The sequence below is a fragment of the Lissotriton vulgaris genome, chromosome 4_1, assembly GCF_964263255.1.
Source record: "Lissotriton vulgaris chromosome 4_1, aLisVul1.2, whole genome shotgun sequence".
Lineage (NCBI taxonomy): Eukaryota > Metazoa > Chordata > Amphibia > Caudata > Salamandridae > Lissotriton > Lissotriton vulgaris.
In genome coordinates this window covers 364,322,379-364,394,467 of record NC_141691.1, presented here as the reverse complement: position 1 = coordinate 364,394,467, position 72,089 = coordinate 364,322,379, and positions in this window count along the sequence as shown.

Here is a 72,089-nt window from a genome sequence, read left to right as displayed (position 1 = left end):
TCTCTCTTAATTGCTAAAGAAATGGGGGTGACATAATTGGTATTGAGTCTAGGATGAAAGCATACAGCATTCCACCAGGCTCTGAAAGTAACTGTATCTGCTTGTTTCAAATGTGAAGTTATTAGATGTAAGGCTACAGCCAATAACAAATCTAACAGTTTGGCATTAGATGGTAATTGAAGCCATTGAGATGACAAGGAACCTAAGAAAATGTTGGATAAAGAAAAGGGAATATCAGCTTTAAAAATCTTATTAATTTGGGACCAAACTAATTGCCAGAATTGGAAGATATTGGGAGTTTCAAATAGTATATGCTTTAAATCAGCCTTAGAACAAGAACAGGACCAGCAGGTAGATGAAGTGGTATGTGAAAAGAATGCTAATATTGCTGAGGAAAATAATAGTAGTTGATAAACAAAATAAAGGGTTTATGAAGTATTAGCAGCTCCTGATTTTTTGTGAATTTTAAATCACAGTTTATCCCATAAGGAGGTTGGCCAGCATTATTGTAAATCCCTTCCCCATGCCAATTCAGTCTTCACTTGAGTCTATCTGAGGGTGATAGTAAACACTTATAAATGGAAGATGCGGGAAGTTATCCAATATGGGAAAAAGAGAAGAACATGTTATAGGAAGAGTGGAGGTAGTTGATAATGTAGGAAGGTACTGATTAAGAGAAGGAAGTAGAGAGTTATATTGCATACAAAAATAATTAGGTAATGAACATTTCGTTTGTAGATCGGTAAAGGATAGAGGAAGATTATTATTCAAAAGTTGGGAAATCCAAAGCAAGCCCTTGGATCTACAAAATCTCCAATAAATGGTGCGATTCTTGATGCGTACAATTTATTGTGCCAAATAGGTTGTTGAGAAAGAGAAGAAATAAAAGGATAAGAAGAAGGTAGAAGAGGAGTTAAAATCTTACGAGAGTGAGAAATTATGGGAGAGCCTATTCAGGAGATATTATTGTTAAAAGCAAGAAACGCCTGAAAGGCAAAAGGGAAAAGTGTAGATTTCTCTATAGAAGTCCACACGGGGGGGGCATTCTGAAGGAAGCCAACGGGAAGCTTGTTTTGGAGAAAAGGCTGAATTATAAGATTTACATATTGGGAATCTAAGGCCTCCACTAGATTTGTCCTATTTTAAGACGGACCAGGCTATTCGAGGAGATTTGTTCTTCCAGAGAAATTTAGTTAAAAGTGAATCAATTTTCTTAAAATAATGTCTGTGAATGTGCACAGGAATCATAGAAAGTGTATATAAAATCAATGTGGTAAACATCATCGTAATTGAATCTAGTCGACCCCACCAAGATAGAAAAAGAGGATGCCAACATGTAATAGTATCATTTAGCGATTTTATAATATGATCAAAGTTTATGTTTCGGGGATAGAGGAGGAAAACTATAGGCCTAGATATTTGAGTGCAGAAGGTTGCCAGGAAAAACAGTGTTGGTAAAATATTGTTTACGGCATAAGAAATTGAGAGGTAAAACCTCACATTTATCTGGATTGAGGCAGTACCCTGCTAATTTAGAAAAAATATCAACTAGGTGAAGGAAAGGAGGTAGAGAAGTAGCCGGATTAGAACAATATAAAAGAATATTGCCCGCATAAACAGACATTTTATTCTGATGTGAACCAAGCTGAAACCCAGAGATCTAAGCATCCTGTCTAATTTTTGTTAAAAAGGGTTCCAACGCTATTACAAATAATAAATGAGATAAAGGACACACTTGTCATATTCCTCTAAAAAGAGAAAAATATTCTGAGATTTTACTATTAACAAAGATAGAAGTTTTGGGACCAGAATATAGCAAAGAAATTAAGAAGATCAATTTGAGAGGAAAACCTATCCATTTTAAAGCATGAAACATAAAATCCCACCTGATCCTGTCAAACGCTTTTTCAGAATCTAAAGCTTTGACAGCAATAGGATAGTCTAAAGAGGAAACCTTACTGAAGACGTTGAAAAAGACTCTAGAATTACCAAAGGATAAGCGACCTTTTACAAAGCCGGATTGCACCGGTCCAATAAGTTCAGGTAAGACAGGATCAATGCGCAATGCTAAAATATTTGCAAAAATCTTATAGTCAGTATTGACTATGGAAATAGAACAATCTTTTTTACAAAGGGAAGGGCCTTTATTATCCTTTGGATTAAGCATATAATGGCTTCTTGAAAAGTGCCATGAGATGAACCATTTGTAATAAAAGAGGTGAATAAAAGTAAAATACAATATGTTCATAGAACTCGACAGTAAACCCACCGGGTCCAGGAGCCTTCCTTTGGCGTAAGACCGATACCGCATGAGTAATTTCAGGTAAGGTAATATCAAATTCCAGAGAATCAAAATCAATAAGTTGGGAGGGAGGTGAATTAATAGATTGAAAATAAGAAGATAAATATATTTGAGCTGGTTAAACCTCTGGGGTATATAGATTTTTATAAAAGGAAACTAATTAATTTAAATTATCATCATCTTTAAATAGAGGAGATCCAGCATTACTCGGCAAAGATTCTATTCTAGTTCTTTCTTTTTAAGTAGTTGGCCAATAAATTCCCCATTTTATTTTGGTCCTCCTTAATAGTGAGCGCTGCTTTTTAAAAGATAAGAAGAAGCTGCTTCTGTAGATAGCCTGATAAAAGTAAGTTTGGCATCAATGAGACTTTTTAAAGAAGATTTAGTATTGGAATGGAAGTAAGTGTACTCTAATTGCTAAATTTTATGAAGTAATTGGGTAGATTGTAGCTCAAAAGATTTTTTCTTTTGTGAGACAAAATTCATTGTAAAACCTCTAGCAGCTGCCTTAAAACAATCCTGAATCATAACAGGAGAAGAATCTGGATTTGAATTAATAGCAAAAATATCAGAGGCAATAGAGTTCAATTGGCTAGAGATATTAGGGTCCACAAGTAATTCATTATTAAAATGCCAACTATTGGTATGTGGAGTAAAAGGTATCAGATCAAAGTCCACAAAAACCGGGTCAAGGTCCGATATTAAAACAGATCCTATCTCAGAGTGAAGGGCATGCTGAGCTAAGGATTTACTGAAAAAGAAGTAATCAATACGGGACTGTGATTGAAGTGGTGGTGAGAAGTAACTGTATTCTTTTAGATCTGGAAGACAAAGTCTCCAAATATCGACTAGAGAACTACAGTGTATGGTGAAGGTAAATTGTGAGTGCATTTTAGTATTTACAAATTTAACTGGCACATTTCTATCCAATAAGGGGTCATGAATTTGATTGTAATCACCACCAAAAACAATATAATCATCATCAAACAAAATTCATGTGTCAGTGATCTGTGTCCAGAAAACCTTTTCAACTGAAAGAGGCCATATACATTAAAACGAACTAAGGGTATTTTATCAATAAGAAGTTTAACAATAACCCAACAACCATCAGGATCAGATTTTTGGTGAACAACAGAACCATGTCGTTTTTTATGACATAGAATCAAAACACAATTTTTTTTTCTGCCTAGAGCCGGAGAAGAAAAATCATTCCCCACCCAGCATTTCTTTAATTTGGAAGCTTCAGCCTCAGATATACGGGATTCTTGGAGTAATGCAATGTCACTTTTTAATTTAGCTAAGTGGGTTAGCACCCACTGTCTGTTAATTGGATTACCTAATCCCTTTATATTCCATGTAGTAACTCGGAATGTGACCAGAATGCATTAACATGAACTATCGTTAAGCGTACAGTGATAAAACCTATCTTTGAATTAAAATAAAGTGAAAGGGAAAGAATATAAAGAAAAGAGTATTGATTGATTCATGGAGAGAGGAAAGCGGGAGCGACACTGAGAATATTAGAAAGAAAAAAGAGAACTAGAGAATGGTACATAGAATCTGAGAGAAAGGTAGAACATAGAATTGTCATGATGGCGATCAGGGCGGAGTCCAAGTTGGCGGAGTGAGGTCGCCATAGAGCAGCAGCCCGTCCAAGCTCCACCGACTCACCCCACCTGATGGGTTTGTTACTGGAAAGAATGTGAGGACTGGTCGTGATTCAAGCGCCATAACGCCGGACACAAAAGACTAAACACTGAACTGTGTACCTGGCTTTCCTGAGCGCTGTGCTTCCCTCATCTGGATTGTATCGGCTTTGCTTCCTGTTTCCCGTTTCCCGCGGATGTCATCTGGGCAGCCCGGAGCTTCAGAGGGATTGCGGGAGAACTTGCGGCATAACGAATGCTGTGGCCAGTACTGCTTCAGCACCCCCTCCAGCTCGTGCAGCTCATGCGATACGCGATACCGCGTTTGGTCCATGGTTCAACGCGCGGCTTCTCTGGGCTGAGAGCTCGGCTGGGTCAACAGATTCCTTTCCCGACGCGAAGCACGCAAAACACCGAGCAATCAGAGCTGGGGCTAGGAGGGATTATGGCTCCTAAAAATGCCCCAAGATCCACGCGAGCAACTAAGACAGCAGTAACAGAGTCTGGGGCAACTTCCACGGCACCAAGCATATCTACTGTACCTGCTGTACCTGTATCTGCGTTAGCAGCTTCACTGGCTGGGGCTCCACCTGGGGGTCTATCTGCTATCTCTAATAATGTCACTGCCACTGCTTCTGCTATAACCCCTGCAGTGAATCCAGTGACCCCAGTAAAACCATCAGCTGGGGGTCCAGCATCAAACAGGCAAGTTCTTCGTCCCCCTACTTTTGCCATACCAGAAATAACTGACTCTGCTTCATTTAACACATGTAACACTTTGAGTACTGACAATAAAAAGGGCGATGTGGTCAGTACTGGGATTAACCTAAAACTGCATGATGGGAATAACGTGAAATACATTGAAGCTGTTGATAATGCGGATGTCTCAATTAACGCAAGTATGGCTGCCGTACTCTCATCTTTAGAGTGTCCGGATGAGAGGAGTCTTACAGTGGATCAAGATGTAGAAGCTCCATCTAGAGAAACGGGTTGTTTGGAGACCTTAACGACCGGGGGTGGTGTAAATGCTTCTATTCCCCTAGATGGGGGGGCTGGACCGTCTGAAGATTTAGAAAGGGACTGGTCTAATGCTGCCGCATGTCACTTGATGCTTGATATTAAAACGCACGCTGTGTAAAATTGAAATAATAATTTAACACTCACCCTCTGTGCCCATACAAGTTACCCCAGAACTGTAAGGGGATTCAGGTGCTCTTCCCGGTCTGTGCTCAGTGGTCAAGCCTGCCCGCCCTGGTCCGACTCGGTATCCAATGCCGTTGAGCGGACGGCGGGGCAGGTGAGAGACAGACACGCCCAGCAACCCCGAGGCAGTCGAGCGGTTAGCGCTCTAGAACTAGTTGGAAGGACTATTTAGCCAGTCGTCAGCCCAAGCGCGCAGCGGTTGCGCGCAGAGGGGCGCCTTCAACAGCGCCAAAGACCAGCCTAAGACCTGCCCGTCTGCGCCCGTCCGCGACAGGACGGGACCAGGGGCCATGGAGGTCTCACAATATGCCCCGCATGAACCGCTCACAAACAGGATTACCTATTCAGCACAGGTAATTAGGGATCTCCAGACAGTTGATTGTCATAGAGATACTAACTACATAGTGGAAGGGCCTTTCGCATGCCTGTATTGCAAGTCCCAGTTCTCAACCCAACTGAAGGGAAAAAGTTTTGAGAGACGCGTGATAACCCATACACCCTCTTTAAAAACTTCCAAAGTCACCGGCCAAAAAAACATCCTCTGCAACGTACGATCTCTACCTAAACACACCTCTGAAATATGGGACCTCATTTCTACGAACGAGCCTGACTTCTGTTTCATTACTGAAACTTGGCTCAAACCTCATTCCACCCCCTCTATTACTCTGGCCATTCCAACAGGATATAAAATAATCAGGCTAGATAGACCTAAGAAAATAGGTGGAGGAATTGCAATTGTACATAAAAATAACATCAACTGCTCCGTTTTGGCAGAACTTAGCACCCCTGAGATTGAACTATTGATCTTTAAAACAATTCATTCCTCTAAACAAACCAGATTGGGTGCTCTGGTACATCGCCCTCTGGGACCAAGTTCAAACTTTGTCAACATACTACTTGAAAACCTAGCACCATATGTTCACAAAGACAAAGAGTTCCTGTTAATAGGTGACTTCAACCTACACAGTGAACTCACAGATTGCAAAGAAGCACAATCATTTTTAAATGATCTCTCACTACTCGGTCTCGAACAACACAATGTGGGCCCAACTCACGTGGCAGGACATACCCTAGACCTTATAATTACAAATTTTTCCAGTGTTACATGCCTACCCCCCACACAAGTCAGCTGGACTGACCATTTTATCCTTGAGTTTAACACTCCCTATCCTGTAACCACCATCCTCGAACCTGCCAACATTCCTAAAGTATGGCGGCAATGGCACAAAGTTAATGAGACCACCTTCGCAGGGAAATTTGTTCAACCCTTCTCTACGGCTCCTGAAGATATTGACAATGCAGTTGATATGTTTACAAAAGCTACCAAAACGGCCATAGACGAGATAGCCCCCTTAAAACAATTTAGACCAGTCAAAAAACAAGAGATCTGGTTCTCTGAAGAGCTCAGGAATCTAAAGCAAACAGCCAGAAAATTAGAAAAGAAATGGAGGTCCACCCATCTTGTAACTGACAGGAGACATTACTGGGATGCATTAAGCATTTACCATAAAGCAATCAGAACTGCGCGAAAAGCCCATATTACCTCCCTTATCACGGCTGCAGACAATTCCCCTAGGGTGTTATACCAGGTCTTGCAGTCCTTTACCAATCCTGCAGCATGTGAGAGTCCTGACACTTCTTCACAAATACTCTGTGACGAAATATCTCTATTCTTTTCTAACAAAATAGATATCATTTATGCAAAAATAGTCAACTCTAACAACACGTTGACTACCAATGCAGTATCCATCTTTCATGATTCAGAGTTTAATAGCGGCCCCCACACCTTAGACATCTTCCCCCCTATTACTCCTAAAGATGTGTCTCTACTCACTATGCAGATTAAAAGTGGAAGTCCTGATGACATCATCCCAGCAAGACTCATGCCCACCTTGTTGGAAATTCTATCCCCCACTTTTGAAAAACTTATCAACTTATCCCTGAGTACAGGCTCCGTTCCCAAACAGTGGAAACAGGCCTTAGTTAGGCCTATTAGGAAGAACACCGCAATTCCCTGGACCGATCTATCAAACCTTAGACCAATCTCCCTGTTACCATTCTTAGGAAAGCTCACTAAGAAATATGTCAATCGTCACTTATCCAGCTACATTGAGATAGCTGGCGGCCTAGACTACTCTCAATCTGGGTTTAGGCCAAAACACAGTACAGAGTCCACCCTCCTGTCTGTTACTGACGACCTGCATATGTTTCAGGACAAAGGCTACTCAGTAATTCTGGTGTTATTAGACCTGTTGGCAGTGTTCGACACCGTGTCACACAACCTCCTTATTGACCGGTTGTCGAACGTAGGGATTAAGAACAAGGCCCTTGCCTGGCTAAGGAGTTTTCTTACCGATCGCACCCAGACTGTCACCATGGGTGAATATCGATCAACAGAGGTAGAGATTACAAAAGGGGTGCCACAGGGCTCCTGTTTGAGCCCAACACTTTTTAACATCTACGTGGCACCCCTGGCAAGAGTGATGCGCAAATTTGGTTTCATTCCCGTGTCATATGCGGATGACACGCAGCTCCTCTTTCCCTTTCAAAAACTCACCACTGAAATAAGAAACTCCTTCTCCGCTGGCATGAAAGCCGTCGCACAGTGGATGTCCACCAACTACCTACAGTGCAATGTCAACAAGACGGAAGTAATGCTGTTTGGAGATGCCAAATTACTGTGGACCCCAGATTGGTGGCCGTCTGATCTTGGTAATGTCCCAGAGCCCAAACAGGTCGTTAAAAATCTGGGGATTCGTCTTTCACTCAAACAGCATAGTAACATGGTAGCTGGCTCATGCTTTCACACCATCAGCATGATGCGCAGAATCTTTCCCCTGTTACTAGATTCTTTCAGAAAAACCCTAGTGCAAGCCCTCATACTGAGTCGCATCGACTATTGCAACGGATTGCTCCTCTCCGCTAATGAAGGAGTCCTGGATAGACTCCAGGTGGTCCAGAATACGGCAGCTTGCCTTGTCCTAAATGCCCCTCCCAGAACAGCATCAAAACCTCTCCTTGACAAACTGCATTGGTTGAGTATTCGACAAAGGGCCAAATTTAAGATATGCTGCATTATCCACAAATGCTTAAACGGACATGGCCCGACCTACCTGGAACAGAAATTCACCCCCTATACTCCCTCCAGATCACTGAGATCTAGCGAAAATCTTTTGTTGGCAGTACCTCGTGTTAAAAAAACCAGACACGGAGGGAAAGCACTATCTGTTGCAGGGCCCACACTGTGGAACAAACTTCCTCTGGCCCTTAAGCTATGCACAGATCATCTAAAATTCAGGAAACAACTGAAAACTCTGCTGTTTACCAATAAAATCTAGTCCCATGCCTCTTCCTCTGCTTATCTGTTGAAATCTTATTTGGTACCAAAGCGCAGAGATACTCCAGTTGGAGTCGATTCCAGCGCTATATAAACTCACAAATAAATAAATAAATAAATAAAAATAAATGAGGAATACGAGGAGACAGATGAGGCGGAGGAAGGAGAAACGGATAACTCTGCCTCTGGTACTTCTTTGGATGTGGCAAAACATCGGGTTAGCCGAAAAGATAAAGCAAAATTGAGAATTAAAATAAAGACTAGGAGCAAGAAAGGGAAAGTGGGTATGGCGGATAGCTTACCAGTTAACATCATTGCTCCTGCCCCCAAAAAGACTCTTCTCATTGATAAAAGCCCCTTGAGGAAATGGATGCTGGCTAAAGGGTTAGTCAAGAGAATGACTTTACGGCTATCTGGCACTAGCCCACCAATACCTGAAACTGAGAAAAGCTGCTCTGGCCCCAGCTTGACCCCATGAGCCTCTGGGGGTGAACTAGTGCTTCCACCTGAAGGCTCCAACTCGGTTCTCCCAAAGTCACCAGCAGCACCTCTAGACCCGACCTCTAAAACTACTACGGCCTCTGCTACCTCCTTGGATTTATCTGGCCATCCAGCCGGTCCATCGGTGTTGAGGTCCCCGGACTTAACAACATTAATTGGCCCAGTTCCACCCCAACTTGACATCTTTGGAGAACAAAATTCTATCTCTTCTCCTTTAGATGTTATCTTGCAAACCCTAACTAATCACAGAGATGAAGCGCAAGAGCACTTTCTCCAACTCTGAGAGGACAATACTAAGTTACAAAATTCACTATCAGAGATGGCTTCCAAACTAGGAGGGATTTCTAAGGACATTAAAGATCTCCAACAAAGGGTCATCAACGTTGAAGAGGGATCCGTACGAATGGAATCCTCTTTGTCTCAACATGATGAACAGATAATTGCCCTACAACTCAAGGTGGATGATTTAGAGAATCGCTAAAGGCGATCCAATCTAAGACTCTTTGGCATTCCTGAGGGTTCAGAAGGATCAGATGCTAGGGCGTTCATAGTCAAGTTATTACAGAAAGCTTTTCCTGACCTAGCTGACTGGGATTGCGATTCCCAGGTTCAAAGAGCCCATCGTCTCCCCTTAGTCCAGAGAAACAGGGAGGGTAAATTTCCTAGACCTTTCCTACTTTGCTTTGGTAATTTTCTTTTAAGACAGGCTATCTCCTTGAAAGCATGCCCTAATTCTCCTGTCGTTTTTGAGAATCTGTCTTTATTCGTACGCTCTGATTTGAGCAAAGCTACTAAGGACAGGAGATGGAAGTTAAAGAAATGTATCGACCCTATTAAATCCATCGGTGCGCAAGGGTTCTTACAGGAACCAGCCCGTCTTAAAATTATCAAAGGAGGTCATACCTATCTCTTGTCCGACGAGAAGGAAGCTGAAAAGGTGCTATCTAAGTTCGGCTAGGGGCTATGTCCGCAATTTTGGATGGAAAAAGTGGGGTGGTTAGGTGGCTCTTGGGCTGCTTCTCTCTGTGCTGCCTTATCAGTGGCAGCAGTTGCGCGGGGGGGTTTCCTTCACTTGGGAGAGAGGGAGAGGGGCGTGGGGGGTGGGGGCAGCCTCTCCGAAGCTGGGTAGGTGTGGGTGGGATATAAATGATAAAAGTAACAGCACGAGTGGGGTCCTTTGTTTATTGGATCAAGATGAAGGGAAGGAGTTGTTTTGGGTTCTTTTTTTCTTGTTTTGTGCAGAATGGTAAAATTGGGTTAATTTATGTGCCCAGATGAATAAAATAAAATGTCTAGCCTGGAATGTTTCGGGCCTTAATAGTAAGAACAAAAGACGTCTAATTTCTGAAGAACTTAGACTTTATGACCCTCAGCTTGTCTTTTTATCAGAGACTCACATTGCCTATAAAGATAGGAAGCTATTAAATCACTTGGGTTATGATACTATAGTTTGTTCCACCCAACAAATATTAACCCTAGGAGTTGCTATCCTCAAGGATAAACGATTTAGAATTGAAATACATAAAACTGCTACGGATAAAAATGGTAGATGGGCCATTGCACAAATATCTTAATAGTATAGTAAATATTTGCTTTGTGTCATTTACGGGTCAAATTTTGACGATGATTCTGTTTTTGATCAATTGAATGTAGAGCTTCTGGGGTGGGAAGGGGAACTCATTATTATGGGGGATTTTAATTGTACCATGAGCCATCAATTAGACATTACGAGGCAGGGCACCTCTCAGCGTATGCAAAAAGTCTGTGCTGCAATCTTGATATTAGTCGGATTCACAATGTTAAAGATGTATGGCGTACTATCTATCAAAACATACCTGGCTATACGTATTATTCGGCGCCCCACAAACTCTGTTCTCGCATCGATATGGCCTGGGCCACGGATATCATTATACAATCTAGCTCCATGGAGATCGGCCCACGGGTCTCCTCGGCCCATAATCCAATACTACTGATATTTAATAATCCCCAGGTTCAAACAGCCCCCAGAAGTTTCTCTTATCCCCGTTATTTATTTTCTGATTCAGATTATATCTCACAGCTTAAATCACCTCTTATGGAATTTATGGAAATCAATCTTCATTCTACATCCTACATAATTGTTTGGGACGCTCTAAAGGCTAGTATTAGGGGGTTTACCCAACAATATATTTTCAAACAGAACTCAGAGCGACGAAACACTAATGCTAAACTGATTTCTAATATTTTAGCTCAAGAATTACTCTTGGCGGACGCTCTATGAACTGGCTCTTCTAATGTGGTCGAATTGGGATTGACACTCACTACTTATAGATCAAATTTAAAAACAATTTTCTTTGAAAAAAGTAGTGCCAAATTATACAAATTAAAAATCTCTCAATATGAAGGGGGGGATAAAATTGGGAAAATGTTGGCCTACAAAGTGGCAGATGACAGAGCTCAGACCTTAATAAAGAGTATTAGAGGCCCTAACAATATCAAATGTAATCAGCTGGCGCAGATTTTGGCTCAATTTGTTGAATATTTATAAAAACCTATGCAATCCCGTGCATCAACCTAGTTCACTGGATTTTTTAGATTATTTACACAATAACATTAAGGATAAACATAACACCCAAGGATTGGACCAACTATCGGAAGACATTACTCTGCTCGAGATTAGGCAAGCCATATTATCTCTGCCATCAAGTAAAGCAGCGGGGGAAGATACTCTTCCAATTGAACTGTATAAAATATGCATTGAGGAATTAATTCCCCTCTTTTCCCAGGTGGTCCAATCTATTGGAGTTACTGGGCAGGCTCCTAAATCATGGAACATAGCAAAAAAAAGAATTTTTCCTAAAGAAAGATAAACCAGCAGATGAGTGTGGGTCCTATAGACCCATCTCACTTATTAACACCGACGCCAAGATTTTCGCTAAGATTTTGGCAAGTAGACTGGCTCCGTATATCCCAAAGATTGTTAATCCACAACAGCATGGATTAGTATTAGGTAGGGACACAACGACCCATGTTAACACAGCTATTACTGTTTTTGATATGGCTGAGATAGAGTCCACCCCACTCGGCATGATTTTATTAGATGCTGAAAAGGCTTTTGACCGAGTGGAGTGGGACTATCTCTGGTCGGTAATGTCCTTTTTGGGATTTAAGGGTCAATTGGTCAGGTGGATAAGAGCCTTATATGATAGACCTACCGCCAGTATAAGCTACGCTGGCCTGTCTTCATCTATATTTTCTATCTCACGGGGCACCAGGCAGGGGTGCCCGTTATCACCCCTACTGTTTGCCCTCTCAATGGAACCCTTTTTAGCTGCTCTCCAATCTCAGGCACAAATAATCCCATATACATCTGGACTGCATACATTGAAAATTACAGCTTATGCGGACGACATAGCTATATATTCCACTAATGTCATAGAAGCACTGGCGGGTATTACCATTGAGGCGGATAGATTTAGCACTGTTTCAGGCTATAAGCTTAATATAAATAAAACACAAATAGTGGCCAACTATAAACTACAGGCCTTTGTCTCTGGAATCTGTCAAGCTGCCAATTACTTAGGGGTCAAAATCTCTGCTAAAATTAGTGATATCATTACAGTAAATTACGATGCTTTAGTGAAATCAACTGCTGTCTTACTTAAAAAATGGCATAAATTACCCTTAAATATCATAAGCAGAATTAACCTGATAAAAATGAAAGTATTACCAAAGTTTCTCTATCTTTTTCGATCTATACCGTTGGCTTTAAACAGCTCTTTTTTTAAGAAGCTTCATGGAATGTTTAGCAGTTTCATCTGGGGCTATAGGAAAGCATGTAGATCTCTAAAGCTACTTAAAGGTTCTTTAGATACAGGAGTTCTCAACTTTCCAGATTTCAAATTATACTTTTGGGCTACTTTTATTAGTCGTCAGCGCTCTTTGCTTAATCCAGAAATGCAACTTTTCTATCATACTATTTTGTTAAAATCAGATGCCAGAATGTTTTTGCTAACACTGAACGACCCCAATTATTTTAAAAGGGTCAGATTTAAGACTGCAAGGGATATTGCGAAAATATGGTTTAATATTTTGTCTTTCTGTAAAACTTCTTTTTTTCACCCTAAATTACCGCTCTGGGGAAACCCGGGATTTTTAATGATGGTCAAGCAAAATCATGGCCTGTTTTCGGAATTGTTACATTAGCGGATCTCTACGGTGCTCAGGGCTTTCTAGACTTTGTCGCACTAAAAAATATATATAACTTGACCGAGGAAATGAGGTTTAAATATATGCAAATTTATGACTTTTTGATTCGTAAGAGGAAAATCTTAGAGGTTGTAGATTCGGATATTTGGAATTATTTATATTCATCCAAAACAAAATCTCTGATCAGTGATGGGTATAGTTGCTTTGTTTCATATAAGATTGATGACTGCTCCAAATTGGCAGAGAAATGGAGCCTGAAATTGAGACTTCCGATTAATTCTAACCAGATCGCTCATTCTCTCTCAAATTTGAATAATTTGGTGCAGTAATCAAGTCTACGACTGCAATAATTCAAAACGACTTGTATGTTATACTATACCCCTGAAATGATCCTCAAATGGTCGGCAAATACTCTAACTAGCGATCGCACGAAATGCCCTAAATGTGCTCAGGTAGGTGCTAATATAGAGCACATGTTGTTTTCCTGCCCCGTTCTAAATGATTTTTGGCTTGCCTTTGATCGAGCGCTGAAACTAAAACTGGCCAGACCACCTTCTCTTTCATCTTCTCTAATATTATTAGATATACATGATGTCCTCCTCCCCCAACAGCCCTTAATAACTATCTTATTATCCTGTGCAAAATTGACCATTGCTCGTGCTTGGATTTCTCCTCAGCCTCCACACATAATGGAATGGTGGGCCCTGGTCAATGAAATTTATAACATGGAGGTGGCTCTGGCTAGGCTTAGAGGGGTTCGATCTTTATGTAAATTTGAAAAAATTTGGGGTAATTTTATTTAGAATGTTATAGTACTAAACCTTTTCAGATTTATAACTAAATATGTTATTTTGAGGTCCTTTGTAATATTTCTCTCTTTTGCCATATTATATGTATTATGTTCAAGATGACTCTTCCCTTTTAAGTTATGATATGATCTGTCTTGTCTTTGTTTATATATTTTTCTTTTCCACTTCTCTTGCTGTTAATAAAAAAAATAAAAAAAATAAAAGAATCTGAGAGAAAGGTAGAACATAACAGAAATCGAGGAGACAGTACAAATCATAAAATAGAACAAAAAGACAATATATGTTTTACAAATGACGACTTTAAAACATACCTACAACACAAGACGAAGTGAGTGGTGGCAACACCAGAAGATGAAGACAACATCACCTGAATTACACTGAACCTCAGAAGGACCAGGGATAAGACATCAACATATAGGAGACACAACAGGGGAAGCAAGTGAAGGAAAAGTACTATACCTGTATAAAAAAGAAAGAAAGCAATATAGACAAGAAAATACTTGAAGAGATATTAAAAAGAGAAAATAGGCAAGACACCCTAATGCAGTGAGCATTACAAAACTACAAGCAAAACAACAATCAATGAATTACATAAACAAGAAACAGTCAGACAAGACAAAGCAAAGTAACAAATCAAATAGGGTTTGAAGTGTCCTTAGCAACAGCTCCATGTTGACGAAGGTATTCCTGCAGTATGAATGGATCATCAAATGTGGTAGTCTTTTCTTTATGGGTGACCTTCAAAATGCAGGGAGGGAGGATTAGTCCAAATCTGACATTTAGAGAACGCAGTTGTGGTCGAAGATCAAGAACTTTTTTGCGACAGTCAGCTGTAACTTGTTTTTTGGACTTGACTACAGACAGGACTTGCAAAAGGTCTGTATATTGCAGGAAAAACATGATGACTCCACAAGGTTTTGCAGAAATCTTGCGACCTAGTCTGTGAGCCCTTTGAATGTCAAGAGAAAACCCCGTTTTTGGTATTTGCGTAAAACTTTATTTAAAATTGTTTCCCCTGTTTTTAACCACGCCGGCCACGCATACCTGCATTTCTGTCCTCCCACACGCACTCTAATTGGTTTAACCACCACTCTTTGCGGGTCCAGCGCCCACGTCTCGTTGGCGGCCATTTCTGATTGGGGAAGAGGGTGCACGCGCTAGTCCTCTCTCTAGGAGGCGACCAGGGCATAAATACAGGCAAACCAGGTCAGTGCACTCTTGACAGCCAGCGCATTACATGCAGCGCTTTATTCGCAGCTCGACCATGATTGCTGCTCTTTGAGCTTTTAAAAACCCCGTTTTTGGTATTTGCGTAAAACTTTATTTAAAATTGTTTCCCCTGTTTTTAACCACGCCGGCCACGCATACCTGCATTTCTGTCCTCCCACACGCACTCTAATTGGTTTAACCACCGCTCTTTGCGGGTACAGCGCCCACGTCTCGTTGGCGGCCATTTCTGATTGGGGAAGAGGGTGCACGCGCTAGTCCTCTCTCTAGGAGGCGACCAGGGCATAAATACAGCCATGACCACGCGCAGCGGGGACGCGCAGCGGGGATGCCGCAATATCGCCGGAGTTTCGCCAGAGTCAAGCCCGTCTGTGCCCGTCCGGGCCCAGACGGGCCTAGGGCATGTCACTCTGCTCAATCCATCTGGGCCTCTGGCCTCCTTCTACAGGTATTCACGGGAGTCTCTGCTCTCGTTACGCGCGCCTAAACATCCCAGTTGCTGCTATTATTGGGCTGAGGGTACTGCATTCAAACATTGTCTTGGGTGTCGCCCTTATATTATCTGCATGAACCAGGATTCATTCGCTATGGCTCTGCTTAATTGCAGGTCACTGCCTTGTCACGCTATGGAAATTCACTCCCTCCTTTTGGACTACAGTTTGGATGCTTTGTTCCTGACGGAAACGTGGTTGACCACGTGTTCTGGTCCTGACATTGTCAACGCTCTCCCTCCGGGATACCTCATTTTCCATCTTGATAGGCCGGATGGGAGAGGGGGTGGAGTGGCCATTGTTTATAGAGACACATTCGTATGCAAAGTGGTATATTGCGGCATTAATAACTCTGAAGGCTGTCAATTCTCCCTTTGCATATCTTCTACTGTCTCCATCTCTGGCCTCCTTGTGTATCGGCCTCCCGCTACGCTGGGGAATTTTGTAGACTCCCTCATTGAGGCTGTGATTCCACTGGCTGCCGCCTCTTCCAACTTTGTTATTCTTGGGGACTTTAACCTACATTTTGATGACCCCAATGATGTAGTAGCAAGAGATTTACGAAGTTTGCTTAGTGCACTGGACTTACATCTTGCTAATGTGGGAGTCACTCACAATAGAGCTTGAGCTTGATGCGGTCTTTGCCAACTCTGCGAACCTGCAAGCTCTCCAGATGTTGGCTTTCCCCTGGACGGATCACTACCTTATTCTGTTTAGATGGCAGCTGGGGAACCGGAGAGACCCCGTACCCAGGCAACATACTGTAGAACGACTTTGGTCGAAGCTGCCGGTGGACAGCTGGGCGGCAGAGTTAGTTAGAATTTGTCCTCACCTTGTAGCTGACCCCACTATCGCTGATCAACATATGGGCGAATGGATGACTAACTCTCTGGACTCACTGATTCCTAATAAAAGGAGGCTTGTCAGGGAGAGAAGAATTGGTTCTGCTCCCTGGTATACCCCCGAACTGTAAAAGGCTTGAACGTGCATGGAGGAGAGAGCAGACGGAACAAAGTCGGGCAAATTATAAAAGAGAGATGAGGAAGTATAAAAGTGCATTGAAGGATGCTAAAAGGAATTTCTTTAGCGATAGGATTGAGAGGGCAAGTAATTCTCCAGGAGAATCCTTCAAAATTTTTAAGGAACTTCTGAAGGCCCCGGTCCCGCCAGTCGTGTATGATAATCCTAAAGAAAAATGTGAAGAACTGGCTGACTTCTTCCATTCAAAAATAGAGAAGATATTATCCTCCCTGCCCGCGATCCCTCAAATCCCTGAGCTGGCTGCTAGTCCAATAAGATGCCCGGCTGAGCTAGCCTCCTTCGGCCCTTTCTCAGAAGAGGAGGTTATAAAAGTACTGACAGAGATGAAGAGTGGATCTCCGAGTGACCCAGTGCCCATGAAATACCTCAAGCTTGTGGCTAACACTCTGTCAACTCCACTGGCTGACCTTATTAATCTTTCACTCTCTCATGGTACAGTGCCCCAGAGATGGAAAAAGGCAGTAGTAAAAGCCTTATTGAAAAAAACAGGATTGGATCCATCCAACTTGACCAACTTCAGGCCAATTTCACTTCTGCCTGGGTTCTCAAAAGTTGCAGTGAAGCTGGTCAACCGTCAGCTCTCTTATCATCTAGAGTCCAACCACCTGTTGGGAGACTCCCAGACTGGTTTCCGCCCCGGCCAGGGAACGGACATAGCCCTACTGGCAGTAGTGGAGGAAGCAAGGAGCACTCTTGATACAGGAGGGTCAGTGGCAGTGATCCTCCTGGACTTGAGTGCTGCCTTTGACACCGTGAGTCATCAGGTGCTCCTCCAACGTCTGTCAGAGGTAGGTGTTTCAGGGACGGCCCTAAAATGGTTGGAATCTTTTCTTTCCAACCGTTTTTACCAAGTCTGGGAAGGGGAAGAGCAGTCGACCCTATTCCCTCTTCAATGTGGAGTCCCGCAGGGCTCATCGCTGAGCCCTACCTTATTTAATATATACATGACTCCACTTGAAAAAGTGGTCACCCCCTCAGGGGTGAAGATCATCAGCTGGTGGTGGGCCTCACTCAGTTGGCGGAACAACCTGAAGTTTTACACGACTGCCTTGCTAATGTCTATCGCTGGATGTCTCACTCTGCCTTAAAGCTTAATGGAGGAAAAACCGAGCTGATGCTCCTGGGTAATTCCAGCCCCTACATTATTGCTAGTTGTTGGCCCCGGTCTCTGGGTGACCCACCATCTCCCAAGAAGGAGATCAAGACCTTGGGAGTGTGGTTGGAGGAAGATCTGTCCTTTAGGACCCAAGCCAGGAAGACCGCGGGGGTTTGTTTTGGTCTGCTGCGGTCAGCCCGTAAGGTGTTACCACTGCTTCCTGATCCAGCAAGGAAACTTTTGATGCGTGGTTTAATCCTATCGAGGCTCGACTATGGGAACGCGCTGTTCCTCGGTGCTCCTGAAGCGACCTTTAAAACCCTCCAACAGGTGCAAAATGCAGTTGCGAGAGTCCTTATGGATGTTCCCAGAAGGCAGTCTGCCGCCCCGGCCCTCAAAACGCTTCACTGGCTCCCCGTGAAGGAGCGGGTGAAATTTAAAGCGCTATGCACGGCCCACAAAATTCTGCATGGCAAGGGCCCCCCCATCCTTTTTAACATGGCCCGTCCTTATAAGCCCACACGTCTTTTGCGCTCGGACCAAAAACATCTTTTGCAGTCAGCGAGAGTAAGGAGAGTTCGTTCTGGGGGCAGGCGTTTCTCTGTGCAGGTGGCGACTCTGTGGAATTCTCTGCCCCTCAAGATTCGCTCAGAGCCCAAGATCCTACTGTTTAGAAAACTTCTCAAGACCTATTTGTTCCCACAGTAGTGATTAGATTGAGCCTCTCCTTTTGGTCTGTTTCGCGCCGGGATGCCCCCGGGTAAGCTGAGCGCGTTATAAATTTCATATAATAATAATAATAATAAGATAATTCCAAGAGCTTAGGCAAGAATGTTGGAAAGAAAACGGTTGGGTTGAAACCCTCACTCTTTTCTGGAAGACCATAAATTCAAAGATTGTTTCCTCAATTTTGATTTTCTAAATCCTCTGGTTGTTTGTTAAGTAGAGATATTTCAGACTCCATAATTGAAATACGATAACAAGAGACCTGAAGAGAGTCCAACAAAGACCATTTATCATCCAGATATTGCAAAGTTATAGTGGTTTCCTCCATGAAGGGCTTCAAAGCATGAATTTCTTCAAGGATTGTATCCATAGATGCTGAAGATGAGTTCACTGGAGAAGGAGGATCCTTTTTCTGCCGTTTGGTAGAAATCGCAGGTAGTTTGCTTGAAAGATGTGATTTTGGAATGGTGCCTGTTGGATGATCAAGTTTCTGAGGAAAAATGCCCTCCATGTCATTGGGAGCCGAGTCAGAGTCTGATTGCATAGTAGGTTTAGAAGACTTATTCAGCTTGAGGTTTCATAGTCTCCCCATACAAGAACCTAAGGAAATGTAATAAACAATATTAGCTTTTGAATGTTTGAAAAACAAAACAGCAGAGTCAGGTGTCTTGTGAGGATAAGAGAGAATCAGATCTGAATGGAAATTGTAGGGTCCACCTTCCTAATACCTAAGCTCCTTAGATAAGCCTATTGCGTATAAGCAAAAAGAATGCTAAAAGCAGAAAAAGGAGTCAAAATATTTCACTGATATATAATCAACATAAACTGAAAATCACAGTCTTTTGTACCCCTGACAGAAAGACAGTGTGTAGGACACCCAAAAATCGAGATTCAAGTTAAAATCTCAAAAAGAAAGTCATATCATATTTAGAAGCCATGATGGCAGGGGAGGGGACTCACATAAGGCTGCATCACAGTTAAAATGGTTGACTTTATGAGGAAAAACGGCACACGTCTTCAAAAGTGCCAAAAAAGGGGTAAAACTGCAGGTAAAGAGTCCAAAAGCTTCCTGCAATTAATACAGTTCACAAACCTACATCTTCAATATTGAAGAGAGGTGTCCTCCATTCAATACGGAGCTTCGTAAGAGGTGCCGGCGCGGAGCTCCGGAATTACACCGCCATCTTGGTTGGCATTAAAACTACACACCCCATAACATTTGACTTCTAATACATAATTAATAAATATAAACATTTTACTTTAGGTCTTTTGTTCCTAGTTTAAAATATTATATTTCAATTAATCAACTATTCAATTTAAATGTAAGCAATTAGGGCTGTAGCATTTCTAATATGTAGTTCAAAATTTAAAGTACGTATACCAAATTTATTTCCATCTGGTGGGTATCTTATCTTATGTTCGAAATGTTACAAGTAGTAACTCTACACTCATAAGTTAAGCTTTATCCCCTGGTTTAAGTCAGTGGAGACATAAAAGCATACACTTTGCAGTAAATATACACTTTTACACTGGGAATAGCCTAAGAATTAAATCTACTGCAACTCATGTGTAAGATTACATTTGCGAATAGCCTGCAATATATACAGTTGCATTTACAACCATACATTAGGAATGGGAATGTAATTCAATACTTCACTGTTTATTCTTTTAATAAGTGAGAGGTTTACGGTCTGCAGTACAGCAAAGAACGTTTCTGTCCCTTATCTTAACTTACCCCAGAGAAAGCCCTCCTCTAGGGTAAGGACTGGTATCAAGGAACATGTGCTATTTCCTGAACTGCCCCAGTGTAAACTGCGAAACCTTTCTTATTAATTTGAACCTCAGTGTCAATCTGTCATGATTCTTCATATTCCATATTACACAAGAGCTGGAGCATTATCTATGGTACTGACTCATCAGACTCTAACCCTAAACTCTAAACCTATAATGCTTCAATAGACGGTGTTCATGCCTTACTGATGTGCAGAGACTTCTTGGCATCGCATAGTTGGCACAGATTCCTAATTGTGAGTTGTCAAGAAGGTGGTTTAGTTCTAGGTATTCAGTAAGCTGTTATTGATGGCTTTCTCAAGTACTTAGGCTGGGTAGGGGAGCAGGGAGATCGGTCTGTAATTTTTTAGGAAACAAAATGATATTAGAGTCGCTATTGCCTACCAACAAATCTTTACAAATTGGAAATACAAATCAAACATATCCATTAAAGCATGGTGCTGTCTGCATATACAATTTCCTCACTTGGACTCCAGAACAGAGGATTTATATGGCAATCTCTCACAACATATGTAAACACAGTTAGTGCTCCGTTGATCACTCATCCTGCTCCAGATCCTGCTACTTTCAAACCTATTATATTTCCTTCAAGTAAACACATTAAGTACTTACATTTCCTCTTACTGTCTTTCTGCCATACATTAAGTAACAAACCACAGAGTCAACCACTCACTCATATATGTCCCTCCTGCTTCTCCCAAAAACAAAATTCAATTCAAAATAGATTATTCTTTGTAATGTATTTTAGTTCTATTTCTTTCTTTTTTTCAATACGATTTTTTATATTTGCATGTGTAATTCCTCTGTTTAAACTTATCTTTATATTTGTTATCCATCTCAATTGCAAACTAACAACCGGAGAGTAAAGGTGCACAGACAAAATATCGACTCCAAAATATCGAATGGACAAAATATCGAGTTAAAAATATCGACAACAATAAAATATCGATAACAAAAATATCGTTGGTCAAAATATCAAATAAAATAATGATAAAAAAATATTGAGTACAAAAATATCGACTCAAAAAAATTGACAAGACAAAATATTGATAAATAGTCAAAGTAAAACATATAGATAATATGTAGAAAAAGGTTAAAAAAAATGTTTATTAATAGTAATATAAATTGTAGTTAATGTTTAGGAGCGGGATGTTGGGTTAATAGGGGATAAGGGTGGGGAGTAATTTAATAATAATTAATTAATTAATATATGTTTGTTAATATTTTTAATTAATAATTAATGGGTAATTAATTAATATTAATTAGGTAATTAATTAATATAGTTTTGTACATATTTTTAATTAGTAATTAATTGGTAATTAAATAATATTAATTAGTTAATTACATTAATTAGAGTAATGTATTTATATATATAATTTTTAGTTATTGTTAATTAATTAATTGGGAAAAATTAATATTAATTATTAAATTAAATTAATTACAGCTAATGTGCTAATATATTTACCTTATTGTTATTGTTAATTAATAATTAATTGGTAATTAAATAATATTAATTAATTTTGGGTAAATGAGTATTCTTAGGGTTCAGGGTCAGTTTTGGGTTTTTGGGTAAAGGGGTATTTTTAGGGTTAAGGGTCAGTTTTCAGTTCTTGGGTAAAGGGGTATTCTTTGGGTTCAGGGTCAGTTTTCCCTACTGTTGCACCCACTGGAGTGGGAATAGTAATTTTAACCCCTACGCTATCCAACGCTTTCCCTACGCTTGCACTCCTTGGAGTGGGAATAGTATTTTTTACACTTCTGGTATCGTACGGTAATATAATAGTATTTTATTTAATTATAGTATGTTACTATATATATATGTTTTAACAAATAAGATTGTAATTTTTTTATTTTTTTCATTTATTATTTAATTATTATAAGATAATGTAAGTATTTTTAAGTATATTTTAGTAATTAAATTTGAATATTAATTTAATTTAACACTGTTTTTAATAAAGTCGATATTTTTTACAACTATATTATTGTAAACGATATTTTGTACTCAATATTTTTGTACTTACCTGTTTGTAGATATTTTGACTGTCGATAATTTGTCCATGATATTTTTGCAAGTCGATATTTTGTCCCTCGATATTATTTCAGTGACCCGAGAGTAAAGGTATAATCATTCACTCTCTTACCCCTACTAAATTATTTTTAAACAACAGAAGAGTGAAAGACCAACAAACAACCACAAACAAATATGTGAGGGTTAAGTGGAAGGAAAAGAAAGATAAGGGAACTCAACACATATAAAAAGGATTATTTAAGAACCCTCACTCACCAACCTAGTGGCGACATGCTTCATCACTGGGTTCCCACTGGAAAGACCTAGGGCCCGATGTAGGAGCCCTAATACCGGTCGGAAACGGCAGATTTCGGCCGTTTCCGACCGGTATTAGGGTTTTCTAATGTAGGAGCATGCTTCAAGGCCCATAGGAATCAATGGGGGATACCGATTCTGTATTTACCGAATCGGTAAATACCGAATCTTACAGATTCGGTATTTACCGATTCTGAAATACCTACATGTGCCCCCTTTTATTTTACCACTTCTTAAATACCGAATCGGTAAAATTCGGTATTTTAGAAGTGGTAAAATAGAATTACCTACATCTAGCCCTTATGTCTTTCCAGTGTGCTACAACGCCTGTTTACAGTGGAGCTGGTTCTTGTGTGTGCTGAAGGAGTGAAAAGAAGCCGGATTTTGCTAGGTGAGTGCAAAAAAGTGTAAAATATAAAAAGTGCGAAGTCGTGACTGTCAACTACTCTATTAATAGTCCAACCAGCACTGTTTAAAAACAGTTATGAGTGGAATCATAGGGTTGGTCTCATCTATCAGAGACACCTAGTCCACAGTGAAAATGAATTCAGGTCGACATGTTTCTGCTTTTGGGAGCCCGAGTCGCTCAGCTTTCTTCAGAACCAGATAATGTGATCCTCCAGTGGTGTACACTCCCTAAGGTGCACCCTGCAATGAGGATTTTATTGTTAAAAAGACAAAAAAAGGGTATTTCCCATTATACTCACGGCCCGAAGCCGATCAAACTCAATCAGCAATTTGCTAGGGTCAGGTACCTGTCAGGAAAAAAAAATTCCAAGTTAGAAAAACCATTTACCATAATTACAGTATGATACTGGATAATATCGATCAATCCCTTCACCAAAATATCCAGCCATATGGTGAAAGTCCAGAAATTGGTGTGTAAGTACTCACAGAAGCGAGCACTTTATGCTACTTGTATTTACAATAGCAGGTAATATAGTCTACCTTCAAAATGGTAAATGTATGGTAGATATATGCAGTTTATCGTGCCACTAAGTCTCTGTGGTGACATGTGAAATCCACCGATTTAATTTTTATAAAAAATTTGGAAGTATTTGCTACTAGCAACAAGCTAAAGATGCACTCATTTGAACGAAAGGATGGAGTCTCAAATGGGCTCCATAGGTGAGGGGGATTGTGGGTTGTGGATTAACCCACAGAAGATAGAGAGGTCCACACGCTAACTCACACGAGGAAGGCGATTCTCATTCCACATGGGCTGACGCGATAGAGGGTTTTTTTCACGTCGCATATCTGGAAAACAATCAGCCATGCAAACGTTTTTAGAACACAATCAGCCATGCGAACGTTTTAAGAAAATATTGTTCAAATACCACACTGTCTAGCTTTGAGGGTACTCACATTTTTGCTGACGACTCCCCGCAGACTACCTAGTCTGTCACCACCGCGGCCCGACTGAACGCCGAGAGTGCGCGCTGCTGACAGACGTAGCGTGTAGTGTGGTCACGTGATATGATCACGTGGCCTCGTGTATCAGAAATTTAAAGGGGCCATGTTGTTATTGTCCTCACTCGAGTTGTCTTCAATAGTTGCTAACAGTATGCATATTGTAGTACGAAGCTTTAGTAGAACTATGCTGGTACTTGTAAATATTTAATTTCACGGTCGTTGGATGAACGGTGTTTATGATGTAGTGGTTGCGCCCGATTAGGTTGTTTGGAAAATTAAAGATGTTTCCGCTAAGACTGAACACCAACTGGTGTAATGCTGGAGGGGAAATAACCCTGAGAGGAAATATGTTGATGCTAGTGTCAGGAGAATGACAACCGAGTTTTAGGTGTATGTGTATTAAATGAATACATAATTGATGGAAGGGTAGTGTTCCCATTGTAAGCAAGAGCGAGAGGGGGGTGGGGGGGGGGAAGGGGAAAGTAGAATGTGACCATCATCCCTTCTTTTAGGACGATTCTACTCCCGGTGGTGGAACTATCCTTAGGTTTATTGGAAAGCAGTCTGGGGTGAGGACCTTGTTAAATACTTCATTGAAAATGGATGTTTCATATGCGGGTTAGTCTAAGATATCAGCGTCTTAGCACTGAACCCCAAGTGATGTCATCATTAAGTCCTAAGCGATGGCTGGATAAACGATGGATCCATCGTTGTTCCTTCTCGAAGAGCATTTTTCCGTCACCAGGGACATGTTCTAAAATGGTCCAACGCATGTCGTTTGGCGTGTGATTACTTTCAATGAAGTGGTTTGTAAGCTTGGTCGCATTCCGTTTGCATCGGATACTGCTTCGATGTTCGCAGATTCTGAGCTTGACGTGTCTCGTGGTCATACCAACGTATTTCAAACCACAGGTACAGATGATCAAGTACACTACGTTACTGGTGTTACAGTTGGTATGACTCCGTTGTTCCCACTGCTTACCAGATTCTAAGTTCAGGAACTTGGTGTGGGTGGTTAAATGGCAGATACTGCAGTCCCCACACGGGAAATGACCCGTCACAGCCGGTAATCCCCAAGTAGACAGTACAGTAGGGTCTTGATTTGTCTGTTTCTTAGCTGGGCGTGTATGGACTAGGGAATCTTTCAAACTAGTCGCTCTCTTGTAAGAAAAGAGTGTTTTTTCCCACTTCCGTTTGCTGCTCGTCACAATCTTCCAGTTTTTTTGAATGCTTCGGCTCACCACATTGGACAAACTGTTGTAAGTAGTTACACAGGTTAAAGGGACTTCCTGTTGTGTATTTTAAGACTGCCCTATGAAAGGAATAGACTTACAACAAAAAACTGATTTAGAGGCAGACTGTCATGCCTGCCGATCCACGGAAGCCGTGGTTGGCAAAGACATTGTTGGCGGAAGAGAATGTATCAGGAAAGCGCATGCGCAAGTCTAGCGCATGCGCGCTATCGCTATATAGTTTCCCCTTTCCGTCTCTAAGACGCTTTGCGTTCCCTCCGGGTTTCCTGCATCGCTTCCGGGTCACGGTGGTGGCGTTCGGGCTCCGACGGATTTCCTCTTGGCTCGGTGTCGGTCTTCGGTTCGGGACTCCCTTCTACTGATAAGATAAGTTAGAGAGTTGATTATTATTGTTTCTGGAGTGAACACTCGTCAGTGTTTGCTACTCCGTGTTGTGTCACACGGGAACGTCTTTGTTTACAGACATTGTTGCAGGATTTATTGTTCTCGCTTTATTTTACCTCGGTGAGGTTTATCTCTTTGGTTTAGCGGAGCATTTGATGAGAACTCCTGAAGTGATTACTAACTTCATTTGTATAGACAAAACAGGTACGAGCGATACCTTAAAGATATATAGATGTATTAGACTTTGTATAGGATTCCTGATAATATCCTTTATATTTGCAGGGAATTACTTACTTGATGCTGGAGTTACTTTTGTGGAGAACAGGGAGTCAATATTCATAAAGGCACTGGAAACGTTAGGTACGCTCCATCACCTATACTTATACATATAGGCATTATGTGGGCTCTCCCTTATTGATAACCAATGACCCCTATTTTATAGGAATATACATTGTTCATATATCACCCTACCTACCTTACTGTGAGGCCAACAGAAGGAAGATTGATTACAGGTAGAAGCACTGCAAGTAATCATCAGGTACCATACATCTCTGCTTTATAGCATATACACTCACAGATAGAATTCATCATATTCCTAATCACTCTCTCTTTATCTACAGGAGGGGTTCAGAAGAGACAGTGAGTGTTGACCAGTTCTCTCTGCATCCTGGATTTCGGATTCCTGTGTCTTCCCCATCTTTCCTTGTTTTGTTTCCCTGTGTCCCTGACACTGGCATCTACTCTTTTCACCAAGTATATATATATCATTGGTGTAGAGTGAACCGGTGTGGGGGAGGTCAGGAAAGAGCTTCAACTTCATGGTGTTTCCGAGATATCCTCCTATCAGGCACGACACAGACATATCGGTGGCAGAACTGCAAGCAGAGGAAGTCCTGGGCCCAAGCAGGTTCCCAGTGGAGTTCTTCTGATTGGTGGCCTCCCCTTTGTGTGCCACCTTTGAGGAGGTGTTTAGAACAGGTAAACTCCCAGCAGATACTCATTCAGAAACAATAATACTTGTCCCTAATGCTGGTAAGCCCAGAGACAGGTGTGAGTCCTAATTTACTCATTAAATGCAGATTTAAAATCCTCGCCAAGCTTTTAGCTACTAGACTGAGAAGGATGGTGACAACATTGGCGCATTCAGATCAGAATGGGTTTAAGACGGGTAACTCGACTGCGCAGGCTTCATAATAATCTGGTCATGGTGTAGTCCTCACCCATAGGGAGCGCAATAATTTAGTTGAACGCTAACAAAGTCTTCGACTCCGTGGAATGGCTGTATCTCTTCGAAGCCTTGGAAAAAGTAGGTTTTGGCCCTAGATACTGGAGATTGGTCCGAGTGCTCTATGATAGACCCTGTGCACCAGTGAGGGTTAATGGATGTACCTCCTGATAGTTTTGTTTACATAGAGGCCCGAAATAGGGCTGCAGTTTGTCGCTAGTGAAACTGGCAAAAGAGGGTCTGGCAGAATGGGTAAGGGTGGATGCACAGGTCTGGGGCTTGCTGGGTGGGTCTGGCTGGGAGGAGAGAATATCCCTGTATGCAGATAATATTTTACTATACTTAGCCCACATACCCCTGACCCGTCTTAGGGTGAAGAACATATTTTATGTCTTCCGGGAGGTTTGTTGGTTTGCCATAAACTGGGATAAATTCCATTTTGTTTCCAATAGGCAGCTGGGACCTGGACCAAGCACTGGCCCTACCACTTACAGTGGAAACAGATAAATTTACATATGTGGGGATAAGGATCACCAAGCACTCTGAACTGTATTATGAGATGAACCTGTCCCCGCGCCTAGTGCACCTTGACCAGGATGTTAAGCATTGGCAGTCACTACCGATACCACCATTTGTGAAGGTGGCAATGTTTAAAATGTTGGCTCTCCCCAGTTTCCTATACATCCTTCAGAATTCGCCGTACAGACTCTCTGATGCTTCTTTTGCATGGGTCTACGTATTGGTGCACACCTTGCTGTCGACAGGTGGGCAGCCTAGAGAGGCCCTGCATACCCTTCAATGGTCTAAATAGCCTCCAGTGGTGGATAGCTCTATTTAATATTCAGAAATACTATGAGGCTGCACAGGTCTGTGTGGTTAACCACTAGGCATGTGCCCAATGGGGGGGAAACAGTGTTTTGATTCAATCAACAGGTTATGGGAGAAAGAAGATTTTTACACTGGTTGTACAGCGAAAACTGAACTTGACATTGTGTCTAGCTACCAAAACAGTGGTTAGAACTAGGAGGAAGTTAACCAAGTGAATTGGATGGGAAACTAGGCCGATCCCCAAGAACGCCACAGTAGCTCATATTCAGGCTTCCAAATGAGGCTGCCTGGAAGGGGTATCAGGGTTGTGATAAAATCAGCATTTCGACCCTAGCTGAGGTCTAGGGTGCTAATGGGGTGCTCCTTTTATCTAGTTTGCAAACAGAATAGCAGTTGCCTTCTAAGCAGTGGTAGAAATTTGCCCAATTTAAGCTGGCTTTCATGCACAGTGTTCTCCCCGATGAGGAGAAGCAGGAGGACTCCCTGCTGAGAATGAGATTGCTGGATGGGCCAGTGAGGGAAACATTGATTTCCCTAACATAAGGGACTTTAATGAGAAACACACAACCCCTCTTTGTCCAGCTTGCTGGATAGGTGGTCGCAGGACTATGGGGACCTGGATTATGATGGTTGGTAAGACGTACTCATGTCTCTGGCGAAGGTGGCCATTCCTGCAGCGCTCCTGCTTATTCAAATACAAATTTTCCAAACAGTTTGCTAAACGTGTACACTGCTCCACAGGTTGGGCAGAGTGGCGGATGCCAATAGTCTTAGGGGGTGTGGTCAAGAGTGCATTTTTTATCATAGGCTCTGTACTTGTCTTAGAATTGGGAATTTTCGCGAGGTAATGAGGGGAACGTTGGAAGTTGCAACAGGGATATCCCTGGAGATTCAGCTTGGGCTGACACTGCTGAGTATATGGGGAAGATTGATCACACATGTTATCAGAAGCTTTTGGACAATTTAGGATCCATAGTGGGGAAATGGGACACTTTCTCACCATCAAAACTGGGTGGATGGCATGGATCACTGAAGAAAAATGGAAAAGGAAATGTATCCTTTCAGGGGTGGGGACAGAAACATGAGAACATTTGGGGTCGTTAGATCTCTTGGCTTGATTGAATGTGGGTGAGAACCTGCTGCCTTTTTCTCCTGGGTAAAGTACAAGGAACGGACATCAGTGGATGCCCTGGACTGGAAATGTGGCTGTGCTAGATGCTTGCAGATGATACTGTGCTGTGACAAACTGGATTTGATTTGTCTTATGAATGCAGGATGCAATGCACCATCGTGGGGGAGGGGTTTGGATTATGTTGTAGGTGTTTTGTTAATATTGCCTTAAACTATTTTTTTTAAATTAACTACCATCTATAATCTTTTTAGTCACCTTCACTTCTCTATTTTCATAGATATCGTGAAAGAATCAAGTTTGGGCCCGGATTTACTTAGATGTTATGGGGCACAGCTCTGTATCCAAATTTCTTGTGCTGCAATGTGCAAAGTAGCAAACAGAGCTGAACCACATCTACTGAAGTGAAGCCTAATGGCAACGAATGCTGCTGGCGTCAGGTCCAGCACAAGAGCAGAAACAGGGGCCTCATTTATGACAAGTGAGGCAACGCAGCGTGAAAGCAGTGATGCGGCACTTTTCATTGTGCCCTCCTAGCGACATGATGGATGCGTCATATTTACTATATGATGCATCATGTCGCAAGGAATAGTAGATACGTCAGTTTTACTGATGTATCTGTTGGCGCAAAAATTGCGCATTGCTGGAGTTGTGTCGGAAACGTGACGCAACTCCAGCAATGCGGGGGGCTGGATAAAGCACTGTGTCACCCTTTCGCCTGCTATGAAGCAGGCATAATGTTTTGACGCATTTGCGTCCTAGAATTAGCTCAGTGAAATCTCATGGATTTCACTGCGTCACTTCTACAAGGCTTACTTGCGTGGGAACCCCCCCGCCCTGCATACAATTTACCTGCTGTAGGTATAATGCAACAGGGGGCATGTTTTATGCTACGGATGCATCACAAAAAGTGACGCAATGGCAGCGCAAAACTGCTGCAAGTCCTCATAAATAAGGCCCTGGCTGTCTTGCACGACGCATAAAAGGTGGCCTTCCTAGTGTAGGATTTGCAATGGAAGCATACTTTTCTAGAACAAACTTCTATACATAGACAATGGTAGAAGAGTCGTATGCATGTGTTGTGTGGTGTGTACTGCAGCAAACATGCACTCTGTAGGTGTTTGGGGAACATTTTCCTTATTTGTTCTTGCTTCCACAGGCAGTTAGTAAGTTAGAAGAAAGCCTTCCTTAAAAGATCGCGCAATGAGTCATTAACTGTGGGTATATGCAGCAGTCTGTCCTTGAATCACACCCCTGAAGCACATCAGCACTAGTGGGTTGGGCGCAGTGAAAATGCGATATTTCAGCATAAATCACCATTTGCGCTGGAAAGTAAATGCTGCTGTTAGTAAATAAGAGCCACAATGTTGCTGTAAAGTATAACAAATGGTCAGTCCTCCAATAAATTACACACAGCTTCTGGTGCATACATAAGTGAATTCCTCAGAATATCACATAATCATCATCATCTTAATTCTCTGTGTTTGACATGTTTGAGTTTGCCCAGCAATGTAGATTGCGTCCATCTTCTACTGTCTGTAGGTATTAATGCTGGATTAGTCCCTGCCACGATAGGAAGCAGAGTAGGAGGCTAGTATCCAAAGGTTCCTCCAAAAGTAGTAATGGATCATCCTCTAAACGACCAAAAAAACATGTGAAGTTAAATAAATCGCCCTTTTATTTTAATTCATATAATTATTAATCTCTCACTTACAGCATAATTACTCCCTATTATCTAACTTTCTCAAATACACCAGGTCCAAAGAGCAACACAAAAAGCAATACCAAAATATTAGGCTTAAATGCATTTATTTCAAGAGTATTTTTTAAGCAGTACTTTTCTAAAGCATCCTTTGCACAATATTTACCTTACCCCATATAATTAGTTCAGTTATACTAACTGACAGCTTATTATGCATGCCCCACTTGTAGATCTGACTGACAGTACAGCTGTCTGCATACCTGTTAATACCTCTCCCTTAAAGTATGGTTTGAGCGGGCTTCGGCTTCCTCTGGAGGAATATTTTTCCTTTCCCTACTGCCAGTAACGCATAGTGTATTATTCCGCCTCCCTCCTGCTGCGCATAAGTGATTATCTGCATCTCAAAAATGCACTTGCCGTCGCACATTAAGGGCCAGATGTAGGTAATTCATATTTACCGACTCTTAAATACCGAGTTTTACCGATTCGGTATTTAAGAGTCTGTAAATATGAAGGGGGGAGATGTAGGTAATTCCAAATTGAGAATTACCGAATCGGTAGGATTCGGTATTTACTGATTCGGTAAATACCGAATCGGTATTACCCATTGATTCCTATGGGCCATCCTGCAAGGGTGCAGGGGGTGTCACTTTGACACCCTCTACCACCCCAATTCCGGACTTGTGTGCCATGTGGCACACAGACATGCCCTAAGGGCATGTCTGTGTGTCACATTGCACAGGTGTGCATGCACACATGTGCATGCACACCAGGATTCGGTATTTTACCACCCAATTGGATTGGGTGGTAAAATACCGAATCTGAAAGGCCTTTGAGACTCAGAAGAGTCCCACCTACATCTGGGTTTTACCGAATCGGTAAAATTACCGATTCGGTATTTTACAGAATCGGTAAATTTACCGATTCGGTAAATTTACTGAATCTGTAAAACGATGCCCCTACATCCTAATCACCAAATACCGACCGGTAACGGCCGAATTCGGCCGTTACTGACCGGTATTTGGGCTCCTACATCTGGCCCTAAATGATTTAGGGCCATATGTAGGTAATTTTTGTTTTGCGATTCGCAATTTGTGTTTTTTTCTAAATTGAAATTAGAGAATCGTAAAACGAAATGTAGGTAGGATTAGCAAATTTTTTGCGAATCTCAATTATTCCTTATTTTCGAATCGCAATTTGAGATTCCCAAATAAGGAATACCTTCTCATTTATTCATGTGGGCTAGAAGGCCCATAGGAATGAATTGGAAGACATTCTCAATTTGCGATTCTCAATTAGAGAATCGCAAATTGAGAATGCAATTTCAGGGTTGCAACTGTGTCAATAGGACTCCCTGTTGCACCCCTGAAATTAACATGTATGCACATGTGGCCCACATACATGACATAAGGGCATGTATGTGACCCACATGGCACTTTGAAAAATGCCAAAAAGTTTATTTTTCAAAGACATCACAATTTACCACCAACCTGAAGTTGGTGGTATTTTGCGATTCCTTAAGCCACAATTCGCACAACTTGGGTGCCTCCTACATTGCATTTAAGGAATCGCAATTTGCAATTCCTTAAATGCAATTGCAAAATAAGGAATCCCAAATTTTGCGATTCCTTATTTTAGTGTGTGGCTTTTTGTGTGCTACATAGCACACTGCCCAAATTGTGATGGCAAACTGTGAAATTCTACGAATTTCAGCATTTGCAATCGCAATGGGGCTACCTACATATGGCCCTTAACTTATACATGCATGGTATGGAGAAATAGTCCTTGTTTTGCTTTGCTTTTACACTGCAGCAAGCAGTTTTAATGTTTAGTCAGTCCTATGTGCTTATTTTGCCTGTCGGTCTTCAACATTGTTTTTCCATCTATGTCTTTCTTATCAACTTTCCTTCTAGGTTCATTCCTTGCTATTGGCATTGTATGACTTTTCTCTTGTTTTCTCCATCTTTTTCCTTACCTATTAATTCCTTGTCTGTTTTACATGAAAAAAAATATTTTCTAAGGCCAATAAGGATGGATGTAATGAGCCAACAAAATCAAGCACTGGAATGCGCAAATGGTGCTTCCATATATTAGTAAGTGAAAGCAAGACCTATTGGCTGTGCCGATGCTTGGTATGGACTTTGTCCCCTATCCACATGCTCAGCACTGTGATAAACAGTGCTGTTTATTGATCACCTCTGCTTTCTGATGAACAGTCCCTGCCCTCTCTTGACAATAGCCCTACATCTGCACCGCTGTCACCACTTTATGAGGCATCTAACCGAATCGTGTATTTCTGAAGCACTCGTAATGATCTTAAAATGGTGGGGGCTGTCGGGAGATTAAATGAGCTATTGCCCAGATTCACATGATGCTGATCAGATCTACCTCCATTACCGGGGATCAAACCGCGGGCCCGGCTCTCCAGAGTCAGCCACCCTGGCCACTGCGCCACACCTCTCCCTCGGTGAGCCATCCACACACAAAAATCCACCATGGCTATTCTTGTTGGCAAAAATATGTATTCCACTTTGATGCAGATAGGGGCAATGCCATGTTTTGATTTCCTTAACCACAGCTTTAAAATTAATCTTATGTTGACATTTTTACTCAGGTCTTCATTAACCACTAATTGCCATGCATGGATAGCAGAGAAGAAGTTGCTCCAGGTTTGGTGTGCTAGAATTTGAAGGCTGAGGATTCTTTGCGGTGATGGTCCAGATGAGCTCTGTTAACCTGTAGCTTGCAAGAGTCCACTCTTTAGTCCTTTTTAAGGAAGGTTTGATCTACAGGTATGTAGTTTCAGATGGTACAAGAGGTGCAATCTTCAGAGCGCAGGGCCAGGGCAATGCACATCAAACTCCTCAGCGTGGACCCTTCTTGTTTTCTTAGGTATCAAATAGCAGATCTTAGAGGAACTGCCCAACTCAGGTACTCATTTAGTGTTCTCTGGTGTCAAGCAGGAGTGCACTCCTGACCAATGAGGTGCAGGACAAAAGCCTAGAACATGACCACTTCCGTCAAAGTGTGGCACAACGATATCCCAGAACATTCTATTCCTCCAAAATTCAATATGTTAGAATGTTCAGCAGGGAGGGAGGCTGGAAAAACACACCCCAAGTATGGCTAATCTCCATAGTCTCTTCCCCTTGTATCTGCTCATTCCTTCCTTAGGAACAGCATATGATTGGGTTCAAAGAGGAGAGTTGTAAATGAAAACTGGTTTCTCTAGGTTGACTCCTCCTTCCCTTAAAGAGCATTATTTACTACCCCTCCCCTTGGCCCTGGCATTCCTATGCCGAGCAACCTCTTCTCCCAGAAAGGCTTCCTAACTCCAGGGGTCATTTATCACCTCTTCAAAGCGGTCAGGCTAATCATGGCAGAGCACTAGAGGGATGAATTTCATCTTACAGACAAGAGAGTCTTATAATTGTCTGTACATTTTAGAATACAATTAAAAATACTATATTGTTGGATTTATCATTACCATTCTAATCCTAGTGTTATGTCATTTCTTTCTCCAGCTATTAACTAATACCTTCTTCCAATGATGGGCTGGGGATCTGCAATGGAAACATGAATTGGGCAATTTCTTTAATACCTGGGCCTTTAAAACAGGTTTTATAAGGACCGTGCTTATTCCTACAGGACCCCCCACTCCCGGAACACCTAGGAAAGACTTTAGGGGTTCTGAATATATCAATATATTGCAAAATCTCATTTCACTATTCTCTTAGCACAAATGTTGATATTGGGAAGCACTTTACTACAATGTGGGGAGTGAAATGTGCAATTTAATGAACCCCAGGGTATATAAAAACCTTATACGGTTTCTCCTTATAAGAACCTGTCCCTCAAACCCTAGGACACCCAGGGGAGACCCTGAGGGCACCTACCATACCCAAACATTTTATTTTATCAGTTTCTAAGTGCCCGAAACACCAAAGTCGGGTTTGGACACACTTTGCATTTTAAAAGCAGCCCTGCAACAGAGGACTGCTTTGAAACTGGCCTCAGTCTCCAGAAGTGCACACATGCAAGTGCAGAAAAGGCTGATGGCCTCTAAACTGCCCTGCCCCATTCTATACTTGGGACTTAAACATAGTTTCAATCCCCCAGCACTATTATGTACTAGGGCCTTATAGAGGAGGTCATGCCAATCACAGGGGTAACCTAACCCATAGTGTACCCTAGTGTATCTAGGTGTTTTCACTGTATTTAAAGTGTCTGGGCCTGGTTAGGCAGAGCCCAGGGTCAGTCAGAGTCAATTACCAACAGTACCACTCAGCAAAAAGTTGAGGGTGCCCAGGGCACAGGAAGACTTTGCAACATAAAGTGACTGTAAAGTTGGGTGGAAAGATCTACACTGACATATTGAGGAAGGAGGATTTCCAGCAGGTCTAGAGACTATATACCTGTGATTTTCTGTGTTGTGTTTGGCAAGAAATGGATAAATACTACTGTACAGCTTAATAGTAATCAATTTAAAGCAGAATGTGTCAATTGACCGGCCCCTACTACAGATGAAACTACAATGTCTGAATGTTCCACTTGGTCTCCTACATGTTCTTTAACTTTTTTACAATGATCACTAGGTTCAGGAAAAATTATGCCTGACTATTGACCTGTTTAAGTGAATTGAAATGTACAGTTGTTTGGAAAAAGTATCCATCCTTGCCCATTCCCTTTTAACGTGTTTTTTTTAATATGTTCCAGAATTTGTTTTTAATATCTTCTAGTACTTTTATGGGTTGTCTGTCAGAATATTTGTCAGAACTGGGGTTTTCTGGTTGTATGAGTATGCACCCTGTACAAGCAGGAACCATTACTCTAGTTAGGCTAATCTAGATGCACAATAAGAGATAACTAAGAGGTAGCTTGGCACAGAGCTGTCAGGTTTAGCTAAAGAGGCAATGTGTAAAGTATTTGTGCAACACACACCCACAGTAACGCAATGTAAACACTACAAAATACTCCACAAAGCCTTAGAAAGATGGATTACATTTTTAATGAGTAAATCATAACCAAAATGATAAACATCCACTAAGTAAAACCAGAGGTATGAATGAAAAAAAAATGAATGAAAATGTAGTGCTTAGAAACATATAGCGCTTAGGGGTTACATGAGGTAATGCTGGACCAGGGAGAATCCAAAGTTCTGGATCACTGCGATGAACGGCTACCCAGTTACAGGATTCGCGCAGGACCCATGAAACAAGAATCAACATTGAAGACTCGATTGGTCAGTTCCGATACGTGCAGGCGATGAAGACTTCATCATCAAACCCCCTTACGATCCAAGGGGCCAAGTCATCAAGCCCTTGGAGTCCCTCTGGGTTCAAGTGAGATGCATCTTGTTTTTGTTCTCAGCAGGGCACAGATCTGCAGGGCAGCACAGAAAAACAGAAAAGTAGTTCTTCAAGAGCAGCAGTCAAGCAGAGTGGAAATCCTTGAGGCACAGCAGTCTTTACGCCTTGCAGATCTCTTCACAGGTCCAGTTGTGCACTGTCTTGGTAGGGTAATAGGGTCAGAGACCGAGTACTTATACTCAGTTGTGCCTTGAAGCGCATTTGAAGTGCACACACATCCTTTTCTTCCCAACCCTGGCTGCTGACTATCAGTAGGGGGTAATCAGCCCTTTGTCAGGGAAACAGGTCACTGCCTATTCCAATGTGTCAGCTCCCCCTTTCTCTTCATGCCCAGAAAGAACTATAAAAATGCAGATAAGTTCTCTGTCAGAAACACCCTTTCTGTGTTTGTGTCTGTCTAGAGGGAGTGCACAAAGTGTAGCTGTCACCCACCCCAGACGTGTATTAGAGATAGGCTGCAAGGCTCTCAGACCAGTAAGAGCAGAGAAAGATCCACATTTTCTAACAGGGGCATTTCCAAATTAGTAATGTTAAATCCACCTGTACCAGTAAAGAGATTTATCATTAAATTTTAAAGATATGAAACATGATGCAGCTACTCATTTCTGATCAGGAATTACAGCTTACATGTACATTATGGAACTGCCAATGCTAGCCAGTGAGAGAGTAGGCCTCACAGTAGTGAAAAACGAGTTTAAGGCTTCACACGGAGTTTTAAATGCCTAGTTGAAGTAGCAGTAAGCTGCACACATAGGCCCTGCATTGGCAGGCATGGGACAGGATTGAAAGGCTACTTGTGTGGGGGGCACAATCAGTGCTGCAAGCCCACTAATAGCATTTAAGTTTACTGGTCCTTGGTATGTGGTATGCCACTTTACAATTATGCCAATTGGATATACACCACTGTCACCATGTTTAGGGGAGAAGAACATGCTCGTTAGCACTGGTCAGCAGTGGGAAGGTGATCAGAGTCCTAAGGACAACATTAAAATACAGCACAAAGAGGAGGTAAGCACTCAAACGTTTTGAGGGAAGATCACCCTAAGGATGGCAGGTGCTAAAGAAATATCGTAGCCACAGTTTTGACTATTGAAAATTGTGTTGGAATGCATAGGTAAATATAGATTTAGTATTCTTTACCCAGCTTCTACTCACCTTGAAGCTGTGAGCTCGTCTTGATACTAGAAAACGTTTTGTTAATGTTGTTTTCTTCTACCAGATCAACTATTCATGGATTTACAATGAAGTAGGGTAGTCGATCAGTTGATGCCATGGTGGTAGAATAGTGTCTGGAACTGTGCCTATAATAAAATATGAAACACCAATTGCTTCATTAGAGAGTAGTGTGTGCCTGAATAAATTGTAAGGCTGATGCTTGATTCGTTTACTAAAGCTCTCTGAATGTTTTAGTTACTCAGACCAATGACCTCAAAATAGAGCTGGTAGATTTGGCAATGCCAACAAAGGCGCTTAGAATGAAACATCTAGGAAATGAATATAACATAGGTATTATTAGACTGAGCTCGGTCAAAACATAAGGTAGAAATCTAAGTAGCTTTTTCTGTATAAGAACTGCATTGATAACTTTTACTTCCCGTTTGAGATTAATGATACATGTTTCACAATACCCCTTCAGCCCACGAGACCAAAATCTACTTGAAAAGTAACATAAGCAAATTAGCTACTTAGCCCAACTGGAGAATATTATACCGAAGGGATTGTTGAAGCATTTTATTGTATATAGATCTTTAGTAAATGGGATTTATGTGCAACTGCAGCATGATCCTCCAATCAGAACAGTATTTGTACTTGTTCAGAAACTTCGAAATAGCCAGCCCCTCTCCATATGTAGGGAATGCTCATGTCCTCCTTCCTGATTCAACTCTGAGATACCTGGGCCCTTATTCGTCATAAATTAGTAAATATACATTTAGAAACAGTGGGAAGTTTTCAGATGGGGTTCCGAGTACACCAATTTTAAGGGTGTCCCTGTCTGCTTCTAACCATGCAATGGAATTTACTCCTGCACTTGGCAGGAGCGGTGCTCCCACTTTTTAAAGCGTGGTAATGGATTATAGGGAGGTTTTTGAATTTGCACAAACTCGTGGGGCATTCTGGTTATGAAATGCTCACCTCACATCCTGGGCATAGATTTACTACTACAAAAATCTTTGAGCAAGGAAATCATTGAATACGTGTAAAACCAACGTTGTGGATTCCAAAAGTGTTTTACACTTGCAAAAAAGGGTATTTGCACATATTAGCTTTGTGAATTATGTTCTTGAAGATTTTCTAGAGTGGAACGTTCTATTTGCAAACGTATGACTGCTGACACTTGTAAATACTACACCCTGAAATGTGCATTTTGTGATTTCACAAAGATTTACCAGAGTATACCTAGAAACCTGGAGCAGTTGCAAAATTCCAGGTGGACTCCCTGTAGAAAGTTTGTTCATTTCCTATTGCACCTGTGCTGAGTCATTCCTGTTATTGGACACAACACAAATATTCTTCGAGAAATGTCATCACATTTCTGCAAATGCCCTTCTTTCTCCATGAGAATGATATATTTCTCTGCAGAGAAACTCCTACCAATTTTCGAAAGTTCCCTTCCCATTCCGACGCTGAAAAGGGATGTCACCTTCAACAGACTAATTGTAGTCTTTGACCTTTTTCTGGGTCATAATAGGTCAGAGAGAAGGTTGTGAATAGCCAAGATGGAAGTATGGATAGCCGGAAATGTATATGTTTGAGGGCGTGCATTAACGTTTTAGGTCATTGCAACCCAGGAAGTCTCACAACCTACCTGCTCCGTGCCACTAGAAGTACATTTACTAACACAAATAACTTGTTTGAGTAAATCCATTGCTGAAGGTAAAACCAACATTTGTAAGTTCCAAAAATGTTTACACTTGTGGAAGAGTATTTGTACATATTATTGAGATAGATGACTAACCTTAACCACATCATTACGTGCATTCTTTCAAAAGATTTACTTTATCCAAGAGCAGTTTCACATTTAAATACTACCCTCGCTCCCCCCCATGAAGTTATCTATTTGGATCTTCGGTCTGAATAACTTTGAAGGATGTTCGGTCTGAATAACTTTGAAGGATGCAGAGTCTTCAAAAGTCTGAGCAATACAATCCTGGATATACGCGTGGAAGGGAGCGAAGAGTATTCACAATTATGTCCTCTTGAGTAGTGGATTTGTTTGTGCTTTTGATCTTGCAGAAGACATGTTTGATTATACGTTTGCAGCGTTGTGTTAAGGAATGGGAGGCATATTATCAAGGGGGTTTATCTCTGCTTTTGTTGGCTTTAAAAGCCAAGAAAGCGGAGATAAAATATTATCTCCCTATTACCTAGCCATCGCTAACACCAGTTAGCGACAGCTAGTAGGAGATAGCGACCATCTTGGGCCCCACTTTGCATGTCAGTGATATTTATCACTAATGACATGCAAAGTGGGCGTGCCAAGATGTTAGCGACTGGAAATAGTCGCTAACATCGCTATCTCCTATTACCAACTTTTGAAGATATTTGCGCTAAGCGCGAATATCTCCAAAAGCTAACCCCTGCCCTGAGCAGTTCTTAGCCATGTTATCCAATGGGAGGTGGATAACATGGCTAAGAGCATTAGCTCGGTAATGCATGAATATCGCGGACTTATCAGCGATATTCATGCATTGCGGCCGATTTTTATCGCATTTGCGATGAACCTTGGTAATACCAAGGTTTATCTGCGATAAAAATCGCCGCAGCTCAGCGGTAACTTTTTGTCTCTAACCAAGCAATAGCGATAATCATCGCTATTGCTTGGTAATATGCCCCTGTGTTTTTTATTTATTTACCGATGATGGTTGCAATCTAGTTGTTATCTATACATTTTATTTGGGTGAGATCACCGAAAGGGCACACTTAGCCTAGAGGTTCAGTTCCAAACACAACTATATCCAGTCCCTTAGAGGATAAACACAATTAGACAGTACGAACATACAATTGTTAAGACAATGCATCTTCACATAAATGTTTTTTAACTAACATTTGAGCCTCTTAACAAAACTAACATTAAAGAAATTGGAAGCAATATTAATTTTGTTAGTTGTCCAGTCATTATTTTCATTGAATTTTGCAATATTTCATAACATATTTGTGAATGTTCTAAAGTGGATACTTGTCGCTGAAAAAGTTTTTAAAAGTTAGCTAGTTGCTTAAGAAAATGTGATTGGGTTTCTATGGCGATGGAATGCAGCATAAAAGAATTATCATAATTATAGATTTTAAAACTACAATAAAGGTATTGTAAGCCTCCCACTGAAGTTTAATTGCAGCACAGAAGATGGGGAGGATATTAATATAATTGTCTTTCACGTTTTCTAGATAAGCTTTCCTATTAAAATTGAAGGTGCCTATATTTAGCATTCACCTTTATTAGTGAATATTAAAGTAATGGCAGTCTTATATTGTTACAAACCCACTATTTATGTGCAAAATACGGCATTGTCCAAAATAAAGGACATTGATGAGTTCAAGCGGCAACATAAAACACAAATCTTTGTAAAGTTGTGACGGTTGTCACCAGAAACAATATAGCACACATAATACATAATTTTAACTACAAATATTTTAGGGTATTTTTTCTAACACTCATGCAACTGAGTACACTGCGTTTTGAGAGTTTGAGAGAGCAGGAAAGCACCATCTCCAATAAGATGTAGGGCTATCTTTAGCGTACAATCAGGCTGCCTAGAACCTCACACACACATTCTGTGTTAGTCTAACAAATCACAGCTTTGTATTACTTTCAGGGAGCTTTCCAATGAAAGACACGTTTTTTGATGCAAAGGTAATTCAAAATACATATTTTGTGCTGGTTTGCATCACTTTTGTGAAGTAAACCCTATGCAAAATGTTATAAAGTGTGCCCCTTAAAAGCTCACATTTCTGCTCAGCAAGAAATACCCTGCCGTTTTACATTTTCTGATTAGACACTAGTAATTTTGCTCACTTGTCTTCTTTAACACTTTCTTAAGTTGAAACTAGATAACATACACGTATTCCCACAATTGTGTAATGTTTTTTAGATTGATTTAAAAAGATAAGTTATAATTAACAATAAAGTGAGTTTTACGGTCTAATGTGGTATAGTTGCATATAGAGAAACATTGCTGATGTTGAGATGTGAATAAATTGCCACTCTCGTGCAAATGTAACTATCTACTAGTGATGGGCATGGAAAAGAACAAAATGTTAGATTGCGGTAGATTATTCAAATGTGTAAAGCACTAATGATTATTTACCTGGCATGGTAATACATTCTTTTACTGCATGCCCTTTGGTGAAGGTCTGGGAAATCCATCAATAGGAGGAACAACAGAATAATAGTGTCTGCTGTTTACTTTTGTATTTGGTCAGTAGACAGTTAGGGTATTTTTTACCAACCCATTTTGCTGTTACAAACCCTTTGAATTGCAAAATGACATGGTTTTTGTCTGCAAAATAACTTTTTGCTATGTGTTAAACTCATTTTGCTTGTTGGAATACATCTGCAGCTCAGCCAATGTGTTTACTGACTCATACTGAATGAACCTCAATTAGGAAGTGAATGGGGTATCCTCTTATTTGAGATGCAGTATGATATGTATTGAAGGTTTGCATCTGCAGTTGTGGTTGCAAACCATTGATCAGTCAATGGCTCCTCAAGGAGGTGGTAACAGATTTACAAAGGAGAAGATTTACCTCTTGGACGGCTTCCCTTTAGGGAATTGTGGCGAGCAAGTGGTGAGGTAATAAGACTGGGGGCCATTCAAAGTCTTCTCAAATGTTTTTTTCAAATTCTTTTTTTTAAAGCGGCACAAGTTCTTTTATTCAATACGCGCAGCTTAGAAAACAAAATCCCATTTGGAAATGTAAATACAGGGATGGAGGTCAGTCGTTTTTTGCTGGCCACCATCTCTGTCTTTGTAGCCAATCACAGTAGGCTGTAAATAGCGACCTACCCAGTTAACATTCATTAGGCAGGTCATTCTGTGAACCCCTGAGGCACATCAGGACCATTAGTTCAAAATCCAATCTGTAAACATTTGTGTCTCTTTCAGTGTGGCTGCTGAAGGTCTTTGCTGTTTATTCTCTCAACTAGGGGAATTTGTTGTCAATTGCTCAGCCAGAATATAGGTCCTATTATACATACATCACTACAAAGGTTTCTGTCATTGTATAAAATGTGCTAGTGAGGGTGTATTGTTTTATTTAAGTCAGTTCTATACATAAGTTTGTAGGGTGTGTCTTGTTGTGGTCTTCCACAGTTTAATAGGTTTAGTAATTCCTTGCCAACTATATTACAGTAGTTCTGTGTTTCGTGACTAGTAGTGAGAGGGTGCTGGATAGTCTGAGCTGCCTGTGTTTGGGTTGCACATACTATGGGTTGTATTCTATGTGTTGATTGATGGATTGTGCTTCGTTTCAGGGTTTGAAGATGACAGTACTAAGATCTAACTTAGTTATTCTCCACAGCCAGAGATATTTCTATAAGTTTGATGATCTTCGGAGAATGGGTAGTCAGCACTGGATGACCTTTGGGACCTATACATTTTCGAACTACGATACAAAAACAGAAAAATAAAACTCAAAATCAATGGCATAGGATAATCTATATTTCTATAAATGGGAAAAAAGGAAATAAATCTCTCAAAGGCATGCATGTAATGTTTGATACTCACTCCACCCTGCCTCCACCTTTCTTACATAGGCAGGAATTACAGTAAGACATATAACCATCCGGCTTAATAGATGTTGCAGCAGTTTGGTTCCTTTTCGTTAACCTGGTTTAAGTAGTTTTGTTTTGCTCTAACAAGTGATTGTCAGTCTCCCTCGCCCCAAAGGACCCTTATAGCAACAGCATGTGTTACACTTCTAGTGAAAATACACACACTGCTCTAACTACATTAGGCTAGTGATTGGAATCGGGAAAATGGGAGAACGGTCATTGAGGTGCTTGACTGTTTAGATACAATTAGAGCTAGGTGTGTCTTTCTCTGAATTGTCACTTTACACTCAAGGACATTTCATCACCAGAAGACCAAAAGTCCTGATCTGAGCTAATGTGGGTAGTACAGGATTTTGAGAACTACCAATTGCAGTGGTCAGTTCAATTTTATCACAATTTCCTTCCATTTTACCAGCATGCAGTGAGAATGTCAACCACTTCACACCCAAAGGAATGCTAGCTGAATACTAGAAGTTATTTAAACTGTCACTAGTGTCCTAACAGATATGCAATGGCAGAGGCCTCAGATAGGTTTGAAAGGCTACTTTGGTGGGTGGCACAATCAGCGCTGCAATCCCACCAGTTGCATTCAATTTACCAGCCCTGGGTATATGAGATACCACTTTACAAGGGACTAACAGGTAAATTAAATTGGACAAACAGCTATAGACCAATCTTACCATATTTATCGCAGAGAGCACACACATTTTACACTGGGCAGCAATGCTAAAGTGCCCAGAGTCATAAAACCACCAACACCATGTCAGAAAAAAACTAGGCAAAAGGTTTAGGGATGACCTTGCAAAAAAGGCCAAGTCCAACATGGAGCATTAGGGATTGCGGTGTAGTAATGGAGGAATTCACAAAGTAGTTCCTGATCACCATGTGTTGAAGCTTCTACAAGCTACAAGCCCATGTTGGTATGTCTTGCTTGCTGACTCGTCTTGGCATATCTACCAAATTGTCATTCACGGCTATCTCCTACAGACTAAGCAATCTTCAAGATTTTTCTTGCTTGCATATTTGTTCCATGGCTGTAGCTGTATTAACCTGCAATTTAGCATAATTCTGCCTGTTTCCCATGACTTCGCCCAGCCACCCTCAGCTCATGACGAAAACATGCATTTCTACCAAAATATTAATTTATTCTTCATTATCTGCACAATCAGCCAACTCATGTTGGGCTACCGCTGCAGTAATAAATGCTATGCAACGGTGTGCACAGATTCATTATAACTATTTTAGAAATGCCACTTTTACAAGTTGGAATGAATGTGGAAGGGTGCTGCACACGACTCACACTATCCAGATTGTTAATCCGGTATGTGTGCTGTACTAGATTAGTGTCTGCTCACTAGTGTAAATGAATGTATGTGGCCTGGTGCTGTAGGTCACCAGGACTCCAGTACGCACTACTACAATACAAATTTTCCTTTAGTACATTCTATTTATTTGATCAAAAATGAAAGATATATCATATTTCACTTCACTTTTTTGCAAAATATCTTTTTTCTCTAATTTCACCATTTTTATCATCATAATAATAAAGTGAATACAAACAGATTCTTTAACTCAGAAAACATAACAATTAATCAACACCCAATGCATTTCGGGGTGGAAGCCCCTTCGTCAGGGGTCACAGATGTGGGAAGATTGTGAAATCCATTTTTAAACATCGTACCCGAGGGGTTTGTGTTTTCTGAATGTCTTTCCATTTATTAAATTATCTGTATTATGTTTAGATTTCGTGGAATCAAGACAGCCTGCGAGCATTCGCACTAAAAGGGGATTTTACCTATGCCTCTAATACTAATTGAAACAATTAATGCATGAAGAAGGATACACCCAACTTTATTAGTTTATCCTGACACTTGATTTATGTCGTTTTCTATTTGATGAATCATAAAACTTGTAACATTTTGAGCCAGAGAAAGAACATCATCAACTTCACATTATACCATACACCAATGTTGAAACAAGAAAAAGCAATATTTACAATTGATGTGTGAAAATAAACATACAATACAAATGTGCTCTCAAATTACAAAACAAATCAATATAAACAAATCATTGAACAGTTGCCAAGGGACAGTACAACAAAAACTGTGGTTGACAAATGAATTAGATTCCCAGGGGGTAAAGACTATTTGATACCACCCACGTCCCTGTTAAAATATTACTGTGTTTGAATTTGTTTTAAACAGGGAATGAACAAATGCCGATGGCACGATTCCTTTAATGAATAAATGGATGCCGACGCGTTTCGAGTCTCACTGTATCAATCACAGGACTCTCATCGGGGCAGGATAAGTCATATCCATGGATTATACATGATACATATTCGATGTATTGCCAGACCTAAAGAATAAAGGTTGATACCCACGGTATTTGATGACATTCACAAAAGACCAGCAAACTCTTGGTCTTCTAAGTTCCCATGGATATGACTTATCCTGCCCTGATGAGAGTCCTGTGAAAACTAGGCAAAAAGTTTAGGGATGACCTTGAAAAAAGGGCCAAGTCAAACATGGAGGATTAGGGATTCGGGTGTAGTAATGGAGGAATGCACAAAGTAGTTCCTAATCACCACGTGTTGAAGCTTCCACAAGCTACAAGCCCATGTTGGTATGTCTTGCTTGCTGACTCGTCTTGGCATATCTACCAAATTGTAATTCACAGCTATCTCCTAAAGCCTAAGCAATCTTCAAGATTTTTCTGGCTTGCATATTTGTTCCATGGCTGTAGCTGTATTAACCTGCTATTTAGCATAATTCTGCCTGTTTCCCAGGACTTCGGCCAGCCACCCTCAGCTCATGAGGAAAACATGCATTTGTACCAAAATAATAATTTATTCTTCATTATCTGCATAATCAGCCAACTCATGTTCGGCTCCCGCTGCTGTAATAAATGCTATGCAACGGTGTGCACAGATTCATTATAACTATTTTAGAAATGCCACTTTTAGAAGTCGGCATTTCTGTGTGCTATGTGTCTGCCTGCCTGATGTGAATTGCATGTCTGGCTTTTGAGTGACAAGGGCTGGGAGGTGTGTGTCGCTCCAGGAGGTGCAGGGTGAGTCAGCGCTAGGCTGAAAGAAACATCTACTTTTGGAGTGGTAGGAGGAGACATCCGTGGTCCCTGAATAAGATGGTGAATGCCCTTGTGAATGCTGGCTATGCCCCCCAGTGGTGTGTCTGATCACCAAGCCCTCACCTCACAATAGGAAAGAGGAAGCTGGTAAACAGAGTGCTCCAGAACCAGTGCATCTGGTTACCCCATGCCCTGTACTGCAGACAAAGAGAAGAGGAATATAAATGTAGGGGTTGTGAACCCACAAGGAAGTCTCTGTGCTTGTGCTTACTTGGAGAAGACCCTCTGCCAGGAGGAACCGCCACGAGACCCAACTGCTGTCTCCTGGGGGTCTCTGCATGCTGGCCTACCTGGCTGCCATGTGCTGTGGTTTCCCCAGCACAAAGAACTCTTTATTTCTGCCTCTTTTAGGGATTTGTGGACACTTAGCGACTCATGAGCGCTTTATTTACATTTCTAGGAAAGAATTGTCTGTCCCACTGCAGCGCTGTGCTGCCAACGTGTTGGAAGGGAATCCCGGCGCGTGGGATTCCCTCCCTGACCTCCTCACTGCAGCAGGAGACCACCCCGCATTGGCTGGTTTGTGCCTTTAGCGAAAGCCTACCCCACTGTTGTGTGCTTTTTCAGGGCGGGTGCCCACACCCCAATAATATTTGATTTACGGCGGGTTCCCACCCTGCACTTGTGAGGAGGAATCCCCGCTGCGGCCCGCGGAAGAGGAGCACCGCAGGTGGAAGTCAGGCAAACTTGCTGGACCTGGGCGGGACCTGCTGTAGAGACAGTAAGTCAGAAGGAGCCAGGCGGGAGCCTACCCCGCACTGGCTAATGGCCAAAAGACAACAGAGACTTCTCAACGTAGGTAGGGGCTCCCCATGAACTGAGGAGAGCCCTACATGTGTGGAGAGTCTGCTGGCTGCAGGCAAGTGTCCGTCTACGAAGGGAAGGGAGGCCCCACAAAGCTATAGGGTGTCAGAGGATGTACCAGAGGAGATCAGAGGCATCCTGGACAGCCACAGTGAGTGGGGCTGTTTTGTGAATCTGGGGGGATGTGATCAGGGCAAATTGTCAGTGCCTACCACTAGGGGACGCTCTCCCGAGGCAACGAGGGTGCCAATGATTGTTTGTTTCCTCCAGCTTCAATGTCACCGCCGTTGCAGGCTGCTGCAACATTGGGCCATTTTGTGTTACTGAGGCATAGAGTGGGGCTCCAGAGGCACTGTAATGCCAGTGCTCATTTGCACGTGATTCCCAGCTGCCCTGCAAGAGGGCGCATTCAGCTGCCACATTTGGGGGCATTTTGTGTCCTTTGAGAGGAAAGGAGTGAGATACAGTGTACTACCCCCTGCGCAATTGTACCCTTTTGCTCTCACTGCCAGTGGCAGTTTAGCACCCTGACATTTCTGGACATAGGGCATTGGAGTCACAGTGTAAGGCCAGTTGGCCTGGGGTCAGGTGTGGTACCTGTGTGCACCAGAAGGGCGCAAAGCCCTTATCAGTGTTACTATGGTGTACTGATGTTTTGTAGCATAATGTCCGCGACAGCACAACAGGTTTCTAAAGGGACTTAACCAACAGAGTCGGTCAACACCTCTGCCAGATATCTGGGGCATTTGCCGCAAAACGCCAGCTAATGCTTGGAGAAGGAATCCTCCTCCCACACGTATAGCACCTTAGCGCGTGCTTCACATTTTTTGATCATATACTCACTTAAAGTATCGATGGCACTTTCACATAAGTACCAGTCCTGAGGAAAGACAGTTTTAAAGAAAGGCCTGGCTGAAACATGTAGATCACACCTAAAATGTAGGAGTTCCTAATAACCACTCCACCAGTATCCATTTGCCTTGTTTTTAATGTTAACAGAGGCCCAGATATTAAAATTACCCCATCGGGAACTGAGACCGCTGTATAGCTTTTAATTATCACTTTTCATGTCACCCACAGTGCACACTCAGCAAAACACCAGCTCTGCTGAAAAACAGGCGTAGAAGCACACCCGGAACACATTTGGTGTCACTGGGTGGACCCGATGATGAAGCATGCCACCAACAATGTTTTTCCCCCTTCCTCATATGGTCTTGAGTCCTCTCAGTTATTGCCTAATGTCATGCAGTGATATTTTAGGATGGTTTCTAATGCTAATACGATAATGCTCAGGTCATTATGGTAAAAGTAGTTACTGGCTGTGTTTTGCATTTACTTACCTGCATTTTGATGGTTCTGACTGTGGCTCGATTGGCCCGGTCCTATATATAATCCCTTGTGAATATTGCCTAGTGCCAGTTGGCACAGTGTATTATGTGATTAAGTTTCTAATGTGTTTATGTGAATACAAAGGCTATTTTTGATATAACCTCAAGTGGAGTTTCTTTTGTAATGTGCCTAGTGTGTGGTGTGTGTGCTTTGCGCAAGCACTTTACACATTGCCTCTGAGATAAGCCTCACTGCTCGTGCCAAGCTACTAAGGGGGTGAGCATGGGTTATCCTCAGTGTGTAACTCCCTTGCCCTGACTAGAGTGGTTTCTGCCTGGCTTAGGCGCATGCCCTAGCCAACCAGAAAGCCCATTTCTAACACTCCAGCCATAATTTTCACTCCCTCTCAAACTATGGGTGAGCGGTAAATTCTGTTCCACCTATGGTGTTTGTGGAGTTTTGTCAATTCACGCTCAGCTTGGAACGCGGAATTTAGCAAAAAGCTCCACCAACCACTGGTGGAGCGGAGGTTAATGGCTCGCTCACCATATTGATCAATGCATTCAGGGAAAGAGTTAGTGAGGTTTCGGTTTTACGATCTATCGCTTGTGCAGACTGACAGTGAGCATGAACAGTGAGCTCACACTGTGGCTCTACAATGAGCATGCACCTGTAGCCCCTCGGAAGACTTGCTCAAGTCAAAACACACTAGTAGCTCTTGCAATTGTCAGACCATGGGGCCTGCGGTAGCTCAACTAGGGAACTGAAACCGTGTAGTGCTTGGAGGGACTGGGACTGGTGGTCACACGGATGGTGCTGTCTCCTATCACACACATTTCCACCAAGGGAACACATTTCTAGTCATCAAGGGGAGCCCTGCATTGCTGCATGTAAGTCCACCATAGTCTGAATCTGCCCGAAAAAACTAAATGTAAAATTTTTTAATGATTCATGTTTGCAGAACGTTTTAAAATGCTAGCTTTACAGTCGGTCCTGGTTTTAAAAGAACAGACTTTTATTTGTATATTTTTATCTTGGGAAGGGTCAGAGAATGACTTACAAAACTTTCTAAACTGGCTCAATATGGGAGACCAGAATGTAAAATTTACATCCCATCATAGTAGGGAGAGAGTTGATTTGTTGGTCATCTCTATAAAACAAAATATGGGCAGATTAGAGATGGAATTATATACGAAACAAACCGCCAAAAACACCCTTTTCCATTACTCTAGTTTTTACCCTAATTCACAGAGGGACAACATCGGTTTTGGCCAATGTTTTTGCTTACAAAGAAATTGTTCCAATTTGGATGATTTTTATAGACATGCAGAAGACTTAAAACAGAAATTAAGAGACAGAGGTTATCCCAAATGACTGATCACACACTCATTCAAAAGAGCGCGATTTTACAATCATGGCCGGACTGGCCGTTGCGGGCACCAGGCAATCCCCTGGTGCGCCACAAGGATGGGGGCCAGTTTTGTGCCCCTGGGGGCCATTTTTGTTACGTGGCTGTTTATAAAATCGGAGCTGTAACAAAATCGTCCGAAAACAGGCCCTGAAAAGAGCTCGGTCGCACCCCTAACCCCCCCCCCCCCGGGGGGCCGGCCGAGCACTTTGCCAGGGTCGGTTTTGGTTCTGAGTCAGGCTCTGTGTACAATAGGGAAGCAATGTTTGATAGAACTAAGAATAAAAGAGAGATGACCAAAATAGTGTTTGTGGCTCAGTTCTCTGAGATTAGTAAATGAATAAAAATTGTTATTAATAGGAACTGGAGTATGTTGAATGATAAAGTATGTGTACAGTTAGAGAAACCTATGTTTCTTTTTAAATGCAACCGACATTTCTGAAATCATTTAGAATAAACCTAAAGAGATGAAGAGGAACCCTTAGATGTCGGAATTGTAATGTCTGTGAACAATGTTAGTTAGTAAAGAAATGGCACACAACAGAATAGGACTGAAAGCGACCAGCCTAATTTACTGTCACTGTAAAAATATACTTTCTGAGATACCCCTCTGGATTAGCGTATGTAGGGGAAACGAGTAGGGAACTAAGAAACTAAATTCAAGAACATAAGTCCGCTATCAGAACCTCAAAACAGAATGCCCCACTGGTGTACCACTTATGGAAAAAAGGACATAGTAAGGGAACCGTTCTGATAATATGTGTATAACCTCTGACCTAAGAAATGAAAGTATTTAATGTTGCCGCGTAATGGGGGCCATGACCCATATACGATTTTTGGAGAGAGGACGATACATGAGCCCTGTGTAAGAATGACTCTTGACTCTTGAAACTAGTCTTTGGTAAGTCAAGAAAGATGTTTATTCCTCGAATGGATCCCATCCAGATAAGACCTCCTGACAGCACTAACAGCATGCTTCAACTGCCTAGTCACAGTTCTAACCAAAGCATCTTGCATGACATAATAACATTCTGAAACACCTTGGAACCGGAATAGAGAGCTAAGGTGGAGACATCTTCAGATGCCACATATCTCCCTTCTTTATAAATAAACAAAAGATAAACTACAGCATATTAAACATTAAAAAAAAACCTATTTAACATAGTCATTCAAAAATTTAGGAGGAGAAAAAACTCTAGAAGATTTGGAAACATTATCAGACATCATGGAAGATTGTTTAAAACCATAGTCATTAGAAATTGTTTTATCAGGAGTACAAACAAAGTCTTACCTAACCACCACCACCCTGTTCAAATTCCAAATGCGGTGGTCAGCAGTCTTCACAGCATTTTGAAAAATCTTAATGACTTGAATGGGTTTTAAAAATTTAGAAGAACACTTTTTCTTAGAAGGATTTTTCATAAGAACCCAGTCCCCAACTTTGACAGACGTTATTCTTACACTTTTTCTTAAATCATGAAACCTTTTCCTATTTTCAATTTTCTTAGACTGAATCATATTCCAATCACTATTTTCATTCTGAAAAAATGTGTCTGGTTGAATGTCATTGACCCATGGGGGTTCAAGTTCAAGTTCAAGTTCTGGAATTTGTATAGCGCACTACTCACCCAGAGGGTCTCAAGGCGCATGGGGGAGGGGTGCATTATTTATCGAATAACCAGGTTTTGAGTTCCTTTCTGAAGGAAATGTGGTTCTGTGTGAGGCGGAGGTGAGAGGGGAGAGAATTCCAGGTCTTGGCCGCTAGGTAGGAAAAGGAGCTTCCTCCCATGGTGGATCTGTGGATGCGCGAAACTGCGGCGAGGGATTGATTGGAGGATCTTAGTTGGCGGGTGGGTGTGTAGAAGGACAGTCGTGTGTTGAGGCATTCTGGCCCTAGTTTGTAGAGAGCCTTGTGAGCGTGGGTGAGGAGGCGGAATGTTATTCTCTTGTTAACGGGAAGCCAGTGGAGGTCCTTCAGGTGAGCGGTAATGTGAGCTTGGCGAGGGATGTCCAATATGAGTCTGGCTGATGCGTTTTGGATGCGTTGGAGTTTTTTCTGTAGTTTGGCTGTGGTTCCGGCGGCTGGTGACCAGTGCGTGGGTGACAGTCTTTCTTGTTTCGGTGGATATCCAACTGAAGATTTTTTTGAGCATGCGAAGTACGTTGAAACAGGAGGATGAGACGGCGTTGACTTGTCTGGTCATCGGGAGGGAGGAGTCTAGGATGAAACCTAGGTTACGTGCATGGTCTGTGGGTATGGGTGCTGTGCCCAGGGCTGATGGCCACCATGAGTCGTCCCAGGCAGAGGGGGATGATCCTAGGATGAGGACTTCCGTTTTGTCTGAGTTGAGTTTGAGGCGGCTGTTTTTCATCCTTCATTCCTTCATGAAGATTGGTTTCGGCAGTGTTAGGGTCTTTGGTGAGGGAAAGGATCAGTTGTGTGTCGTCAGCGTAGGAGATGATGTTGAGGTTGTATTGGCGCGCGATGGATGCGAGGGGGCTCATGTATACGTTGAAGAGGGTGGGACTAAGTGATCGTCCTTGTGGTACTCCGCAGATGACTTCGGTACTTTCTGATTTGAATGGGGGGAGTCGGACTCTCTGGGTTCTTCCGGCGAGGAACGAGATGATCCAGTCTAAGGCTTTTCCTTGTATGCCGATGTTGCTGAGGCTTTGTATGAGGGTGCTATGACAGACAGTGTCGAAGGCAGCGGAGAGGTCGAGTAGGATGAGGGCAACTGTTTCTCCGTTGTCCAGTAGCGTTCAGATGTCGTCTGTCGCTGCGATGAGGGCGGTTTCGGTGCTGTGTTTGGCTCGAAATCCGGACTGTGAAGTGTCGAGGGAGTTGTTGGATTCAAGGAAGGCGGCAAGTTGGCTATTGGCGGCTTTCTCAATGACTTTGGCGGGAAATGGGAGGAGGGAGATGGGGCGGTAGTTCTTGAGTTCAGAAGGGTCTGCTGTGGGTTTCTTCAGGAGGGCGCTGAGTTTGGCGTGTTTCCAGCTTTCTGGGAAGGTGGCAGAGTTGAAGGAGCAGTTGATGATATCACGGAGATGGGGTGCGATGATGGAGTCTGCTTTGTTGAAGATGTGGTGGGGACAGGGGTCGGTTGGTGAGCTTGAATGGATGGAGTTCATTAGGCGGATGGTGTCTTCCGTGTTGATAGGGTTCCAGGCGCTAAGGTTGTTAGAGGTCGGTTTAGGTTCAGAGGTGGGTGGAGTGGACGGTTCATTGGAAGTGTTTTCAAAGCTGTTGTGTATGTCGGCGATTTTGAGGTAGAAGAAGGAGGATAATGAATTGCAGAGGTCTTGGGATAGAGTGATGTCGTTTGAGGCTGCGGTGGGGTTGGTGAATTCTTTGACGATGTTGAATAGTTCCTTGCTGTTATGGGCGTTATTGTCGAGTCGATCCTTGAGTGCTGATTTCTTGGTGGATCGGATCAGCTGGTGGTGTTTGCGGGTGGCTGCTTTGAAGGTGGTCATGTTGTTGGTGGTTGTGTTTTTTCTCCATGTTTTCTCGAGAGTGCGGCATAGCTTTTTGGATTTCTTAAGGTCATCGTTGAACCAGGGGGCCTTTTTGCTGTCTTGTTTGGTGTGATGGTTTTTCAAGGGTGCTAATTCGTCAGCGCTGTGAGTGATCCATTGTTTGAATTTGATGGCAGCTTGGTTTGGGTCCGATGAGAAGGTGGGTGGGTTTTGGTTGAGCGATGTGAGGAGTTGTTCGGTGGTGATTTTGTTCCATTTTCTATGGGGGATAGGTTGTGGGGCGTTGTGGGTCGAGGTGGTTTTGTAGCTAAAGTGAACACAACGGTGGTCTGGCCAGTGGAGAGCTGTGATGCGATCGAAGGAGATGTGTTTGCTGGAGGTGAAGATAGGGTCGAGCGTATGTCCGGCTACATGGGTGGGGGTGTCAACAAGTTGTTTGAGGCCGAGATTGGGCAGGTTGTCAAGAAGGGTGGTGGTGTTGCTGTTGTTTTTCTTGTCCGGGTGAAAGTTGAGGTCTCCTAATAGAATGTAGTTCTCGGAGGCGAGGGCATGTGGACTGATGAAATCAGAGATGTCTTCGCTGAATTGTTTACGAGTTCCTGAAGGCCTGTGGATGAGGGTGCCTCTGAGTGTGGTTCTAGGGTCGGTGTGGACCTGGAAGTGGAGGTGTTCGGCGGTTGTAAGGTTATCGTCGGAGCTGGTCGTGATTCTGATGGTGTTCTTATGGATGATGGCGATGCCTCCTCCTGTTTGGACGTTGCGGTCTTTGCGGATAATCTTGTAATTGTCCGGGATGGCTATGGCGATGTCGGGCGTTGATGACGCGTTCATCCATGTTTCTGTAAGGAAGGCGACATCCAGTGATGTAGTGTCGAGTAGATCCCAGAGTTCGGTGGCGTGTCTGTGGACAGAGCGGGTGTTCAGAAGGATGCACTTCAGGTGGTTAGAGTCGGAGCTGTGTTTGGGGTTGGTGGATGTGGTATGGGTCTTGATGCTGGTAAATTTGCAGAAGTGGCTGGCGAAGGGTCCGTGGGTGTGTCCTGCGGCAGCTACGCAACATTGTGGTGTGCATCCGGGGTCAAGGGCTAGGAGGGTGGCAGCGTCATATGTTATGCGGGATGCGTGCGTTTTGCGAGGACCAGGGGGTTTGGCGCTGGGCGTGGTACAGGCGCGGACGGGCGTAGACGGACTTACCTTTGGCGCACCTTCGGCGCACATGGGGCACGATCGCTGCGCGTGAATGCTGCGCGCGGAGGCATGTGTCATATGTGGATTGTGGAGGGGGGTGGGGCGTGGGAGGAGCAGCTGGGAGGCGGTAGCGGGGAGGAGAGATGGGCTGCGAGGCAACAATAACAACAAAATGGATGCCAGGAAAGCGAGACTGGGTCACAGACTAGGCACACTGTATGGGTGTATGCACAATCGGGCTAAAACAATTTCACCAAATTAAATAAAGCGGGCAGAAAAATGCGGGCGATTACAGTGATAAAGCAGGCAATGGCGCACAATCGCACTTAGATATCGTTATAAGTACAGGCAATGGCAGTAGAGCGAGCGGTGCAATTATTTATCCACAATGCGCTACGATACCACGGAGCCTCGTCAGCAGATTGGGGCGCTACGAGGTCACAGTGCCTTGGAAGCAGCTTCGAGTCTTGGGAGCGACCTCTCCTGAGCGGGACAGCAGAGTCAACAAAAGTGTTGGGACACCAAGCCCTAAATAGTTCAAAGGGAGTTCTTTTTGTGACGGCATGCAGTGACAACCGGTAAGCCTAAAATGTCTTACAAATTTGAATACGCCAGTATAAAACATGTCCCATGGGATATTGGTTGTCCCCCCTCTGGAGAGAGAATACATAACCCAGTACCCTCACTCAACTGAGTCACACAAGTCCCTTGAAGACCCTCACCACAGTAGTTTCTCTGGAATGTACACTGCCATCACACCCTCTTGGGATGACTGAGTCCCCTCAGGGTCCAGAGTCCAGTCACAGTGCTCCCAGGTAAGAGTCACCTCAAGACCCATCACTTCTGAACCCCTTCCAGCCCCACTGGGTCAACATACGCACTGCAGGACACTGAGTGGGCCATTTCTAACTCTGCCCACTAAAGCCACTTCCCTGCTTCCAAGTCACAAACATTATCACCAACCAAACACCATGTAGATCACCTACTAAAAGTTTCCACAGGTCACCTTGAGGTCCACACTGCCTTGTTTCACCACACTCAGCAGAGGACTTATTCACTTCTACTATGTTTTTATCTGGCAAACCAGAGCTTCGAGTGGCCCCAACGCATCCACCCCCAAGGCTAATGCATCAGGCAGAAGCCTGCTTAGGATAGCCCTTCATGCACACCGTCACCAGGGGCATCCACCCCTCCTCCACACCTAAAGTACACCCGCCAGTAGTCTGCACCACACAGTCCCCCACAGCCTATCACATTGGTAGCTCAGCGTAACAGTCCTAGACAGAAGTGGCTACACCAACCCAGTCTAAAGCACAGGGTCCCTTCACTTAAGAGAGGTCCCACCAGGCCTCCTGGTTGGGCTACTGCAAGCAGAACCACTTTCTGCACCAAGCTAGGGGCCACACCCAACAGGTTAATCAATGCCTGGTGATCCAGGATGTCTAGGGGCCCCAGTGCATCCACCCCAAGGCTGGTAAATCAATAATATACCAATAGGATAGGACCTGCATAGGGCAGAGTTCCCTGTCCACCATCACCATTCTTGAGGGGCCACACCTGCCAGCCAAACCAATGCCTGGTGAGCCAGGAATTTGAAGGGCCCAAGGGCATGCACCTCAAGGCTGGTATGCCAGCAATGCACGAGACAGGGGGCCTGCTTACAGCAGAACCTACTGTACACCCTCATCCTGCTGGGGGCCTTACAACATCTACAGGGCCTGAGCCCTTTTTCCTGGGATCTGACCCCACATTACCTTCTTGATTGACCATCCAGTTAGAGATCACCCTAGCCACCATCTCAGGCACAGGAAAAAAACAGTCCTAGGATGACATCCTACACTGCTCTCAGACAGCTTCCTACCCTACTCTGGCATCTCATGGTCAACCAGAATACCATCCCTGGAATTTAGGAAGTCTTACCCCCTCTCCTATCTTCTCAGGGTTATCCAGTACACCTTCAACCTCAGGCACCATCCCTCCACAGGGCAACCAACCTCTATGGGTCACCCTAGGTTAGCTCCCCCTCCCCATCGGATAACCAACCACCTTTCTGTCACCCCTCACTGTGGGAAAATTTCTCGGGAAACTGTAACCCTCCAGACTGGAACCCCTAGGTGGGATCACCTACTCCTCGGTACCCACCTGCCACACCCTTTGAGTGGTTTCTGACTTGTGCCAATGGACGGAAAAACTGTAAAAAGAATAACTCATGATGGGCTCCTTTGTGGGAAATCTGCACTGCCAATGGCGAGTGTTTCATGGAGGCTATAATCACCCCCTAAACCCCCAGAAACAGGGCCCACCTCTACAACCAGATCTATGGTTGCTGTTGGGTTCCTAAACCTATATAGAAGAATCTTTCTTATAAAGGCCCAGTGTGAGTGCAGGGGTTCAAAGGACACTCTTGTATGGAACAATGTAATGGGAACATCAAGTGTGAAAGCCCTCCCCACCCTTACATCATTCCAAGAAATGCAAACTGGTCCTAACAAACACAGTCACATTAACCAACAATCAATGTTTTTGCATGACATATGTGCATGAGGGCTTCCTTCCTACATCCAGAGTTCACCCAACCAACCCTTTGAACCCCAATCAGAGCCTTTTACTCTGATATTTGTGTGTCAATTAATAAGTAATGTGCGGCAAAATTTGTCTTATCAATGTTTTCAAAGCGTACCAGAACTGAATATTTTTATCCCACTACTGCCATCAATATAGGAAATTGGGTTATTAGTTGTGTGGCCTGCACAAGTAATAGGTCCACTATTATCCTTCCTGGGAAACAAGCACCCCATTTTAGCTCTTGACTCTCTAGGAGTAGTGAGGCAGAGCAGTTAAATGCCTACTCAGGGGAGGTGGTGTGGGCTAGTCATCATCACTCACTGACACCCAATAATATTACTCAATACATTATTGTCCGATCTGTACTTTTTCTTTAGGAATAGAAGTAGATTTATTACACACACACTACTAAATAATACGCAATAATTTACACATATGTACATTAGCAGGTGGAAAATATGATATTTATCATTGTGTAATCACCTGTAGCCTTTCACTAACAGAGCAAATAAGTCAATTGGTTATGTGGAGGTTTAAGAGCAACACACTGTATGCTAAAATCATCATTGTGCACTTAAATGTAATTCAGGTGTGTCTGTGTACTTTTTATACATTTTCATCATCAAATTGCCCTTCTAAAAGCAGTCCCTTGAAACTATATTGCAACTATTTCCTTGGATGCCCCTTTCCAGCATTGTGTTTGATGCAGATTATTTTGCCCTATCCCTTTTCTCCCCAGAACCTGGGTAAAGCACTATTATTTGCTCCCTTTGTGTTGGGAGGCTATTTTTCAATATGCTGTAGAGAAATGTAATTAACTAGGCGCTGCAGGGTGACAAAAGGCCTGGGCTCTGATCCTGAGAAATATATGATGATGCTGGATTACCCATAAAGTGTACAGATATCACGTTGGTAGTTACATAATTAATTCCCCACAGAGGTTACAGCCCAATTCAAGATGTCAATGGTCTCTGTAGGGGAGAGAAACTGCACTCAAAGGCAGTTCTCTACCTATGTGTATAATAGAGTGTCACTATAGACAAAACTGTAAATCACACTCATCCTGATTTAGAACTTGACAGGACTCACATGATCTCTCCGAGGCAGATGTTTACAAGTACTATGTGAGGCTGACAGAATCCTGCTCAATCCTATATAGATGTGTGCTGGCTGCATTTCTGTCCGTCTTGACAGAGTGTTTTCCATCACGTATAAGGTTCACCTCTGTCGACGTGGCAGACTTGTTTGCTGCCTAACATTACTCCGCTGTCGTCAGGGTGGCGTCGAGCCTATTTAGATTTCACAGTTTTGCTGACGGTGTTCTAGCAGTGGATTGCCATGGAGTGATTCCGTCACAGGACACGTTCAACATTGGGCTATTCCTGTGGCTGTAGGATGGATGCTAGCAGCACACATCTGATGTGTTTTTGGATAATTGTTTTCACCGGCATACCACACTCTAGAACACCTTCCATTTCAGATAGTGATCCTTTGCCATTCCACTGCTCCACAACATTTTCAAGCAGAATCTTTGCCAGTTGAGTCAGCTTTATTTTTATGGCTTTCTCTGTTTCTTACCCCTTATTCTTTCATTAATTTTTTTCTTGTGGGTTAGAAACTTTATTTAATAATTTGTTCATTTGATAATTTGCAGGGAGGGAAATCCCCATTTTAGCAGGGATAGAATTGTCAGTCAAGGTGGATGAAATTAATGTAGAGCCACAATTGTTTGTAGCCCAAGTACAAAATACAACCATATCTCAGAAAAGGCAAATGTGGACCAGAATAGTTGACCGAGTGAATGCTGTTACAAAGAACTTGGAGGAAATTAGGATGAGGTGGAACAATCTTTTGGGGAGAGGGTGTTCCCTGGGCTCTAAGCATCACTTGTAGGACCAGAAGACTGGCAATGGTTTTCTTAGCGCCCTACTTACAAAGTGTTCCTTTGGAAGAGAAGGTCTTGCAGAGCCTACATGCTGGAGGGTTGGCAGGAATCTCTAGTTTAGTGGAGATTGATAAGTTACACTTTTGAATGAGTCACTAAACCTAAATCTTTTTTTTTTGATTTTTAGTTAGCTGTTTCTAGTTTGTTTTGCACAGGTTGGACATTTCACTGGTACAAAACCAGAGAAATTCGGCTGTTATATAAGCTAACTATAAATCGTGCACCTGCAATGCAGTGCAGATGACGTCACATATTACACCATTCATGACATGGTCAGTGACATCACTGATGATGTCACTGATGACATCTCAAATGACATCACTGATGACATCGCTGATGACATCATCCAATGATGGTGTTTGTTTAAAGTTTAAATATGTTTCATATATATGCCAAGGTGTATTGAAGAATGAGTGGGTGTATAAGTGTCTGAATGCAGGATTTAGTAGGTGCATGACTGACTGTATAAGTCAGTGATTAAATGTGTCTTAGTGAATGCATGGGTTTGTGACTAAACTGTTTGAATGTTTGTATCAGTTTGTTTCTTGTTGTGTAAGCTGCCTGATGGGTTGGTCAGTAGGTACATGAGTGTCTATATGGGTTATTGATTGGTTGCCTGAGTATGTGTATGGGAGACATGGGGGTTGATTCCGATTTGGGAAAAACCGCTCCAAATAGCCGTTCGGAATATTTATCCCATACGAATCGTACCCTGCAACGTCCCCGTACGTACGACGAAGTACGATTCGTACCAGGAGCTGGACTCCGTACGAATCGTACAGAGACCGTACAAATCAAATCCCCATTCGAATCTCCCGCAGAACCCGCTGTACGCGACATCTGTACGGTTCGCAGCTGGTTTTTCCGACCCAGCAAGTACAATTTGTGTCAAATATGCACCGTACAACCCTTTTTCTACGGGAGCTGGAAACAGCTGTTAAAGCAGAGTTCGCCCTGAAACAGGTACGGAACTGACCCCCTGGGTATGGTGTGTACACGCCATGATCGCAGGGGTACGGTGCGTACCCCTGCGCTTATGGGGTGTACGCGCCATACCCAATGTTCTCTGGGTTGTACTGTTAGTACAACCTGCGATCGAAGTGGTACAGTGCGTACACCCCATGATCGCAGGGGTATGCACCGTACCCAGCGATCATGGGGTGTACAGATCGTTCGGTGTGTATGTGATTGTGTGCTTTTCTGTATGAATCGCCCTTACCTGACGTGGACCGTATGAACCGCGTCTTCATACCCCAGTCTGGATCGTACTCGTCGGGTGGTACAGCATGTTTACGATTCGTACGGAGAGGGCTCCGGATACGAATCGTACGGAAGTTTTTTTTCCAGGATCGAAATCAACCCCAGAGTGTGTGTGTGTGTGTGTGTGTGTGGGTAGAAGGTGTGTGACTGTGCATAGATGTGTGAGTGATTGATTCACTGTGTGTATGGGTTCAAGAGAGCATTTGGAAAAAGCTGTATGGTGGGTGAGTGTGTGTATGGGTGTGTTGGTGAGTAAAAGGATGTCTCAGTGGTACATGTGTGAGTAACTGTATATGTGAAGGGCAGTGTATGTGAGAGATGAAATATATAAATGACTATACATGAGTTAGTGATTGTGAGAGTGGTTGTATGGATGAGTGTTTACTTGTATCGGTGATTGTATAAGAGAGAAAGTATTTGTTAGTATCTGTTTGAAAAAGTGATCTGGTGTGTGTGTATAATTGTATAGGTCAGTAAATGGAAGTGGTATTGATTCTTTACAAGACTAATTAGGTGTGTGAGTAACTCGGGATGATTAGTGGTGTGTTAGTGTCTGCATAGTTATAGGAGTGCATATGATAGTGTTGTATTCATGAGTGACTGCATGTATGAGTGATTGTATGGGTGAATAAGTGGATGTGTGTGTAGACCTAGGAATAAGTATGTAGTAACTGGCATTGATGTGTCGATGGTTTCGACAATGGTAGTCTGTATTTTACAGTGAGTGTATCAAAGGTTATATTAGAGTGTGAGGAGGTGCATCAGATTTTCACGTGAATTATGTCATCAGTGATGTCATTTGAGATACCATCAGTGATGTCACTGACCATGCCATGAATGATGTTATATGTGACGTCATCAGCAGTGCATTGCAGGGGCGCGAGTTATAGTTAGCTGAATTAACTTAACAGCCTAATTTCTCTGGTTTTGTCCGAGTGAAATGTCCAACTAACTATAACATACCTGAAACCTGTGTTTTTTTCAGTGAATTTGGATGGTTTTATAAATACTAATTTCTCACTACAATGTCCCTGAAACCTATATTTTTTTTAAGTAAATAAAAAAAAAGTGCATACTTTTTGTAGTGAAACTAACTGTAACAGTAGTCTGTTATATGTTATAATTTAACAATGTTTATATTTTAATTAGCACTAATTAACATTTAAGTGTGGGGAAAAATGTGACATAGCAGCTATGATACCTGACTTCGAACAACGGCGTTCACATTTCTATTCCTGGCTCTGGTGGCACGTTAGCCCACAACTACGTCACAGTGGGCAATACCTTGCTTAATCTTCCCGACGTCCCGAGCACTGGGACACCTCTCTGGACGTAGCTGTACGCTTTACAAATACTGGCATTTTTAAAATTTAAAACCATAGTGATGAGAAATATTAGCACGTAGTTTTTTTACTTCTATTCTGAACAATATTTTTTTTTCCTCTATTTAGAATTACGGCAATGAATAGATGTTTCTAGGCACGAGATAGGAAATGACACAATTTGCTGGGTAACAGTTTTTAAGCTTGCCAATGTATCTACATATTAAGGAACTTATACGTGTGAAGATCGATATGGAAACATTTAACGCTTCACAATTTGTAACTTTTCCCAACACGTGCACAAGTTAAAGAGTGAAAACGTGAGCATGTGTCAACTATAAAACGTGAAATCTAAATGGGCGGAGCCGCATGTTCCTTCCATAGACTACTCAATACCCAAAAAGTATATAAACCACACCTGTTAATTGATTAGCTTTGTTTTTGCAAGTTATTTACACACGTCCATTCTGTGATGCAGGTTCCATTTTCTATCGTCCGATTCTTCTTTTGTAACAACAAAACATATTATGGAGTTGTAAGTTGTTTGCTTATGGCATAGCAGATATTTATAATACGTAGCTATTTGTGATTATTTAAAGATTTGTATTTAAAAAAAAGAGTTATTGACTGTTTTTGACATTTATATGTAACGCCAGCAGCTTCTTTTCAGAAACAGAGAGAATAGAGAAAACACTGTTCCTTTTCTCGCTCCTTTGAGCGCATATTGTGTGACTTTGTGTATTATAATATTGACAATATACTTGACCTCAGAGGTATTGGTGACCCTTAGGCGTGAAGACTTAAGATTTATATTTACCGTCAGCAGCTTCTGGTTCTTACTCTCTTTCCCCCCTGGTATCATTTAGTGTGAGTATGTGTATTGTAATATTCACATTCATACTGACCTCAGTGGAGATTATAACCCGTCGACGCGAAGGCAAAAGATTTTGAAGTCTCGTGGGAAAAGAAGCTTTGAACATATTCACTGATGGAAAATATTTCGTTATTCATCTTTTTTTGAGTTCATTACTTTATTTTCCTTTTCCTATTGTCTGCCATCAGTGACACTCTGTAAATTGTAGTACAGTGTCTTTTTTTCAGACAACAAGAGTTGGAGATTTGTTGGCGGCAGGAGTAAACCATCTGAAATACAGCTTACTGACCTTTATAACTTACTTGAGCAGATATTTTTACAGTGAGAATATTTTTAGGAATTGCACTTTAAAAAAAGATTGTTTGCATAGATACTTTCTTACTAAGGGCCAGATGTAGGAGCCTTAATACCCGTCGGAAATGGCCGATTTCGGCTGTTTCGGACCGGTATTTGGCTTTTGAGATGTAGGGGGCATCTGATATACAGAATCGGTAAATTTACCGATTCGGTAAACATACAGAATCGGTAAAATACCGAATCGGTAAATTTACCGATTCTGTAAATCTATATGTAGGTGGCACTTCACAGAGTGCCACAGGCCTTTTAGGAGTCGGTATTTACCACCCAATCCTATTGGGTGGTAAAATACCGAATTCAGGTGTGCATGCACATCTGTGCATGCACACCAGTGCCATGTGACACACAGACATGCCCTTAGGGCATGTATGTGTGCCACATGTCATACAAGCCTGTACTTGGGGTGCTAGACGGTGTCAAAGTGACAACCCTTGCACCCTTGCAGGTTCAGTATTTACCGTTTTGGTAAATACCGAATCGGTATTTCCCATTGATTCCTATGGGCTTCAAGGCCCATGGGAATCAATGGGCAATACCGATTCGGTATTTACCGAATCGGTAAATATCGAATCTTACAGATTCGGTAATTGTGTTTTAAAAATTACCTACATCTGCTTCCTTCTAATTTACCGATTCATAAATACCGAATCGGTAAAATTCGGTATTTATGAATCGGTAAATTAGATTTACCTACATCTAGCCCCTAATACCTTTGATAAACCCCCTGAATGATATTTTGGTATTTCTCTTTTTCTCTGTTGTGGTTCCTATTCTCCTTCTCCCTATAGAATATATAGGAATAGTAGTGTATATTACACTACTCTCCTATATGTTCTTGAAGAAGTATGTGATCTCTTATCGGAGCAGTGAGCGACGTCTAACCCTTACGACAGAACTTTCCTGAGTTCTACAGAATAGAAATTGTAAAAATGTGGATTTTTTTTTTATGGTCCTTATTCTTGTTCTCCTGTGGAATACTATAAACTCACCCTGTATATTTTAATACTGTGACTTTATAGTAGTTGAAAGGTCTTGGAGATCGATCTGTGCGAGAAATTAACAACATATACTACAGTTATTTCGCATGATAACTTACTACCTCACAGTTTGTAATACTGCTAATGTTTTATAAAATAGTAGTTGCTAAAATAAATTTGGATACATAGTGCTTCATTTAATATTTTGATAAAGCGTACATTTGTATGTAATATGACGTTATTTGTGTTTAACTGTTTTTTACTTGTTATTGTTGTTGTGACCTTAGATGATGTAGTGCGGGAGTGTTTCTTGTAGCACTTCTTTTCCAGTTTATCTAAAAGTAACTGATGCCCTTTTATGTTAACAAGAATATGGGGCAACACTTTTACAAACTATAGACAATAAAAAGAAGGCAGGGTGTGGCCACGCTTAAGGGATATTTTATTAATTGCGTTTATTTTTGTCACCCTCTGGAATATACAGCTTCACTTTCCTAAGAAAGTATATTTGTGATTGCTTAATAAAAACAGTTTTAAACCTAGACAGAAATGTTTGCAGCCCAACCACACCTCCCTGTCAGCAAAGTAAATACCACATTCTAAGTACATAGTGCCCCTAGGAAGTATCCAACCCGTGGACTTAATAAAAAGAAGACCGCAACACACTCTGTTATTTTCCCACCGTGATTTGTAGGCCCCACACAAATGATATAAATGGCCCTTAAAATATTTTAAAAACAATTTTTACCTTCACAGTCCTTGTCCACCACCTTGTGACCACTGTACAGAGTTAATATTGTTCCTACCCTGCCCCTACTACTTTTTTCCCGTACTCCTTGCAGTGTGTCATGAAATGGCTGACAACAGTGAACCGTTCCTAGCCAATAAGGAGCAAACTTGTACTCACAACCCTTTAGCCAATAAAATGTCATTCTGTTCCTCAGAGGGGGAGGGAATGTCTACCAACACTTCTACATTTAATGCTTCACAGCCAATAACCATTAAGCTTGGGAAGGTCCTTCTTGGAAAACGTTACCCAATCAGATGTCCCTGATAGTCCGCGGAGGGGAAGGGAATTGCTGACAACACTTCTACTTGCAATGGTTTACAGCCAATGAACATTAAGCTTGGGAAGGTCCTGCTTGGAACACGACAGGCAATCAGATGTCCCTGCTACTCCGCGGAGGGGAAGGGAATGGCTGGCAACACTTCTACTTTCAATGGTTCACAGCCAATTAACATTAAGCTCTGGAAGGTCCTGCTTGGAACATGTGAGCCAATCAGATGTCCTTGCTACTCTGCGGAGGGGTAAGGGGATGGCAAGCAACACTTCTACTTTCAATGGTTCGCAGCCAATGAACATTAAGCTCATTGTTGGAACACCTCAGCCAATTAAACATTATTTTTTGTTCCGCGCACAGGGACAGAACATGCCCTCCCACATAATATTACATTTCCTCAAACAAAGTGACACTATCCATGATAAAAGTGAACCGCCTTATAAGTAAACATTACTGCGCATTATATTAAAAGAAGGCCGCAATATGGTGCATTGTTATTTTCCCGATATGATTTCCACAAGCCTACTGAACATTGCCGCAATACTGTGCATCTTTGTTTTGTGGACGTGATTTCCATGTCCTACACAACATTCACACTACCTGTGTGTGCACCATACAAAGTGCTTGCCGCAATGCGGTGCATTGTTTTCGCAACGGGATTTCCAGAGACAACGCAAACTTGCCGTACTACCATGCACCGTTGTTGTGCGAACGTGATTTCCACGGCCTCCGCAACATTCAAACTCCCCGCCTCTGCTCCAGACAGACTGCTTAAACTAAGTCCACAGTGGTCCTACTATACCCTCTTATACAATTTTTCTCTTTTTCACCCTATTCCTTTTAATCGAGTCACAAAATGGCTGCCAACACTTCCTAGTTTCAACCGTTCACAGCCAATGAGCCGCAAGCTCGTGCTCATAATGCCTCAGCCAATCAGATGTCAGAATTCTCAAATATCGATATCTGTAAATTTTGCTATTTCTCAAAAACTACTGAACAGATTTATACCATTTAAACAAAAGCATGCTTTTTTGGTCCAAGACCTTTCTCCCTGCCAAATTTGGTATAATTCGGTTCCTCAGTTTGACCTGTAGTCTAAAGTTTCCAATGGAAATTGCATGGAGAAAACATGTTTTGTACCCACCTTTTTTTTCAGCCCCCCTCCCCCCCCCCCCCCCCCTTGAAGAATCAACCCCAAACTTTCAAGATAGGAGCTGACCTGAACAAAAAAAATATTTGGAAAAATGTTGTAAAGATTTGTCAAACAAAATGCTTTTTCTATGGAAACTTGGTCCTAACTATAAATACCTACTGGCGACCGCAGCGGAGAGCAGACAGACTCACAAGCGGCAGAGTCGGGGCATTATTAAGTGCACGAACTGGTCACTGTACCTGAGTCCACGATGTGAGACTGTCTGCATGCCTTGCCTGCGGGAGTCATGCTGACGTGGGGACTTCAACTACCAGCAACCATAGTGAACACTATAACAGAGGTGGAAAGAGCAGTGCCTCTGATTGGAATAACCAGGCTCCAATGGGAGCAGACTTAGCATTACATGCCCCACTCAAGACCATCGCAGTTCAAACACAATGCTGGCAATGAATAAGGAAAGCGCTGAAAAGCGTCTGCCAGGTGATTTTAGGATTAAATATTTTTATTGAGCATGTCAAGACAGGATGGATACAATACAGCCGTATAAAGTCATTCCCCAAACCGACAAGCGACAGGCAAGTCAATGCATCAAGTGGGAGTAAAGCACAGGTCTTATTTTCGAGGGTGCAATTATACACAGCAAGCCGCCTACAACCCAATTTGGGCTGGCCGTGTTTAAAAACAGGGCAACGTGCATGCATAACAGCGTCGTAACCGGCCCCGACATGGCGGAGGACCAAAGATGTGAAACAATGTCTTGCGGCCTGCTGTCCATCCCTCTGACTTGCATTACTCCTTTTCCAGAGGCTGTGTAGTCCGCCAGGTGCTGGTGTATCTCCATCTGTGACATACATATGAACAACCCACCCGCTCCAAACCCCACTAACCTCACCCCAATAGAAATCAAGCCATCCGCCCCCTACCGCACCCCAACCCCCGGTCCTCTCCAACAACTCCCACCCCCCCCCCTCTCCCCAGATGGTCCATGGTCCTTTCCTCTGTCCTATCTCCTTCATCTCCCCCACTATCGGACGGGTCCTTCCCTCCCCTCTTCCCGTACAGTTTCCGTTAGCCGCACCTTGGGCAAGTTACTTCCACAAATTCAGACGACAGGAGGGCCAAAAATGGCTTCCAAAGCTCCGCATACCTGGCCCCCTCTCCTGCTTTATGTAGGGAGAGCCGTTCCATGCCCAATACTGTCCAAAGGCGGTGGAGCCAGCCGTGTCCCGTAGGGAGTTGTGCCGAACGCCAGTGCACCAGGATATTCTGCATCGCCGACCCCAGCGCAATGGCTATCAGGCGGCCCCTCCTAGACCTCAAAGGATAAGTCAATGCGTTAGGCAACCCCAGTATGACATACGAGGGAAAGCGCAGGATTTCTGTGTCAAAGTGGGCCTCCACATCGCTCAGGACTTGCCGCCAGTAGTCCTGCAGGAACCTGCAATCCCGGAGGATGTGTGTTAACGTACCCAAGTGGCCACAGCCCCGTCAGCATAGAGGATCTTTACTACTATCCATCTCATAGAGACGCTCCGGGGTGTAGTACCAATAGGTCGCAACTTTTGTGAGCGTGTCTGTGAGCCCCATGTGATAGGCCGAGTGTCGCGCTCTGTAGTATAATCCTTCCCATTCCTTGTGTGAGAGAGTTCTCCCCAGCTCCCGCTCCCAGCGTGCCCTACTCATGCTGTATGTGTACTTGTGTTTGTGCATGAGTGTCTTATAAAGGTCTGAGATTAGCTGCTTGTCAGATGTGCGGGAAATCAGCCAGCGCTCAAAGTCCGTCATCCGCCTGTCCGCTGTAGCTCTAATCGCAGGGTTAAGAGCCCAGTGTCTGACCTGAAAATATCGGAGTCTCTCGGACTCGGGGAGGCCATACTCTTGACGGAACTGTGGGAAGGGGACGGCTAACTCCGGCCCGTACATATGGCAAAGAGCACGGCAGCCCGCCGGTTTCCAACGATCGAAGACCTTCTTATCCAACTCCGGTTGGAAGTCGGGATTGTCAAGGATGGGTGTAAGCGGCGACGGTAAGGTAGTAAGACCTAGTGAGACCCCTACCCGATCCCAGATCTCCATCGGGACTCGCGTGATGAATGACGCGTAAAGGTTGGGCGGCCTGGGTACACGGTGCATGAACGGTATCTCCTGCTGCGTCCTCCCGGCGATCGCCTGGTCCTGGAACAGCCAGTGTTTCCCTGACTCCCAGCGGACCCATTCCGCCAGAAAGCGTAGTTGTGACGCCTGGAAGTATATTGCTAGATTCAGGATTCCAATTCCGCCCTGCTCTGGTGCGAGCATCGCTATCTGCACCTTCAGGCGGGGCTTCCTCCCATTCCAAATAAATTGTGGGAGCTTTGACTGTGCCAGCTTAATCCAGCCCTTGGGTGGAGCAAGGGGTATAGTGCGAAAGATGTACAATATTTGGGGGAGAACCGTCATCTTGACTGCCGCAACCCGTCCGAGCCATGACAGCGGGTAGTGTTTCCACTGCCCTAGCTCCTGCCTGATTTTCCACTGCAGCTGGGAGTAATTAATATCCACCGTGGTCTGAAGAGAGGGGGCTAAACGTATCCCGAGGTACGGGACCGCTTCCTTGGCCCACTGCAGAGGAAACTTGCCTTGCAACTCTGCGCGAGTGCCTGGGTCTAAGGACAGGTCTAACTCTTCCGACTTCGTCATGTTGACTTTGAAGCCAGACACTCGACCAGACCTAGTTAGGTCGTCGAGGCATGCCGGGAGAGAGCTCCGGGGTTCGGCAAGGTACAAAAGGACATCATCGGCATACAGGCTTATAGTATGTACGTCCGCTCCGAACTTGATCCCCTTGACCTCCAGGTCCATGTGAATTAACTGCGCCAGCGGCTCCATATATAACGCGAACAGCAGGGGAGATAGTGGACATCCCTGTCTGGTGCCCCGTTCGATCTTGAAACGCGGCGAGGAGCAACCGTTCACCCGGACCGTAGCCGAGGGGTATTTATAGCAGTTCAATGCTCTGGTTCTTAACTTAGGACCCATACCCGCCTTTACCAAGACCTTCTCCAAATAGGGCCAGTGCACCCGATTGAATGCCTTCTCGGCATCGATGGCCAACATCATGTATTCCCCTTGCGTTCAAGATGCTTTTTCCAAGAGATGAAGGGCTCGTTTGGTGTTGTCGGAGGTTTGACGCTCCGGTATGAACCCGGACTGGTCCGGATTGATCAGTCCCCCCATGTACGGGGCCAACCTGGAAGCAAGAATCCCCGTGTGGAGTTTGAGGTCCACGTTCAGAAGGGAGATGGGCCTAAATGCCCCACAGTCCGTGTGATCCTTACCCGGCTTAGGTATGACCACAATGGAGGCCTTTAGTAAATCTCCCAAGATCGTCTCATCCTCGGCGAATGAGGAGAAGAGCCTAGAGAGCTGTGGGGCAAGCTGTACGCAGAATGTCTTATAAAAGCTCGCCGGGAAGCCATCCGGGCCAGGAGCCTTGCCCAGCTTAAGTCGGGAGATAGCCGAGATAACCTCCTCCGGCCGGATGTCCTGCTCCAGACTGTCAATCTGTTTCTGGGTCAGCGCCGGCAATGGGATCGACGCTAAGAAATCCAGTTCGGCCTCTGGGTCGGACGGGCTGGCCTCATTTAGCTCTGCGTAATAATCACTGAAGGCCTCGGCTATTGCCCGGTTCCCCGTGATAGGTAGACCGTCTCCTCCTCGCAGCTTCCGAACCTCCCGTTTCCGCGTTATTGTGCGCAACTTGTGCGCCAGTAGGCACCCACATCTGTCACCGCCAGTGTAATAAACATGCTTGAGCCTCAATGCCGCGTATTCCGCCCTGTCTAAATCTAATGCCACCAGTTGCTGACATGCAGATTTCAGTTGACGCCATATTCGAGGAGCCCCGTCCTCCTATGAATCTGCTCCAATTCCCTAGTCTTCTGGGTGAGTTTGTCTCTTTTAATTTGGCGGTCCGCGTTCTCCGCCGCCGAGACAGAGATAAATTCTCCCCGTAAAACCGCCTTCATAGTCGCCCTCTGAGTGGCCAGTGTGGTGCCGTCGGTACTGTTGTGAGACAGATACTCTTTAATCGCCCTTTGGATTGTGGCGACCGTATCCCCTTTGTGCAGCAACGATTCTCGTAGTCGCCACACCCTATTGGCCTGTGGTGTCACCGGCCTGGAAAGTGTGCTGGTGACTGGCGCATAATCGGATAGAGACGCTGTGCCAATTTCGACACTCGTGACAAGAGACTGCGTTGGCACCGAGACAAGCAAGTAATCTAGGCGTGCGTATGTTTTGTGTGCAGCCGAAAAGTGAGTGTAGTCCCTTTCCCCGGGGTGTAGCATGCGCCAAACATCTACTAACCCTAGTTCCCTCAGGCAAAGCACCCCTGCCGGTGAAAGCGCCCCCACCTGACTAGTGCACTGGCATGACCTGTCTAGCAAGTTGTCAAAGACTAGGTTGAGATCCCCTCCAAGCAAGAGATGACGATCTATTGTGTCGGTGGTTTCAGCAAGCACTTTATGCAGGAATTTCTTCTGCCCCTCATTGGGCCCGTAGATGGAGCCTATCGTGTAGTTCATTCCACCAATTGCAAACCTATAGACTAACAATCGGCCTTTAATTTCCGCAATTTTACCCAGTACCTTGCCCCTAAATTTGCTTGCGACCAGAATTGCCACTCAGGCCTTCTTGTCAGGACAGGAGGAATAGAACTGAAGGGGGAATTTACTAGACTCTAGGCGATGACAATCCTTAGCCAGCAGATGTGTTTCTTGTAAGAGGCATATGTCTGCCTGGGACTGTTCCAAGAACAGTAGGACGGCTTTACGCTTCACCGGATTGTTCAGTCCTCTCACGTTCAGCGTGAGAACAACCACTTCACTCAACCCCATCTATGGGAATATGACCCCTGTGTTGCCATGACATCGGGCTCGATCCCAGCGCCAAGCCTCTGCACTCGCAACCAACCCTCCAGGACATCGGACCGCCCCATCCCCTGCTGACCATGGACCCACCCCAACCCCCTCAACCCCTTCTACCATCCCAACCCCAATCCCCCGACCAACCCCATCACCACCCCCTTCCCCTTCCCTCGACAAACTTTAGAACGTAGAAACTGAATATGTCCATTGTCCACACCTGACCAATCAGCGTGGAAAACAAGTTGGGGAAATGTGTCTGGATCCATTGATTCCCCCACCCGCCGCCGACCACCGCTTCACTCCTTGCCCACACTCAGGAACTCCGGGGCATTGAGATCAGAGTTTATCCGTTGTCCGTTGCCACCAACTCCAGGGCCGCTGTTTCGACTGCCACTCTCTGACCTTCCTAAATCTCCCCTGGGGGTGGGGCTCTCTTCCTTAGTGCGGAAGTCTTGGACGTAGACTAAAATGTCTGCCGGCAGTGCTGCAGCTGCTCTTTTGCTGCTGCCATTGACCGGTGGATCTGGATTCCGGGACCCCCCCAGCATGGGAGCCGCCCTCTGCCTCAGGCTCCTCAATGCCCAAGAGTTGGCACGCATCTCTGAGCGACCTCAGCTGGTACACTTTATTCTCCCATTTGAACACCAGGCGGAACGGGTGACCCCAGCTGTACGGTATGCCGAGGCGTCGCAGTTCGGCGGTGACCGGCTTGAAAGACCTACGTTTTTCCAGAGTGATGGCGGCTAGATCCTGGTATAGTGTTGGTGAGTGACCACCAAAGGAGATGGACCCCATCTGTCGCGCCTTGCCAAGGCTCTCTTCCTTAGTGCGGAAGTCTTGGACGTAGACTAAAATGTCTGCCGGCAGTGCCGCAGCTGCTCTGGCCGGGCCAGTCCAGTGCGCTTTGTCCAGGCGTATGTCCGTGTCCGCCGGCCTGCCCAAGATATGCTTGAAGAGGCTTTGCGTGAAATGAAAGAGGTCTTCAGTGTCGGGGGAGTGCTTCACCCCTCGGATCCTAATGTTATGCCACCGAGAGCTGTTCTCCAAATCCTCGACGTGGGATTGTAAGTCGACCTGTTGATCATGTATGCGTATGATCTCCTGCTGAAGTGCCTCAATCTCAACATCTCGGCTATCGCTCTTCGTCTCCAGTTCCGCCACTCTCCCGCCTATGGCGTCTGTGTCCCGGCGAAGCTCCCGGATCTCCTCCTTCAGTTCCGTTTTAAGGAGTTGGAGGTCTTCCCGCAGTCCACTGAACAGGGACTCCAAGAAGGCTGATAATGAGATGCAGAGGCTTACCCGTGCAAAAACACAGAAGGTGCTCTTTTGCAATTTATTCTAAATACTAAAATCCTGTATTGAATTGCACTGTGGTAGTGGGTGCATTTAGAGTGTACATACAAAATTAAAGAAGAAATCTCGTTGTATTTATATTGATTGGGAATAGTGGGCCAGGTGCTGTATCTTGACGGGGTACACTGCCAAGTGTGTTTATTTTTCTGTACACACAAAAAAAACACATCACAACTTTCACAACGAAAGGCAAAAACTGT